The following is a 54562-nucleotide window of genomic DNA, read 5'->3' as shown; positions in this document are numbered from 1 at the left end:
AAGCACATGGAAGCATGAAAAAGCAAGAGCAATGAGAACTCAAGTACGATTGAATGTTCGGTTACATGCTACACAGCCTGATTTTTAAAACCAGCATGGAGAAAGTGCGACTCTCTACCGGTAGCAGGGATGTTATATCACATGGCGATATCGGCGGTGGAGATTTTGTTATCGGCGGCAGGTTACACAGTCCTGTAATGAGAGGAGCTGTCGGGTCTCCTAGAGTATGCTTAGAAGGAGCATTAAAATTCAAACCCTACGCTATCAAACAATCCATTGATTTGCTTCCAATACAACATTTTATAACCAACTTAGGATGAAACTTCATAAATGGTTGTATATATTAACTCTTTACCCTTATTTTATTTTATTTTTCAATTGAAAACTCTTTCAACTTGAAACAAATCTTCATATTTATCACTATTTTTTGTTTTATTTAATTAATTTTAATTAAAAAGAAAGAATGGAGTGGTAGTATTAAGATTCTCAATATATACTTAATCAAAGAGGCTTTGATAATATTTCAATATAAAAGTTTAATTAAGAAGACAACTGAGGTCCCAAGAATATTAATTGTTTTTCTATGAATTCTCTATAATATTTATCCACCATCACAAAAAAAAAAAAAAAAAGAATTGGACCTAAATAGGCTATGGTCAAGAACGCAGAAAAAGGGAGAATGGATCAAGGACGGACATTGATTGCTTCCACAAGCAAAGCACAAATATGTTTCCAAGCAAGAAATATAAGCATAAATCACGCTGTTGTCGACCTTCTTGATCTCTTTTACCTTTGTGCTTTTCACTGCACTATGTTCCCCTTTGAATTATGGATTTCAATTACGGGGCTCCACAATCCATCCATCCCATTGATCTTGAATTTCTCCTCTCTCTTTTTCCATTATTCTTACAAAATTGATACTCATGAAAGTTTTTTATTTTTGTTTTAAAAATTAAAATTCGAGATCTTTAAGAGAGAGACACTAATACTAAAAAAGAAAAAAAAATACTTTAATAATAAGTAGATTTGACCAAATGCATACATGTAAATTGGCTAATAAGAAAATAAAAGCAAATAAAAACTCCACCATGGGCTCTCCAATAGGAAAGGGAATGTATGTATGGTGGAACCATTATGCTCAAAGAAAACGTGTAGTCTATGTAATGTAGTGGGAAACAACGGACAAAAAAATAATAATTAGTTAAGGATAGCATTTAAAATGCCGGGTAATTTACATGCTAAGAAAAGGAGTTCATGAATTATAACATCTATAAATAATTATATTTATAGATAGGACTAGGGAGGATTAGTCAATTTTAACAACGATTAATGTAATTAATAGTGATAATGAAATAATTTTGAGAGGTAGTTTAACTGATCTGTATATTAATATTTACAAGTTCAAGTTTTTTTAAGGCCACTAAAAACTTACTTAGTTGTTAATTTCAGAACTCATAAAATTAATCGAAATATGTGTAAGCTGTTCAAATATTCACAATACTCAATAAAAAAACAATGACGGTAAAATATGATTTGTGTGGGGAAAGAATAATAAACACTTCTAAAAATCTGTCCTCGAATGAGTTAATTAAAAAAAATACTTATCACATGCTTATAAATATTTACAATTGATAATTAATAAAAGATTGGTAAGGATTTTCTTGAGAGAAAATAATACTTAAAGAAACATACTTATCATATGCGTATACGCATATAAGAGGCTTACACTTGATTATTCTCAAAAACAAAATCGTTGATGATTTTATTAAAAAAATAATAATTAAAGAAACATACTTATCACATGTGTTTATGTATTTTCAATTGATGATTATGATCAAATAAAAAATTGGTAATGATTTTCTTAAAAGAAAATAATAATTAAGGAAACATACTTATCACATGCTTATAAATATTTACAATTGATGATTCTGATCAAACAAAAAATCGGTAATGATTTTCTTAAAAGAAAATAATAATTAAAGAAACATACTTAATTATCACATGCGTATAAAATATTTACAATTAATGAATACGAAGTCGGTAATGATTTTTTTTATTAAAAAAGTGATGCTGTCTTGTCAATCACAATAATAATAACAGGGCAAACCTCAAAAGATCCCAGTTTATATATAGGGACAATTTAGAGTGGATTTCTGATAAAATCTTCATTTTTTCTGTATTATATACTTGGGACAATGGCGAGAAAAACAATATGGGTTGCAATTGTAATTTGTCGAGAAATACACCAAGGTGGAAGCTGTTATGCATCATAGGCAGTGTCTTTACGGACGCACATCTTCCGCCATGGATGTTGTGATGAGCACTCATACGATTCTTAGTTTATTCTGTGAAATCATATTTTCTTGTACATGAAATGGAAATCCCAACTTTAGAAAAGCAAGCCTAAAAGCTAAAGTAGCTAGCATTAGAAACTTTGTTGGTAGGAAACCTGAAGTCTCAACTTTAATTTATGTGGTAAGATCCAAGAAGATTTGCTTCTGTAGTTGTGGAAGTAACCAACGTCAAGCACTGAACAGTTTGTAGAAGTAACCTATGAATCCTCGAAGCTTTTAGTAATAGGTGATCCAGTAATGAGTAGGGGTCAAGTGATCATGGAATATTCGAAGCACCCAGGTGCATAATCATGCTAATTAACGCAGCGGGAGGACAAAGCTTTTCTTTGTGTTTCTGTCTGTCTGGTCACAATCTTTACAATTATATGATGCGGACAACCTGGGGTTCCAAAAAATGTTCGTGGCCTCTTAATTATATTTTTCCTGTCATCAGGATATTCCAACGGTAGCTACGTTTTTTTTTGCTAAAGACAACAAAATAGTGTTGTGTACAGGACTAAGACAGAATATCATTGCTGTTAATATTTGACATTCTCAGCGTTTTCCTCTGGGCCCCAAATCACAGAAATAGGAGAATGGAAGGAAATTAAGAAAGCGACTTACACAACATAGACACTTGAGAATGAAGATGCTTTCCTTCTATTCCATGTAATTCAAATGTGGTTCCTAGTTGTTTGGCTATATTCGACGAAAACAAGAAAATTTGGATGATTCCGAGACAGAAAAGAAAAGTTTGAGGCTCAGCTTCTCATCAAAAGTGGTGAAATATCATTCATGTAGTCTTGTTTAACCCCTTGCGCCATAGGATATCCGGCAACTTGGTGTTTAGGACATTTTTCAACAATTATTTTGCAACTTTGTGTGACAATGGCACTTCCCTAGTGTTTTAGTGGTGCAAACTATTTGATGGTTGTATTCGACTTGTATTGCTTTTGTATATGAAAACGATAATATTATAAATGCAGTTATTTTAAGCATTTGCTCGATTAAAAAAAAATATAAATCCAAAAAAATTCAAAAGACCACATAAAATATTAAATAACATAACCAATCAGGTGTAATGTTGATCGGTGATGGGCTAAGAATTATTATGGTTGATAAGAAGGGATAGGCCTAACCAAGGTCAAAGAAAAGAAGGGAGGAGAAGAGAAGAAGGAAGAAGAAGAGAAGGAAGGAGGAGAAGCAGCCCAACCAAGCCTAATCCCATCAGCCCAACCAAGCCCGAGAAAAAAAGGAAAGAAGGAGATAGAAGGAGGGGTAGAAAATGAAAAGCCCAACCAGACCCAACTGAAGCCAAAAATAAAAGAGAGAAAAGAAAAGAGAAGAATGAAAAAAGAAAAAAAGAAAAAGCCTACTTGACCCACCTCTGATTAGCCCAACCAAGGCCTATGGAAAAAAGAAAAGCTCAACAGGCCAACATCATTAAGGCCTAAAACTTACCAAAAGCCACCACCCTGATTCTTTAAACATCCATGTAAATTCCCATGTCAACAAGCATCACCCAACTTTCCATTATGAGTGTCACCCTACTCTTTGATAAATGTCATCTTATTTTTTTTATTATAGTCATCGTCTTATTCCTTGTTGCAGTTGCCATCATTTGTTATCAATAAAATAGGTGTTTATTTCCATCACCTATATCATAGTTTTATAACTAGTAAATAGTTTGACATGATTGCTTTATGGAAAACACATAACCATGTTTCTTGCAATAGGTTTATCACTCTCCTCTTAACCTTATGCAAGGGCGGAGTCAGAAATTTATTCTACCCTAGGATGCTAAACAAATATATAATTTTTTTTAAGATCAATCATTAATTCATGAACATGAATTTATAAAATTAACAATAAAATTTTAATTCAAATACATGACTCAAAATATTAAAAAAATAAATTTAAAAATACATAAAATTGATGTGAAAGTAAAAATAAATCCACTATTGAAATTGCACCCTTCAATGTTTTGTAGAATAAAATTCATTTATAATCGAATCTAAATAGATATCTTCAACAAACTCTCGTTCAGTGTAAATCATCATAAAATATGCTAAGAACTCCTCTTTCATTTTATTATGAAATATATTTTTAAAATGCTTCATAGCTAAAAATGCTCACTTTTTGGTGGCAACACTGAAAACATGCAAAGTCAAAATAAGACGAATCAACTTGTTAATCAAATGATTATGTTGCAACTTATTTTTTTTCATTAATCCTCTACATAATTCGAAAACAGTAGACATATTCTGAAAGATCTTATGATAAATCAAATTAATTTGATAATACTTTAGTTGAGATCTTAAATAATGCATCTTTTATTCATTGAAATCTTCAAGATAAAAATTATCAACAAGCTTCAAATAGCATCAATTTTAAATGATTTAAAGTTATCCGTAGATTCTAAAAAAGGGCCAAGTACAAGAAGTTTCATTGTCCCATCATTGAATCTAGAATTCAACTCTTCCAATTGAAAATCTATTGCTGAGTTAAATATATTATAATGACAATATTAGTAAATTGTCACCAATCCTTGTTGCTGATATGAATGACCTATAACCTTTTATATGAGGCACGTCAATCTCATATTGTGTGCAAACAGATTGCACATGTGCAAGGAGAATATCAAATCCGACATCTTGTAAAGTTTAAAGCAATGTTTTAGTAGTTGAGACAAGATTGAGTTGAATTTGTGTGATGGATAGTACCATACAATAAATGGAGAAAGAAAAGGTGTGTTGCTTTTGTTAAATTTTAGGAGTTAAATATGTAAAGAAACAATAAGTAATCTAGCACAAGGGGAATAATATTTTTTACTTTAACTCTCTTAACTCAAAAAGATAGAAATTTTAATTAAAAAGAAGGTGGCTAATTTTATGGACAAAACGTATTTTGCTTAAGCTAATTTAATTAAATGTAACTTGGACTGATATAATAATAGTACAAAAAAAAATATTGATAAAATTTTGACCTGGGCTATAGCCCATCAAAGTCTTGTATATAGACCCGCCCTTGCTCTCATGATAGGTTTTTCACCTTATTCTTACGATAGGTTTTCAACCCTGGCCTCTACTATCAATCCAGATTCTAAAAGTCTATAAATATCGAGAATTTTCAAGTATAAAGATAAAATTTTCTTTAATCTTATACCTAAACAACATACTCTACTTCAATTCCCTCCTTGTTATATTACGTTTCCACATTATCTTTTTATGTTTACTAACTTAAATATCGAAGGGTCCAATGTCTTAAAAGGAGACTTGTCTTACAGGAAAGTATGAATCAAGACCCCCTCTAAAAAAACAATTACCCTATTTTCAAGCCCTTAAACCCTAAGCCCAATAAAAGATTTTTCTTAACTTTACCGATTGATATCACACATCAAACTCTTCAACTTAAGAAAAATTGTCTTCATTTGTAACTAGAGGTTGAACGCTACCATTCCATTTTGAATAAGTATTTAGAATATATTAATTGTTTAAATATGCACACAATTTGTGCATATTGAATGCTTTTGAAACCATCCTTTATTAAACGGGTAATAGAAAACCATGCAGATCAAGATTTACCAAAATATGTTAAAGATAATATCTCTTCATTTAAAACTCAACAAGAAGATTTCAACTTAAAACAAAAGGATAAGATAAGATTATCCAATATCATTTAAGGATTATTTTCAGTTGTAATCATGATTTGTATATATCTATTGTAACATAATATTGTGTAATGTTGCTCTATAAATATATCTTAAGCTCTCACAGTTTAAATGAGCAAAAGTAGTTTTTCAAAACTCTTCATGGTATTAAAGCAAAATTAATCTTGTTTTAAAAGTCATGTCCAATAGTTTTATAACCTTCAATTCAGTCAATATGTCATGTCCCTTTTCTTTTATTATTTCCACCCAGCATAGCTTCATCATATTAACTAAAGATAATTGTTTCGCATGGAAAGTTAAGCTAGTATCATATATTTATGCAAAATATTATATGATTATGTCACTAGAAACATCGATCATCCTTCTCCATTTCTACTAGACCGATTAATTCTCGGTACTCTTATCTCATCTTTATCTAAATTCATTGTTAGCCTTAAAACTTCTCATGAAATCTAGACAACATTGGAATGTAAGTTTTATAATGTCTCTTGTGCTTGATTAATGCATATCCTCTTCCAGTTTAGCATTTTAAAAAAGGCCAACCTCTCAATTCCTGATTATTTTCAAAAAGCTAAAAACTTTTATGATATACTATTTGTCATTGGTTAACTAGTTGGTGAACCTGAACTCAGCTCCTACATACTAGTAGGTTTTCCCACAGAATATGATTTCCTATTCACTTTAATAAACACTAGACTTGAGCCCATAACAATAGATGAATTATTTGATTATCTTTTACACCCTGAAACAATACTAGAACATCTTGGTTCATCTATAGAATCATTTATGCCCTTTGCTAATTTTTCTCCTTATAGCAATAATCACAACTATCATTCATCCTCGTAGCAACACCAATTTCTCATTCACTAACTCCATTTACACTAGATCCTTTTATCAAATTTGTCTTAAACCAAACCACATAGCTTCCAAATGTTGGCATCATTTTGGCAACCATATTCCACTCCTTAAGCCTACCACATTAATACACATCAATCATGGTGTTTAGATACAAGTGCAACACATCATATCATCTTTGATATTCAAAACTTGAATATACACATTAGAGACTACTCAGGCCACGATTAGGTGTTAATAGTAATAGGTAATGAAAAAGGTTTGAAAATTCATTATCTTGGTAACTATATGATTTTCTCTTACTCAAAATCATTTTTCTTAACAATGTCGTACATGTTTCTCATATAAAAAAATTATTTTTTGTCGATTAATTCATAAAAGATAATAACACATATTTTGAATTCCATCCATTCTTTTCATGTGTTAAATATCAATCCTCGGGAGCTATCCATCTTCAAGATAAGAGTGATAATGGACTATATCCTCTTTAAAATCTATATTAGCCTTCTTCAAAACCAATTTCTCTTCTCATTGCTCGTACCAATCTTTATAAATGACACTTCTATATTGGTTATACTTCCATCAATTTAGTTCATCAAACTGTCTCTCATAATAAGCAGCCTGTTATTTCCAGTAAAGTTGTTGAGATATGCTTTCTTTGTTAACTTGGAAAAAGTCATCATCAACCTTTTCCTTTATTTATTTCTTGTTCTTCAAAACCTTTACATTTATTATTCATGGATATATGGGGTCCTTCCCCTCATATTTCTACCAAAGGCAATATATATTACTTAAGTATCATGCATGACTTTTCTAAATAAGTTTGGTTTTTTTCAAAGTCTATTGTTACTCAATTTTTTCTTTCTTTCAAAACTCACATAAAAAGATATTTTGAATGTTCCATCAAAGCAATTCAATCTAATTAATACGGGGAACTTCATAAACTTCACATTGTTTATAAATCTTTTGGTATTCCATATAGAAGTACATGCCCTCATACTCACCAACAAAATGGTTCCATTAAATACTAACATCGACAAATAGTCAACATTGGTCTTACACTACTTCCTGCCTCTCCTATTCCTTAATAATTTTAGGATGATTCCTTTAGCATAATAATTTATCTCATTATTAGATCATCTTCCCATATTACACACAACAAATCTCCTCTTGAGCTTACTTACCATAAAATTCATGACTATTCCTTTCTATGCACTTTTGGAAATGCTTGTTAGTTGTATTTAAAACCCTACAATAAAAACAAGACTAACTTTTGATCCAATAAATGTGTCTTCCTAGGTTACATAGACATTCATAAAGGCTATAAATGCTATGATTTTTAAATTAGCCACATTTATATTTCTAAGAATATGGTGTTTAATGAAAATGCATTTCCTTTTACTAATACTTTTGATGCATAACTCAATTCTTCTCCAAAAAAATCTTCTACAAGCATATATTTTCCTTTTAGCATTCAGGTTCCTTTGCTCTCATAACCAGTACATCCTTCCACTAGTTAGACAACTTCCCATATGGATCTTACCTTACATCCTTGATTCAAAATTTAATCCCATAGAACCTGCCCCAACCTCATGTATCATGAGACACTCCATACAAATAAGGTCAAAGCCCAATATATATTCGAATGACACTAGAACCTATCTTTCTCAAGTCCATTTTACATAAACCACTTCTAATCACACTATACCAGCATCAACTTCAGATGGACCAATGCTAAAAAGTCCAGCTATTGAACCTATATCCTATACTATAGCCTCTAGATTTCATAAATGGTGTCAAGCCATGAATGAAGAATTTTCCATTTTATTACAAAATGGAGCATAGTCACTTGTTCCTCCCTAGATCTACCATGAACCTTATTAGTTGTCAATGGGTATTTCGAATCAAAAAGTGGGTTGATGGTTCTTTTAAGAGATACAAAGCTAAGAGATACCACCAACAAGAAAGAGTTGACTTTAGTAAGACTTTTAGACATGTAATTAAACCAATCACAATCCATTTAATTCTCTTAATAACTATCTTTTCAAGTGGACCATTCGACAATTGAACGTTCCTTTATGGCTTTATTGATGAAGATATCTACATGGTCTAACCACCAAGTTTCAAATATCCTAACTTTCCAGATCATATATACCATATGCATAAGTCTCTCTATGGAATTAAGCAAACATCATGACCCTAGTTTTCTCGCCTCGGCTCTAAATAACTTGACATGGGCTTTACAAGTTTAAAGTCTAACACATCTTTATTATCTACCAAAGCCTTATCTCCGGTGTACATTTTGATTTATATGAATGATATAATCATCACGGGTCTAGATTTAACTCTTATTGCCAACTTAATCAGAATGTTACAAATTACATTTGTTGTTAAGGACCTTGGCTCATTACATTTTTTCTTGGGGGTCAAAGCTTACTTCACAGCAAATGAGTTATTCTTAACTCAACAACATTATATTTGTGATCTTCGTCTCAAGTCCAATATATTGACTGTCAAATGTGTCTCTCCTTCTATATCTGTTACCACAACTCTTACTCAACACAATGAAAATGTATTATCAGATCCCATGCTCTACAAGAGTGTTGTTTGCTCACTTCAATATCTTAGCTTTACTCGTCTTGACAATGCATATTTTGTAAGTAAAATATGTTAGTTCATGTATTATCCAATAACTGATCACTGGGCTACTATGAAAAGAGTACTTTGATATCTTAGGTGTACCATTTCCCATGGTTTACTTCTTCGTCAATCCAAGTCCTACTATCTTTAAGCCTTCTCAGACTTTGACTAGGCAGGGTGTTCTAATGATCATCGCTCAACCACTAGTTATTGTCTCTATTTAGGCCCTAACATCAAGTAGTATCTCAATCTATTGCAGAAGCTGAGAATTGTGCCATTACCAACACAACAGCTAAGATTATCTAGGTTCGTTCACTATTATTTGAACTTGGTATCAATCTTTAGCAATCTGCTACACTATGGTGTAATAACATTAGTGTACCTATCTTATTGTCAATCATGTTTTTCATTCAATGACCAAACACATATCCATTTACTATCAGTTTTTAGAAACCAGGTAGCAACTAATAATCCATCAGTCAAATTTTTGTTCTTCAAAGATCAAATTATTGATGCTCTCATAAAGCCTTTACTAGCTAGACGTTTCATGTTCTCACAAAACAAGCTTTCATTTCACTTGCAGCGACATATTGTCTGACAATGAAAAATCATGTAGATAAAGATTTACCAAAATATATTAAAGATAATATCTATACATTTAAAACTTAACAAAAATATTTCAACTCGAAACAAAAGAATATGGATAAGATTACCTTACATCATTTAAGGATTATTTTTAGTTATAATCATGATATGTATATGTCTATTATAACATGATATTATGTAAATGCTACTCTCTCTCTCTCTCTCTCTCTCTCTCTCTCTTTATATATATATATTGTTTATAAAACTAAACACGTCAGAATATATTTTTTAAAATTATGATAACCTTATATAAAAAAACTGAAATAAATAAAAAATATATAATTTTTAATGAATTTAATATTTAAATAAAAAAAATATTATTATCATATGAACAGTACACACACGGGAATGGATGAATGATTTCTCCTCCTTAATTGGTTGCCCGATACCCCCTGAATGTATGTGTCTGTGTGTGCGTCTATATATATATATATATATATGTGTGCGCGCGCGCGCGCGCGTGTGTGTTAAAGTTATTTCTTGGGATTACACCATTTGCAACCACATAAATTGATAGAAACTGAAAGAGAAATTGATGATTTTTTTGGACCATGCAAGCTCTGACCGCAAGAAAAAAAAGATATTTGGACTGTAGAAATTTTTTTATTTTTTTTAATATTGTGTTGAATTACTTTTGACTCATTTAATTAAAAAATCAAAAATCATAGGAGCTATATTATTTTTTTTTGACTTATTGTGTTAAGTTATTTTTTTATGTTTTTGAATCATTTTAATGTTTTGGTATCAAAAATTATTTTTTAAAAAATATATTATTTTAATATATTTCTGAGTAAAAATATTTTAAAAAATTATTATTATTGCATTCTCACTCCCAAACACTCGAAGAAATGACCAAGAAAAATAAATTAGGGAGAAGACATTATTTTAAATTAGGGACACGAGCTTTGATAAATAAATGGAAATAAAAAAAAAATCTTAGAAATTGGTCCAATTTGTAATATATGGTGAAATAAACGTTGATTTTTCTTAATAACAATCTTTGTTTTTTAATTTTCCAAAGAAGAGGAAAACCAAAAGGAAGGCCAGGAAACCAATGCCTGAATCACCCGTTTATAGTCCAAAAGAAAGAAATCTTTCCTTGGCCCACAATTAGGCCCAATACCCCAAATCCTCCACCTTCCTCTCTCTTCTTTCTGGCTTTCACAACGCTTTGTCTACGCTCTCTCATGCCGTGACATGGAGAGAGCTCTTCCTCTACTGTAGAAAGAGAAGGGTTTTTTTGATAAAAAGAAATTCGGGGGCTTCTCGAGAGAGAAAGAGAAGGGTTTCTAGTATGATTCGCAAGGCATTGAGAGAAATTTGTTTCAATGGCGGAAATCAGAAGATATGATCTCATACACATAGACAAACCTTGGGATTAGTAACATCATTTAGAAGGTGGAAAAGCAGGAGGATGGATGAATTCTAGCAATCTCTTTTCAGGTATAATCTCTAAACCCATGAGATTGATCTGGGTTCAAAGCTAGATTACATTTTAGTTACAGGCGTCATTTTGGATTAATGTCATCTGTTAATATGAGTGTTTGAAATCCTAGTATGCCTTGACTTGATTAGCCACTTGTGGTTGACACTTGCTCTGCTGCCTTGATTTCTTTTGATTTGCATTAGCTTCTGTATGCGTGCTTGTGTTAGTGTCTAAATTGATTCATCACTTTACCCCTTTACATGATTTGACTTGTTCAGTTTTTAGAGTATTTCAACTGGAATGTAGAAGTCAATCTTGCGTGAGTTGTTTGTAATTTAAGCGTTAAATTTTGGTTCAAACCAATTCAAATGAGCTAAAAACACTTTACCAGTGATATATGATGGACATTCTGATAACTCTAGAGTGGTATCAGTCTGCAGTGAATGAATTCGCTGTCCTGTTGTTTTTTGTGTGCTGATTTATAGAGCTGAGCTTGATAATGATAAAAAAGTTAGTGTAGTTGTCCCTTATTAGATTGATCGCACTATCATCTGAGTTAATTTTAGCTCTTGATTTATTTTCGTTGTCCTTTTGGGATGGGCATGGTGTACTGAGCATCAAATAGCAGCTTCATCTTGAGGTTTTTGCATATAAAGGGGTATAAAATACATATCCCTCTCTGCCATGGAATCTTGTTATGATTGGTTGCTGCCTCGTCTTTCCTCTAAATTCATGTTGCTCTGAAATGCAAGTTCAGCTTGTCTTTTGAATTCTAACAAGAGCTTTGTTTTTGCTTTATTAGGAGCTCTGTTAGTGTCAAGTTGAGGTGTATATTGGTGAGGTTTATACAAAAAAAAAAAAAATTAGTTTCTTTCAAATAAAGTTTTATTCTTTTTCCTTCATTTTTTTTTCAAGAATTAAAATTGCTTTTCCCAGAACGGGTAGAGTCATCATAATTTGTCAAAGGAAAAGGGGGAAAACATTTCTCTTGCAAAGTTTTCCAAGTCCTTTTAACTCAAAATCTAAAATAAAAGGTCCTTTTAACTCAAGTTTTTTTTTTTTTTTTTGGTAAAGTCCATGAGAACTAATTTCACTAAATTTCTTTTGACATCATGTTTCACCTTCTCTTTTTTCCCAAACAATTCAACTTCTAAAATCAATTTTCTTTTTTTTTTTTTGCATAATGAAGAATTCCCTGAATAGAAAAATTAATGAACAAAATAAAACGTGTTCCATTTGAATGATTTTTAAACCCATTTTTTCTTAAAAAAATTAATATCTTTCCCATACAATATTGGCTCAATCCACCCACATAAACCTTCAAGAGGATACTCATGTCTCTTGATTGGAGAAACAGGACATTCAAAAATCTTTCGAATATTTTTCTCTTTTTCTACTTCATTGATGTTCAGAAAATTATCCATTTAAATAATTAACCCCTGAATCAGAGTAACTAAGAATGACAACCTTTCTTGGAAATGATGTTGAAGATTGGCATTAGGTCTTCCCTTCACATAATCGTAGAGTTTTCTTGGGATTGCGCAGGAGTAATTTTGGGCTCGTTTAATGAGGTTTGAGATTTGGGTTCCAGAGAAACTGTGTTTTTTGAATAAGGAAATAACAGACTCAGGTTTGTCTGGGGTATCCAAAAATTGACAGGCTTGGAAGCAGATACAGCAGCTCATTGGGGACAACCCGCATGAATTTTTAAGATATGATAGAAAATGAGATTTATTTGTACTCTTATTATTTGATGAGACGTGTCTGAGAGATGACAATAATTATGGGTTTTGAAGAAAATAAAGTTCATACTGAATTCATGAATATCTAACAACAAAACTTTAGAATCTTACTGAGAAATCCATGCATTGGAAGCTGAAATTTGAAATGAACTTGCCTCCTTTATTGAGATGGATTGTTTTAGTCACTGATGTAGCAATTTTAGGACTTCAGTGAAAGCTGAACCCACAAAAGCAAACCTTTAGTTTGTCTTGCAAGGTTTTAACTTCTAAAGAACTAATGAGCCTGAAATTTAGAAAAGCACTTGCTGATTTAGGAAGTTAGGGTTTCTCCAATTGAGAAGGAGAGCTTTTAGAAAGGGAAGAAGAGGTAAACGAATTTTGTTTGTAAGGATCCTTCTCAAGCTATACGGTCACATTGAAAATCTGAATATCTATAGAATATTTATTTATTTCACATAAATAAATCAAGCACTAGATGGTATAGTCTCAAACAATCCATTATGGAGTAGTAGCAAACCAGACTACCTCATATTCTATTTTCAGACTTTAACAAATGCTTGTATACACTCTCACGTAAATTAATCCTGCTAATTGCTAAGGAAGAAGGATTCCCTTAAAAATTCAGGTTGCCTATATATAACTTTACCTAATAAGCTAATGGCGTGATAGGGGTTGGGAAATCATAACAACCACACAAGTCAATACACCAATAGTAAATTGGGCCGAGATCAACATATATCATGATCTGACTGAGGCCGGTTGCTTGATGGCTTGCCAATCTGTAGACAGCTAATTGGAGGCTTGGTAGGAGTGTTCAACTCTCCAAAAGTCTGCCAGCAGAATGGATCGTAGAGGTGATACTGTTCTTTTAGTGGTTGTAGCTCTATGGTAGTTAGACTTACATCCATGCATGGTAGGGCATCACTGCAGGCAAAGTGTACGGGTTTTACGGTGTATGTCCCTCTTATTTTTTCATAGGTGATTCCTGATAGAGCCACAGCTGATGTTTGGTTTTTGCATGTGCTCTTGTCACAATAGAATTGATCAATCACAATTGGAAGTTGAACCTCGGAAACTTGAATGTTTGAGAACAATACCCCCTGCACGGAGCCTGATCCACCCTGCAGATGTTACAGATGAAAGTGTATGTATGTCACACCATGAGAAACTTGGCTGAATTGAAAACACTACATTTTGGTTTATAAAAACCTTGCAAGCTACATAAGAAATGGCACGTGCTTGGGGATGTCATGCATATGAAAAGACAGAATTGTATGTTTTGCTGTTGGAAGAACTCTTTCTGAGTTCCATGTTTCAGTTAGAATGTTCATTCTATTCTCAAAAGAGAAAAAGCATGTGAAATGTTCTCATTCTGAAATATTTAATAGACAAAGGGTGTGTGCAAGAGCATTAAAATAGCGTGGACCTTTTGAAACTGGAAAGCTTCATTTCATCTCATATCTTTGTTAATTACGTAATATACTATTTCTTGCTCGCACTGTGTTTGGCTTAAAATGTGTTTTGCTTTAAAACCCCTACAAATCAACTAGATTGCTGGATGCGCTTAACAAATTTTGAATAATATGGTGTTGCGGATATGAAGAATACCTGCCATGTCTTAATTCTGACACCTGTCATTGTGCCATGCATAACAACATCTCGAACGGTGATGTTTGAGACACAGGCTTTGGTATTATCCTTTCCCAGACCTCCGATGCTGATTCCATGTCCTGGTCCGCAATTAACATTGTGTATGTATACATTTGAGCATCCAGTTTGTATAGAAACACAGTCATCTCCTGCATAAATCATGACATTTAAACATTTCATTTTGGAATAATTATGACATATGGACCTCTTAGGTCTGCAATCTAGTTCAAATTAATTGACTTTGAGTTTGAAACTCCATTGCCTACTTGGTTTCCAAGTCGTTTATCTATATTTGAGGTACTGTCATCTTATAATAATGCTGTCATTTCTGGATTTTAAAAGCTTGTTTCGTACTTGACATATTGACCTGTTTAATTTTTTTTTATGTATATGTTATGCTATATGTTGTGAGGCCTTTTCTTAGAAAGCATAGTAGTAGATAAGGGATGGAAGCAGATGTTCTAATCACTGATAAGGACAAAAGAAAAATTGATGGCATGCAACAAAAGTTGTATTCTTGTGTCTCTGGGGCCAAATCTAATCCTATATTGGACCCTGATAATGATTTAGGGCATGGCACGTGTCAAACGACTAATAGCCAAAATACTCAGAATGTGGGGGTGGTTGCTACATGTCAAATAAACAGTGGTTGTTGAATGTCTGAACGAGAAGTTCATGAAAAGGATAAGATTGTACCAATTTGTAATCAGAATCCTACACCAGATATCTAAATTATGTGGTGTTCTTTTGTCTGTAATTCCAACAGTATCATCCGGGTGCTGTGTCTTTTTGTGGTGGTTATGCCTCTATTAATTATTCTATTTGACTCATCAGATTTATGTTTGTTTTTCAAGTTCACCCTGCGGACCACATTGTATAATTAAATATGATATATATCTTCAACGAATGTAATTACCGCAAGCCAGATCAGTGCTATGAATTAGCACATCTTTGGAGTTCTGTAGGTGGATTCCATCTGTATTTGGACTGTCTCCGGGAGATGAGGTTCTCATATCATGCACCACAACTCCTATGCAATTGTCAAACTTGAGATGGCATTGTGGACTGTTTTGAATTGTTATGCCTGTGACCGTCACATTGAAACTTCCATAAAATCTTAGTGCCTGAAAAAAGAAAGAATGCCAATCATGTTATGAAGTGCATGCTCGTGAATTGCAATAGAAATCTTCATAGTTTTCATGTATTTCTTACGGTGGGCTTGATGCTCGGCATTTTCCCGCTAAGTTCACTTCTTATCTACAACACAATTCGGAAAAGAGGCATGATCAGATTGAGATCAATACGGCAGAAAATAATTGCAGTGGAAGTTACAAACAAATTGAAGGTAATTACTGGCATCGGTGGGTGGTGTTGTGCTGTGTTGTTCAGTGGAACAATGAATTCCGATTCATTGTCTATAGGATCTTCAAATGGGTAATCTTGCCACCATACTGAGCCGCTTCCATCTATGGTGCCTTCTCCCTGAATTGTGATTCCTACAAGCTTTGTGAATTCAAGCCACTGAAAGAGACCTCTACCCCAAACATTGGAGTTTGTTGGGGCAATAATTGTGCCATCCAGCTGAGGAAAAAATTCGTTATACCATCACTCATCAATATGAAGTGCATGAATTGCATATTCTATATCTGATACTTACTTGAAATACGATGTTTGCTTGACAGTACGGACCAGAGAAAGAAATAGGCCCCACAAGGAATACATATTTCGCCGGAACGATCATCGTTGATGCCGCCACTTTACAAGCTTCTGCCCATGCAGCTTGGAATGCCTGCATAGCACCGGAACACCATGTCAACTAGCTGTATAGTAAGTAACAATAACAGTAACTGTACTCGGAGGATCACGGTTAGTGTTGGTTTGTGCATAACTGCAAGTAATTATTATTATTCATTTTTCAGGGGAAAAAAAACATTAAGAATGTAGCTATGATGTGCTCTTGGAATTCATGTGAAAGATGGAGTCATTATCTGTTGATTATTAATTGAGCATACCTTAAATTGCATGTCCTTTTTTAAATGCAAATCATGTTTCCAGAAGAATTGAGACATAATGTTCTCTATGCATGTGAAATGAGGGCCTATGAAGGTGACATTTTGTGTACCAAAAAGATATTCCATTATGTAACCCCTTGGCTAATTATGATTAGTGACCTTGTTAGCCAATGAAATCTGTCGGGAAAAAAATAATGAAACCTGCATTTACCATCTTAATATTACATATAACAAGCAATTATGAAATGTTAAGCAACATTAAACATTTCGATATAAAAAGAGTGAAATGAATACCTTTGTATCGTCGCTCTTTCCATCACCTTTGGCCCCAAAATCAAGGACATTAAAGGTGGTGGAGCTTTTCTGTGGTGGACTTGGTCCTGGCGCATCATCTTTCGGAGCAGGAGGCAATGATGGAGCTTTTTGTGGAGGAGGTTTTGGTTTTGATACTCCATTATGGTGTTTCTGGTGGCTGTTGCCTTGGTTTTTTCCTTTCTTTTTGGCCAGAGAAGCCGAGTTTCCCCTGCTTTCCCTCCAATGCTTGCCTCTTCTAGCAATGCAGGTATGAAAACTTGAAGACCAAACTAGAAAAGCAATGAAGAGCATGAATGTGACGCATCTAAAACTAAACCCACTCATGTTTACCATTATGTGGCTCGGAGGGAGAGAGAGAGAGAGCTGTGTGTATTTCAGAACAGGGGGGCTCTCTTGAGACTGTCAGGTAACAATTGATGGTAGTAGGGTTTATATAGGGGGAGCAGGCCTAAGCTCATGAAACTGTATAAAGATTATTCCGAATCTTTTGCTAATTCTAATTATTAAATATTAATTAACAGTGTTCATTCTTTTTTCTCTTTTTTCCCTCTTTAATTAATTACTCTGTGAATTTCGGTTGGGACAAAACTCGGTTGGGCAACACGTGTCAAAGCTTTGTTGCATGTGACTCGTCCAATTGTATGTGCGTGAACACATTCTTCATTTGCTATCATTACAATTTATAATTTAGCATTTCGTTAATTTCAAAGCATAAAAGAGACGGAGATAACGGTGCAACAGATGATTTCTTTCCCTCTACTTTTTTATTTTGGAAAAACATAAAATTATTTAAAAAAATATGTTTATTTCTTGTGTCCGGAAACATTAACTAGACACAATCTTATACTGCAGTTTTAACCTCGTTGTCATGACTTGAATTTCTTGTTTCTTAATGATGTTTCGGAACCCATTTGGGTTTTTACCAAGTTAAGGAAATTTCCTGGAGTCATTTGTGCCAAAACTAAAGGATTAGCAAGAAAATGGACGTCTTTTCTGTCTGAAAAGACTCAAGAAAAAACACAATAGAAGCCGATGCATAGAATGACATATTATTTCATGTAAAGGCCAAAAGGACACACGTGAGTGCTTCTACAAGGTGTCAAGGGCACTGATTATAACAGTTCTTTATGGTCACATGCAACGATCACGGGCTTAGAGTTTTGTTCTGTCCTCAGCTTGAGTCTCTGGTCTAGACCACTCAACCATGGCCACAAACTTCAAGCTAGCCTCCAATTTAGCTTCTTCTTATTTCCCTTTCTTATTTCCCTTTAAACAATGGCTCCAATTTCCCTTTAATCCAAGGAGAGAGAGCTGGAGATTTCAATTTTTTTCTCTTGACAGAAGGAGATTGTCTCAAAAGAGAACAGATGGCCTCTCTTGACTTCAGTTTTGGCCACATCTTTTTTAATCCTCCCCGCTGGCCTTCCCCTTCTTGAAAAGAGAGGGAAAGCAGGGATTACAGAACCCATATAATTCCAATGCATCAAGTACTAGCAGGAACTGTAAGAAGGAAACATCCAGTACGCCCATGGTTTTGCTTTTTCTTGGAAGATTATGATGTGTACGATCTGGGCTCTGTTTATGGAATAATATTAGAGTGTCCAACCAACAATAATTTGGCACATCAGCAAACAAACTGCCAGATCAAGGAAATTTTTTCTTTGACGTCACATGTTTAATCTCACCTTAGAAATGAAGCAGAATCTAATGAAAGAAAAAGAATTTCATTAATATGCCATCCATTGTAGTATATTTCTAAACTACATACAGCTTCGGACGACAGCTCAACTGTTAAAGATTTTTTTTAATTTATTTTTATTAATATAGATGTTTGATATCTCAATTAATTTTATAAATTTTAAAGTTAACGAATCTCAATTATTAATATCTTAATTCTAGTATCTTATGTTAAAGAATTGGATGTGGTTTAGATACAAGGGAGGGTTATCCTCTTGAGGGGGAAAAAATTGATGAGATGTCTCCTCCCCGTGCAAATCATTATTTGAAAAAAAAAACAGATTGTTTGAGAAAACAATTTAATTTTGATGATTGATGTCTGAATTAATCTAAAAATACACTCTAACTTTCGAACTAAAGAGAACAGAATTCCTAGCTAGGTAACATCATGGGTTCTTTTTTCTTTTCTTGCCTACAAGAAATATCTAATTCCAAAATGCTGATAAAAAAAAAAGCTAAATCTTGAGAAACTACCCTTCATGGTAGAAATTGACCAAGTCACTAGGTGATTTATCAAGGTATTTGGGTTTTAAAAAAAACTCAATTCGGTTACTATTTTTAGTAGGCTAGTTAATGACTTGATCTACTCAGACAACGGATTAATATATTTCAATTTATTAAGAGAGATAATGTTGATGATATTCAATATATAGAGAGAATTTGAATATCTCTTATGCAAAATCTCAGATATAATTGAATAAATTAAATGGATATTGTGTGTTCTCTAGACATAAAAGCTAGAGATAATTTGACTAATTAGGTTTTGAGTTTGCTTCTTAATGGTCACGAGTTCGAATCCCCTTAGAATTACTAGAAGCTTACATGATCATTAACTTCAGAACCTCAGGGAATCATAAACTAACCCGAATATTCACATTCACCAAAAAAAAAAAGATGAACAGGAGCAAAGCCACATTGGGGTATGAAGGGGCAACTGCCTCAACTTTTTTTCTCTTTTTAAAAAATAATTTTTACATTAAAATATTAATATAATAGCTTAAGACATATTTTTCAAAAGATAAAGAGTCAAGAGACAACGTATTAATGTGCTCTACTGCGACTGTCTGCATTCTCTCCTCGCAAAGACCAAAGTAAAAACTTTTATCTTTGAATCCATTGAAAAATGCTTCTGGTGTTTGAATTATAAACTAGTTGTCTCAAATCTTTCTTTTATTTTTGTTTAACAGATAGAGAAGTAAAGGGATATGTGATGATTTTATTCTATGAAAAAATCAACGCATATAAAGAAGGAAACTAGAAATATTCAGAGAGTCAGAGAGAACTTTTTGTTGTTGCCTATGTGGTTTGTGATTATACCATCAAAACTCTCTATGTTTGATACTTTGATTCATTAGCTCCTCTGTAATATCAAAGCTTTGTGGGCATTCAAGGCAAAAATCTTAAGGGATTACAAACCTTTACAATTTTCGTTATGAATTATTTAACAATATCATTGACATGCAGTTTAATGAGTTGGATGATCGTTTTATTGAGATGAGTACAAAGTTATTTTTTTGTGTGGAATGTTTAAACTCAAGTGACTCTTTCTCTGTTTTCAACAAAGAAAAGCTTATTCGCCTTACTCTTTTTTATCCCAATGAATTATCTATAGTGGACCTTATGGTACTTGGTGACCAAGTTGATACGTATATTATTGATCTACACAGTGATGATGAGTTCTCTAGTATTGAAGGTATTGCTAGTCGAATTTGATATTTCCATTGAGATATATACATTTCAAATTGTCATCACTTCTACTAGTTGCAACCGCTACAGTGGAAAGAGTTTTTTCTGTCATGCATGTTGTCAAGAATAGATTGTGAAATAGGATGGGAGATAAGTGGATGAATGACAGTTTGATTGTATACATTGAGAAAAATATCTTTGATGATATTCATAATAAAGTCATTATAAAACGGTTTCAAAATATAAAAACTCGAAAAGAACAATTATAATGTATTTTTTTTCAATTTTAAAAGTATTCTTAAATTAATTTTATTTGATATGAGTTAGTACATATATTTCAAATTGATTTCTCTATATAATACATGCATGTCTACATAATACATAATATAAAACATTTATTAGTAATTTATCTTTTTATTTAAAAATTTTTGGCTTCACCACTAAAGATGAAGCTAGAGATGCTATATATATATATATATATATATATATATATATATATATATATATATAAAGTTATGGTACAAGATACGGAGGTAAAATTACGTGTGTATAAGCTTTAATTGGCACATGTGTACAAGTACAATACACACATGTAATGCAAGGTCTTAGTATACACTTTTTTGGTGGTTTGCAAGCTGCGAGACAGCCACTTAATTAAACGAAATAGACTTGTGAAAAGAAAGAGGATATTGTTGGCTGGCCGTCTTTTTGTGCATATAATATTGTCTCGTGAACTTCTTGTTCTCCTCTCGTGAACTCCATTATAGACTTCCTTCTTCATCTACTCCATTATTAATTCTTGGGACATTGCTCCAGCCACGATCCGAGGCATGAAACTCCATGCTCTCTGTCATTTAGCTCTGTGGATGACTGGACTCTTTGTATCGTTCCTTAGAATTCCTATTTTAAGGAATACGTACGCTCAGAAAATAATCTTTTTAGAATGTCAATGTGGATGGTTTTTTTAAAACTCAATCCTTTCTATTAGATTGCTTCTTTTATTTATGAAATTATATAACTAAATAAAAAATAGGCAACTTGAAGATAAGTTTATTTTAATTAATTAGGTTTGTTTAGTATTTTTTTTATTAATTATATTAACTCGAGTTGAATTGGTTTATTTTTTTAATTTTTTTTTAATTTTATTTTATTTTTAACTTCACTTTCCAACAACTCAATATTCTTCTTTTTTATTGAGTTTTTTTTTTTCAATTTGATCATCTAATATTATATTACTTTGGGAATTGAATTGTTTAATATGTTTTCAATTTATTTTATATGAAGTTATCTTGATCTCATGAACTAAGTTTTTTTTTTTTTATCAACTTTAACTTTCAACACTAGATCTATTGAAAATGGAGCTTTGTAAGTTTTTTTATTTGTTTTTTATGAAGTTATATCGGTCTCATGATCTAGAACGCGAGTTTAACAGGTTACCTCAAGTTGACTTGGATTTTTTTAGTTTTTTAAATTTATTTTATTCGATTTTATCCTTTAACATTGAATTGGTTGGTAATTCGACTTTTTTATTTTTTTTTATTTGCTTTCTATACAGTTATCTTAATCTCATGATCAAGGATGTTGGTTTGGCAGGTTGACTCAAGTAGTTTTTTTTTCTTTTTTAATTTAATATTTTTTTTAGTTTCATACTTAAACATTAGTTTTGTAAACCCCGGTTTAGTTATTTTTTTTTAGAATGATGGATTATTGAATTAAATTAATTAAATTAATTATGTGTGGAAAATATGACGGGCTAAATTTAAATTGGAGGGGATCCAATTTATTTAGAAAGTGAGAAATTGAAGGAAATTGAAACATTATTGGATCAAATTAAAAGAAAGAAGTGAAGCTTTTGGACCTAATAGCGATTATTGATTTCATTGATTTAATGTTATGCTTCATTTGTGGTTAGTTAGTGTTAAATAACTTTGATTTCATGTTGTTTTGATGTAATTGTGTTTATTGTTATGAATAATCATTGAAGCTTGATATATTTAACAGGGTACGTAAGTGGCATGTATACAAGTATGATAAAAAAGAATAATAATAAAAATTGGATTTTTATCCAACTTGGAACTTTGGCTTTATGGATGAAGTAAGAGATGATGGTTTCAAAAAGAATTTAAAAACTTAGTAAAACGCATTAAAGGTAGAATTATGAGGGAATAATAATTTTGGATGATAAATTATTAAAAAGAAAAAAATTAATTGTGTTTGAATGGGTGAATTAGGTTTAAATAGTGGTTTAAAACTTTGATTACAATAAAATATCTTCCCCTCTTTGAGATGAAAGAATTCGGCCAGGATAAAAATAAATAAATAAATATAATTGGAGGATATGTGTTGAATTGTTGGGATGAGAAAATTACCATGCTCCAATAAATGAACTAGATAAAGATTTGAAATTTGAAATTAATGAAGAATTACCCTTCTCTTTTTCGGTTGAAATTCGGAATGTTTAAATAAATCATTTAATACTATTTATTATAATATTATTTTGTATTTATTTTTTCAATTTAACTCTTCAGCAATTTAATTTTTATTTTATTTTTAATTTTATCATTTAATATTATATTATTTAAAGAATTTTTCTTTATAATTTTTCTAGATTTTTTTTTGTTAGGTTATATATTGGTCTCATGGATTTAGCTTTTTTTATCATTTTTTTCTAATTAATTTTTTTTTTCAATTTCATCCTTCAGTTAGTTGAAAATTGAGCTTGTTAAATTTTTTTAGTTGATTTCTATAGGATTATATTGATTTCATTACCTGAGTCACAGATTCGACAGGTTAACTTGAGTTGACTCTGATTATTTTTTTGAATCTTTTTTTAATTGATTATTTTTTTGGATCTTTTTTTAATTGGGCTATGTAATTTTTTTCGATTTACTTTCTATGGAGTTGTTTTGATCTCATGACTCGGGTCACAAGTTTGAAAGGTTGACCAAAGTTGACTCTATTCATTTATTTGGGTTATTTTTTAATTTAGTATATTTTTCTAATTTCGCTCTCCAACAATTCAATATATATATATATATATATATATTCAATTAACAAAACACTAAAGAATGTTGCTAAATCACTATAGCCACACCCACAAAAAGTTATTCATTAGAATAATATTTTGTGTTTTTTTTTAAATCCAGCCTTCACCAAACCAATCTTCTTCTTCTTCTTCTTCTTCTTCTTCTTCTTTTAGTTTTTTTATTTAATTTTATCTTTCAATATTATATTTCATAATTTTTTTAAAAAAATTTATGTTGGGTTATATGGTGTCTCATGGATTTAGGTTTTTTTTTCTCGATTTTAACCTTCAACGTTAGATATATTGGAAGTGGGGTTATGTATTTTTTTTTATTTCTTATATGAATTTATCTAGATCTCATGACCCAAATTGCGAATTTAAGGAGTTAACCTGGGTTGACTCAGGTCATTTTTTTAGCCTTTTTTTTCTTATTGATTTTTTTTTAATTTCATCTTCAACATTGGGTTAATTGGAGATTGGGCTTCATATTTTTTTTTGTATTCTCTTTCTATAGGGTTATCTTAATATCATGACTCGAGTCGTGAGTTTGGCAAGTTCAATCTGTTCTTTTTTTTGTTTGTTTTTAATTGAATATCTTTTTAATTAAGCTTTATAATTTTTTTTATTTGTTTTCTATGGGGTTCTTTTGGTCCAATGGCCCAAGTCATAGTTTTTACAGATTAACCAGAATTGACTTGGTTTTTTTTTGTCCTTTTTTTAACTAGAATTGTGTTGGAGCCAAAGTGAAGAGAATGATTGTTCTAAAAGAGTTTGATATTTTATTCTTCATTAATTGATGGTAAGAAACCTAGTAGTGATGATTGATTTCATTGATTTAATGTTATGCTTTGTTTGTGATTAGTTAGAGTTAAATGGATTGTTGAGTTGATGATTGAGTGACTTTGATTTCATGTTCTTTTGATGTAATTGTATTTGGCATAGACAATTATTGGCTTGGTCATTAATTGAAAGAATTAATAAAGAATAACCACCTTCCACCTAGATGAAAAATTTGACAATTTAGAGAAAATTAGCCAAATAGAAATTTTTGAATGAATGTTGATTTAATTATGTTTATTTGGGTTAGTTGAATAATTGAATGCATGGTTGACAAAGGAATCAAAGGGAAAAAAAAAGGTGGTGTATTTGATTAAATTGGAACTTAATATGGAAGGAAATATATTTAATGGGGTAAATGGCATGTGTACAAGTTTGATGAAAAAAAAATAATTCAGAACTTTGGCCAAATGGATTAAGTAAGAGATGATGGTTTCAAATAGAAGAGAAAAACTTAGTAAAATGCATTAAAGGTAGAATTAATGAGGGAATAATAATTTCAAATGAGAAATTATTAAAGAGAAAAAAAAATTTAATTGTGTTTGAATGGATGAATTAGGTTTAAATAGTGGTTTAAAACTTGGATTAAAGAAAAATATATTCCCTTCTTTGAAATGAAAGAATTCGGCTAGATAAAAAAAAAATTGAAATATATGTGTTGAATTGGTGAGATGAGAAAATCATCATGCTCCAATAAATGAACTAAATCTAGATAAAAATTCGAGACTTGAAATGAATGAAGAATCACCCCTTCCTTTTTTGGGTTGAAATTCAACAATGCTTAAATAAAAAAAAAAACAAGAGAAATAAATTGCTCATTTCTTTAAAAATGATATAGTCAACTAAATATGTTGGAATTTAATGTTAATTGAATAGATAGGAAATTATTTTCGAGACAAGAAAAAAATTATATGGTTATAATAAATGAAAAGAAGAATTAGTGTATGGAATATTACATAGTTGTGTTAAAGTACTTGAAAAGATATGTTGATTTGACTAGTAGAATTGTGTAGATGTAATTATTCTTGATTGAATATAGATATTGAAAAATAATTCCTGGAATTTCATGTGTGATTAATGGAAAAATTGAGAATGTTATGAAATGTTTAAGCAAAACAATGAGTTGATGTAATATTGAACTCTTGTGGATTTCTATTGAAATAGGAGAGGCAAGAGGCTCCGGAAAATAGCAGATAATTACTAGTCATGCACCGAGTAGGTGTCCGGCACGCAAGTAGGTGTCCGGCACATAGTCTCTTCTGACTGAAAATTTATTTAATTTATCTATATAATTAAAAGTACATTACTAGAAATCCCAGAAGTTAATGTTTGTTAACTGGAACAAAAAACTAGTGCCCAATAAAGGAACGGTTGGAGTAGTGTCTCTAGTGAGGGACTAGTGTCCAGTAAAAGAGCGGTTAGACTAATGTTCTTGGTGAGGAACTAGTATATGGTAATGAAACAATTATAAATATATTTGAGTCATCATAAAAGTATATGGGAAAGATATCTTTATATGAAATTGAATTGAATTAGTGTGTTGCATTGTATGATATTTTTTTATAAAATGTTGATTTTTATTTCAGGACCATCACAACAATAATATAGTTCTTGCCCTTTTTGCAGACACTTTTTAGGTATTTATAGTATGATTTTTGGAAAAATATATATTTAAAAATAGATAATATGTATGCTTTGAGGATTGTAATATTCTGTATGAATATGTAGAATATAAAAATCCTTCACTTATTAAGTTGTTTATGTGTTGGATGTTTTTATTGCATATTATGAAAATCATGTGCATGTGTTAGATAATGTTTGATGTTGATTAATTTCATTTGAGCATCCTATTAATATGTTAAGTGAAAAAAAATCCTAGATTTTTATGTTAAATTGAGAATTTGGTCGAGAAAGAAAAGTGAGGATGTTACAAGTTTGATTAGGAATTGGCCTTCATGATTTATTTTGATTTTTTTTCTATTGAGTTATCAAAATCTTATAATCGAGGTCAAATATTCAACAGGTTAAATTAAGTCGATCTAATATGTTATCGTATAAATATTAAAAAAAAATGTCATCTTGAAACTTTTTTAAAGTCAAACCATACTTTTATCAATCATTTGAATTGCTTTTTGAACCCACCAAATCAATTGGATCATATTGAGTCAACTCTCAAGCAAGTTGATTTTAAATCCGAGTTAGCCAAGGAGTTAGATCAGGAAGTTTCAAGGTTGACTCGTTAGTCTAGTTTTATAACAATACAAATAGTTCCTTTTTTTTCTTTTGATTGAATTTTTTTCCTTCAATTTTATCATTTAAAATTTGATTGATTTTGAATTGGTGTTCATAATTTGTTTTGGTTTACTTTATGTAAGGTTATCGCAGTCTCAAAAAAATATCTCGATATTTGGATGGTGCCTAGTTTTGCAAGCATCTATTTTTGTTATCATAACATTAAGTAAAAAGGAACAAAGTTGTTAAACTCAGCAGAGTCCATGATTAAAGTAGCAATTTTAGTGAGTTAAGTTGCGAAACGCAAGTTAATGTAATATTTCATCGTCTCAATACTAAAGAAAATATATCATCTTGAATTTTTTTTAATTAAACCATATTTTTTATCGGTCGTCTAGGTTATTTTAAACCCATCAAGTCAACCGAGTCACGTTATGATAATTTTCATGAAGTTAATTTTAAACTAGAGTTAGATAAAGAATTGAGTCTAGAGAATTGAATGTTGACATGCTAGATTGAACCTAATAACAATAACAAATACTTTATTAGGGGTTAAATAATTTTTTTAGGTTCAAAAAGATTTTAATTTAACTTGTAGCTTAGCAAGTGCAAAAGAACTATTTAATAACTATAATAACCAGGTATTAGTTGGTTAATCATTTATTGTCGTTTAACAATGCAATTACAATTAATATATTGCAAATTGGAATCACTTCTCCAAGCACTCTCAGAGAGTTCTTGATGTATATATATTCTCGTGTTCGTAAAAACACCAAAAACAAATAGAAGAATTGGTAAATACGTAAGTTACGACACCTCCGGGAAGAAATAAATTAACACACCAGCCACTGTGCAGTAGTGACACGTGTCATAAGGAAGTGGGAGGAATTAAGATTTTCAAGGTGGACAAAAAGTGTACGCTGGAATCTGGATTTGGACCACCATAATTAATAGCCTCATCACTGCCACCCTTCCGTCCCCCAGATTATGTTTTTTGGGGTTTTTTCTGTTTATCAGCTGTTAGTCACGTCAGCACATCAGCTCGGCTGGTTGAAAAGGATTTTCCTTTTTTTTTTTCTAATAATAATAAAGGAAATGGAGATCACGGAATTAGCTGAGCTATCACGGTGTTAGTCTCTTAAAATATAATATAAATAATATACTTAGTTAAAGAGTAAAAATAAGAATAAATATTTTTTTAAAATAGTTATAAAATAAGTTCTTGTCTTTTAAAAATAAACATGAAAAAAAATTTAGCTAACAGTTTAAGTTTTTAGATTAGGTTGATTCTTTGACATGATATCAAAATCTTGATGATCATACGGTCACGAATTCAAATTTCATCAATTTTATTTATTTGATAAAAATTAAGCACAAGTTAGTATGGATCTGTGCGAGTTTCAAGCTCAAAAAACTTGCACTCAAAAAAATATATTAAAAAATAATATAAATTATATCTTGAAATCTCACCTAACGGTTTAAAATTGATTTAGAGATGTCACCTAACTACTCAAGATTTCACCTAACAACTTAGTAATAATGGAAATGGAGATCACGGAATTAGTTGAGCTATCATGGTGTTATTGTCTTAAAATATAATATAAATAATATACTTGGTCAAAGAGAAAATAAAAATAAACAGTTTTTTTTAAAAAAATAGTCATGCGGTCATGCTTAAGTTTTTAAATTGAACTGATTTTTTGATATGATATTGGAACCTTGATGATCATGCGGTCACGAGTTTGAATCTTATTATTTTTACTTATTTGATAAAAATTAAACAGAAAATAATATATATCCACACAAATTCTCCAAAGAATTTTCACTTTAAAAATATATTTAAAAATAATATAAATTTTATCGTTTTACATGAAATGATTCCATCTTTTCTATCAGAGTATTAGTTCCTTTACTGTTTAGAATTATTTAATTTTTCCTTTAATTTAATATTAAATATTTTTTTCTTAAGAAAAAAAAAAGGGGGGTGGGGCTAGGTCACGGATCATTCTGGAATACGAAGATGTGACGCAAAAAAGGTTTAAGCTGCGGCTTTGCTGTAGATGGTGCATGTGAATTTGCTTGTGTGCACACAACACCAAATCTCTCTCTAAGATTCTTAAAATTATAAAGACAAAACACAGCCTTGTCCCAGCCCCCTTTGTTCCTATTACAGAGAGCCTCAATTCATGCAAATCTAACCCAAGGCATGTCACGGATTACCTTGAGCCCCTCAACTTTTGCCCTTTTTTTTAATTATTATTATTATTATTATTATTTTCTGGATAATATTCGGAGACTTCTCTTTTGTGCCGTTCCTCGAGTGAAATGGCCAGTAACATAAGCTATTTTGTGTGGCCCACAATGTGTCCAATCGAAGGGACGCATGTCACACGATAATAGTACCTGCGTATCAAGGCATGCATGCAATGCCCTGTGCATACACATGCAAATTGTAAGATTGCCCTTGCAAGATGGATGCTGCTGCTGTCGAATATTACGAATTATTGTGTATATTTGCATAAACTATTTTAACATTATATTTAACAAACTATAAAGGGCGTGGCTGTTCCGCTGTCACAATATACATCTTACAGTGAAATTACTATTTTATTTTAAAATGAAAAAAATAATACTCTTGATCGTGGGAGTGCTTTGAATTTTTTTTTCCTAACCCATTAGCCATTAAAATATTGTTTGGGATCATCTAAATCTTTTTTTTTCACACGGTTTTGTTTTTGTAATTACTTGGGTTACAAATGGTGTTTTGATATTTTTCACAACCACGAGAAGTAGATAGCATCCTTGCCATTTAAACAGCATATTCCGTGTTATTTGGTGCTAAAAATTGATTTTTTATTGTTTATTTGGATACGTCATCGTATTCTTTTTTATATGGTGTGATGCGTAACAATATATAGTGATTAAATTATTATCAGTGATTCTTTTTTTTTACATTCGGTCTTTTCTCTTTCTTGTCAAATAAAATGTATGGTTGTTCTTTTTTTTATTTTTCAGTTTTAGATCTCACTCTTTTAATTTCTTATTTTTTTTTAATTTTTTTATAGAAGTTTTGTTTTTTTTTTCAACTTAATCCTTCAATTACAGTTTCTTGTATATTTATTTTTCATTTTGATTCTTGTTCTTTTTATTTTTAATTTTTTTCTTGGTTCTTTTGCTAAATTTTTTATTTTGCTTTCAATTTCATCCTTCAATAAAAAAATTTTGTTTTTTAATTTTTTTCAATTTGACCCTCATTCTTTTTTCTTTTTTTGCTAAAGCTATTTTTCAATTCAATTTGACCATCCAATTAAAATTTTTTGTTTGCCCTATAATTATTATTTTTTATTTTCATCCTCATGTTTTTAGATTATTTTATGTGATTGATTTTTTTTCCTGATTCCATCTTTTGATGTTTGATTTGTTAGGGATTCGGCTTTGTATAATCCTATTGTTCTGGATAATTTTTTTTTTAATATTGATTTTGTGATTATCTTCAATTTCTTTCCTATTAGTTTATCTCGATCTCATGACTTAAAGTCACAGGTTTTGCATGCTTTTTTTTTTAATATATATATATTAGCATTGTTTTGTTCATGTTTGATTTTTCAAGATATTATTTTAATTCATTTATATATTTTTTTAATATATGCAAATGAACTTTATTTTTTAAAATAAAAAATATTTATTTTTAAATAATATTTTTAATATGTTCAGCTTTATGTAATAATTTTTTTAAAATGTAAATTTGTTCAGTCAGTTTCATTTGTTTATATCTTTTAGGTCATAAGTTTTTTTGGTATGAATTTATCTTTTATTTTTAAATAAACAAGTTTAGTAAAGATAATCAGATAAATGTCTTATTTTGGATGATTTAATATATTCATCTATATTCATCTCTCAATATTTTTAATTTTTTTAATTGTTGTTAACAATTTCTTTTATTTATTTACATAGATAATTATTAATTTATTTAATTAGATGCTTACATAGTTATACTTTAATTTAATTATTAATTTATTTAATTAGATGCTTACATAGTTATACTTTAAATTTTATTATGTAAAACAATATATCAAAGTTGTCCATATACCTAATATATTTTTGGGATAAAATTATACAACTCACAGCAGCGTAACGTAGAGTAGATAGCTAGTTTATTATCAAAACATAATCATCCATCTCTCGTTGCTCTCTCTCTCTCTCTCTCTCTCTCTCTCACCTCACTAAGCTAATCCATTAATGGCAACGTTCAATCTCGCTTTAATCCTCGGAACTCCTTAAACGACGCCGAATTTCTCCTTGCAAAACAAACCCCACCTCCAAAATCTGGAATTGAAGAGCATGATTCGTTCGTTGGCTCTGATCGCTGGGACATACCCTCGAAGAAGCTGGACCTTGTTAAATACAAGTTGGATCAATTTAATTATTTATATATATATGAACAGTAACTAGGTTGAAATTCTCTTTTGATTGTTTGGGTAATAATTTAATGTTAAGGTTGAAGCCTGAGCAAGGGGATGCAATATTAGCTTTTACAAGATAGATAATTGCAAGTTGGATTATCTTATAATAAGGGTGCTTAAAAAAACTTGTTTATGTTTAATATTTGTATTATTTGACCTGACCCGACTTGTATTATCAAAGTAGAATAATTTGGGTGCTATGATATTTATAATCTATGATGTAAGTATGTTTCTAATTAAGGACACATGAAAATTAGCAATATAAATCTAACTTGTGAATATTTATAATATTCATAAAAAATTTAATCAAACCCGATTAGGTCCAAACAATAATTGAATGGATTAATTTTATAATTTATAAAACATCAAAAATTTGGCTAGATATAATTAGGAGTCCAAACTTTACTTATAATTACTTAACTCATCCCTCGTTCAAAACAAAAATTAGAATAGAAATGACAACAAATATTTACATATCAATTATTTTTATTATATTTATATCTTATTTATTATTTATTAGATAAAAAAATTTAAATATTTAATAGGTGAATATTATTTATTATTTAACACAAAATAAAAGATATGATTTTTATAATATTTATATTGTATCTTATGAGATAACTATAGTATATATCTATATCCGCCAAGTTCATGTTAAATTATATATCATCTAGGCACAGCATAACCACAAGACGTGACAAATGAGAACCTGTGAAGGGCCTCTTGGCTTCCTTGTTTGGGATTTTCATTAACATCTCTTCAATCCCTCCAATTATTAATAGAATCAAAATTAGATACTAACTAATTTATTTGGATTTAAACGTACGGTTGGCATCTAGACGACGAGATCCTTGCTATCTCAATAATTCATGAAACAATTTGTCGTCTTTGAACATGCCAGTTGAAGGGACTGAATTTCTCATATATAAAAATTAAAATTTTAAAAGGCAAGTATGGGGGGATTCTGGATACAATTTGCACTAGTTTATTTACCCAATTCCGACAGATTTAGAAGCAGCACAAACGCTTCTGACATGAAGGAATCCTGTGCTAGGCCAGCCAAGCCTAGGAGAGGGAAGGAGTTTCAATAAAAACAACGTAACTATGGTTCTGAAATTAAGTGATGGATTAATACAATTGAACCCTTGTTTGATCTCCTTACATTTGCAGCCCATACTAATTTATTAAATCTGTGTTTGAGAGTGCGTCACGGTGATTTTTCAAAGTATTTTTTTTTTAAAATAGATTACAATAATATATATTTTTATTTTAAAAAAATTATTTTTAACATCCAAACATTAAAAAAAACACATAAAAAATTAATTTTAACCTATACCATGTTGCCTTCCTATTAAAGGAAAGAGATTTAACTTCAAGGTGATAAAGAAGATTTATTTTTTCCTTTGATTTTTTTGGTTCGGTCAACTCTTAAAAATTTGTTAAATCTCACATAATACACTAGGTCATTGCACAGGAGAGGTGCATCTTTAGAAACATAGTCTTGAATAACATGTAAGCTAGCTCAAAAATACCATATGTATGTGATTTTTTAAAAAAAAAAATAACACGAAACGATTTTCTGCTAAAATTCAGCATTCTTTTCTGTGTATTTAATATTATCTATCCCATATTTTTCAGCTTAGTGTATTTAATCAGTGGGCTTATGATATCACACACTAGCACATCTGCAGTGAGATGGGCTTCCTTTAGCTTGAGATTTATTGCACTGTGAACCTGCTTGATTCTTGCTGTGACTGAGGCGAGTCTAAAACATGAACCATCAATACAATACCTATATCCATCGAGACCACTTAATTTATAGGGCTCCGAAGTTGTGAGGCAGGCGATAAATTCTATAAATGAGAAGAATAACGAGGGACGAGAGAGAGAGAGAGCCATACGGGCAGCACCAAAAAGATAATGAGCCAACGGAAGCTTTCATCTTTCAAAGATAAGTTACTAGACATACATCTTATGCGTCAGGGAAAGAACAGTTTGACATGTAATCTCGTATGATGGGTGTAGATTACTTTGAGTGATTTACTCCATCTTTTAGGACAAGAACACTTGAAAACTATTAGTTTTGATCAACCGGCATACAGGACAAACATTGATTAACGCATCACATTCTTTACACAAGCAGAGATGCCTACAGGGCATTAACAACATGGACACTTCCCTTGTTTTGCATGCTCGACATGTCACATGTTCCTTCAAGCCTTGATAGTTCCAGGGGAGAGGCTTTGCAGGGTCACCTGAAAAGTTCAGGTAGTTGTTAGGTTCAATGTAAGAGGCAGCATCATCAATCTCATTGTCTCCGAATCCTTCCTTCCCTTGATCAGCGCCCTGTGAAATTGCCTGCTGGAGGTTGCTCTTCAGGACATTGACAACTGATTCATTGTACTTTGCTCTATAGTGCCAGTTCTGGGCTTCAGCAGCCACCTGCCTTATTCTCTCAATCAAGTCCTTGTTTTTACGGTTTATGTTCTCTATTTCTCTGTCTTTTTCCTGTAGCTTCTTGCTCACACCCTTCTCCATGGCAGCAAGCAAAGAAGAAATATGTCTCTGCTTCAAGTCCCTCACCCCCTTAGCTAAGTACTCCTCCTGTTTGAAGGAGATTCATTTAAAGCCAAAAATTAACAACGCATACACTAATATGTAAGTAGATGGTTTGATCCCGCACAGTGGGGGGGGGGGGGTGTTCTGGTCTCCAATCAAGTAATCATGAATCCAAGAGATCTTCATAATAATTGATCTAGTCCCAGTAAGCACTCAGAAACATGAGAAATCATTTCAATTTGGAAATCATGCACAAAATTGCAAGCAGTGGGAATGAGATAAGAAAGCAGAGATAGTTTAATAGCATGTAGCATAACAGCATGCCAGAAGTGTTAGTGTGACCTGATACCTGAATCTTGATATACTGATCAAACTCATCGTTCTGCCGATCAAGCTCAGTCCTAATATTGTCACCAAGGGACAGGATGATTGAAGGTGCAGCACTCATACTTCCACTTGCAGAAGTTATGGATGAGTTGTGTTCATCATCATCATAAGATAGACGCAACCCTGTTGAAACAGGGTTTGGGTTTGGAATGCTTGCTGAGCGGTCAGCTTCATCCTGACAAATGTTATAATTTAACGAAATCTGTAGCTTTTGCTGTCTGCCAAAATCTTCTGCTTCCCTTCCACGTTTATTGGCACGGAGGATAGGAGTTCCATGTTCATTACCAAAATAATTCACTGGATCAATGCTGCATCCAGCTGCCACTAAAACAACCAATGGCATATTACAGATCAATCAAACCACTCTCTCTCGAAAAAACAAAAAGAAAAGGAAGGAGCAGGAAGAGAGTGAGTCTGTCAAACTATAACCAAAGAAGTAATTATAGATTTGATATCTATTTTCAGTAATTGAGACAATTAAGAATCTTTTATTCTTGATTTCTGTTTACTCATTTAATTATTTAATCTCATTCCTGTAATGAAAGGACTATAAAAGGTATGAACTTGAATTATGAGTTCACGACAATCTAGCATAGATCCCTCACATTCTGAGGAATGAAAGCTGTATGTTCGATTCCAAAAAAGTTTCATTGTCAATGCCCTAACTATCATAAAGAATAGGTTCTCTTCTTACAGGCACCACAATTCTTGTAGTTCTAAATAGAAAGCAAGGATAATAGATAGGAAATAGAAATGCAAATAAGAAATAACAGGAGAATTGATAAATATTATAGAAAACTCCTAAACAGTGTCAACATCCTAAAAGAAATTAAGACTCTGAATCTAGATAGTATTATACACTATTATGTGAATTCGAACTCCACAATAAACTAGAAGCAGATTAAAACCTAAAATATTCAGGAAAAAAAAGAAGCCCAGATACCCATTCCTTTTTCAACACATGCATAATGCCTTGTTATCCGTTCATAACACATCCCACAAAACTGGTTCCAGGAACTAATAACATTTAATTACGGGCCCCTGGTGCCTGAAGCTCATTATCACATGACCATACCTAGGAGGTTTGTTACATCACACTTAACAAACCAATTAATTCATTTGCTAGAGAGGACCACGAGCAACCAGAGTAGACACATAAACCATAGACAATTTACAGAATCAAGCACTAAGAATAAAAAAAGAATATAACTTAATGAGATGAGAACTCACAATTACCAAACAACTGCAACTGGTTTGATGCGTTAGTCTGATAAGGAATATGATTCTCATCCATGAAAACAGGAAGCAAAGAATTTCCATTGTTGCCCCCCAGCATTTTCTTGCCAGCAAAACCAAATTTATCATAAAGTTATAACAGCTTAGGAATGGCACAACTACAGGTGATATTTCACCTGAAGAAGAAGAAGAAGAAGAAGATCGTTCACAAGATCACATCACCAAATTCCATATCTAAAATCACTACTCAAACTGATTGGAAGAGACAAATTTTCTTTTCAACAAATTGATGTTTCAAATAACATGCATGTTAGGCTAACTGTGAAGACTTGCCTCAAATAATTCAACTTGGGCTCAAACTTAAAAATTCAATATTATGTTGATCACTCAAAGCTGGAAATGTGGATGCCTGATGATACCTGTAAGAAAACATAGAAACATCATCACATAACTGTTCAAAGTCAATGCCGCAGCGAGTTAAGCTAGCTAGGTGGCATATACTTCATACTACAGATACAATACATACTAAGATATGAGGTATATAAAGCATGGTCATCAATTCGTAAGAATGCACAGAAGACAAGGTGTATAGTATTTGAGGCAACACAATTGTTTCAAGAGTCTGAGACACATGGATACGGTATTTTAAAGCCATATAAAGCTTGTGGCCATGTTACAAAGGGCAAATGAAGTACATGCACCGCTATAAGACATAATTATTTTTAAACAGGTTAGACACTTGCACAGGTTCTAGAAGCAACACAAGCAAATACATAGGATGCAGTGCTCAAAGGAAAAGAGTTTGAAAAAGACAACAATATGCAAGTATCATCCAGCACAAATGCAATAGGAATTTGTGCACAAAGCTTGGCTGTTATAAGAGTAATTTTAGGGGTGCTAACACTTCTACTAAACTTTTTACTAACATCACCCATTGCAATCATTGCAGGACTTAATCTATCACATCACTCGTTAAATAAATAACACAACACTCTATGTTAGATTTTAGCAGTGTTAGTATCCCTCGTACTATTCTTAGGTTACTGTTGCCCACTTTTTTTTTTGGTTCTAATGGTCAGATATCTTCAAGGAAGCTTTCACACATCAAGGCTGAGTTCTTGCAGGAGTGGGCTTTCCCATTGTCAAACAGTGCATTCACACGAAATTTCTTTTTCACAACCCCTTGGATATGAATCCAAGATGATAACGAGGGAATCAAGCCTTCCTGCCACTGAACCAATAGCTCGAGGGTTATTTTTCTCTTAGTACAATGCTGCATCCATTATGTTAGTGAGAATAAACACAGACCCACTTTGATGGGGTTGCATTGCTTGCTGGGAAGAAATGCATACATACACCAGCCCCGCTTAACCATCACTACATGGAATAAAAAATAACAGGATTCAACAATTTCAAAATCAAGTGCAAAGGGCCTAAACATGATCACCATGCATCATCATAAAAAGCAAATAGATGAAAGAATAAACAAAAGGGAATTAACCCAGAATAATATCTCTAATTATACTACTAAAAGTATTTGATATATAGAATAATAATAGAAATTAACCGTTGAAAAAGTGTTTTCCCTTTACCTTTGAAGCAAATAAGATGAGGAATGAGAATGTTAAGCGAAAAAATTAACTGATAGAGAAGAATTAACATCAGAAAGAAAGATGCTTTGTGGCAAGATGGACAACTGGTATGTGATTTGTGAACAAAAGATGAAAACTTGAAAGTAAGTCTCTTGAAAATCATAAGACAATTTTTTTTAAAAAAGGAAGATTTTGTTTTTGTTTTGGGGTAACTACACATGGAAATGTAAATTGACTTCATAAATATGGAAAAAAAGGGAAAAATATATAAAAAGCATATCTGAGAAGCAACAAGATTCAGATCACCATCAAGTTTCACAAAAGAAACAGAAACCATCCAACCCAGAAAAAGAGATAAAAAACAAAAAACAAAAAACAAAAACAGGGCCAAAAATACCTCAATATGCTAGATGATTTCGCTCAGAGAGCACAAAGATCCTGCAAAACCAACATCACATGTCAATCCATCTACAGACAGACCAGGCAACAACATCAAAAAAGAAAAAAGAAGAACTTGAGAATACCTCGAAAAAAAAATTATTTTGAGAGAAAAAAATCAATCATTTATAGGATCTGAAAGAAACCCACATGCATCATCAACTCGATAACCCACAAGAATAATAATAATAATAAGAACAATAGAAATAGTAACGGAAGAAGGTTAAAAAATGGTTATGGTAGTGGGATGGTTATAAGGGCAGGGAGAAGAGGATGTTGCGGTTGGAGAGTGGGAGTTGGAGAAAAAAATAATTTGAGAAATAAATTATTCATAAAATTCTTTTTTTATTATTTCCTTTTAAATTTAATGCATTGGTGGTCTGGTTTGATGTATTGTACTGACAAAAAAAAAAGTGAGGTGGCAGTGACTGCCTGTCACTGACTGCTTTTGCGTTAACTGGTTTACGCAAACACTGAATTTCCTTCCCTTCTTTCTTGTTAGTAAAATCAATAAAATACAAAAAATCACAAATAAAAATGGAGAGAAAAACTATATATATATTCCAAGCAATATTGACTTTATAAAAATAGACTGAATTTGATAGATATAGATATAATTCAATTTAAATGAATAAATATTTTTTAAATAGTTATATTATTTAATGAATAATTGGTGAGCAAGAATATTGTCAAACTCAAATCAAAACTCATCCTAACCTCTTTAAATATATATTTATACTATATAGATATATTTATCAAATATTTATATTTTTTTAACACAATAAGATTTCTCAATATTGATAAAAAATACACACACACACACACATATATATATATATATATGTGTGTGTGTGTGTATTATTTTGTATTAATTTAAATATTTAAATAAGGTATATATACCTTATTTTGTATTAAGGAATACCCGTAATTCAATGAAGAATTTATAAATATTTAAATTTATTAGCCCATGAATAATAATAGAATATAAATATTAAAAAAATCAACTCATAAATACCTATTACCATCCCAAAAACATAGTGAAAAAAACTTTAACCGTTGAAAATGTAAATAAAGAATACTAAGTTTTGTTTTATTATTTACCATTGATTTGAAATGTTTCCTTGTTTTATTGCGTTAAAAAATCTCGAGTATGTTACTTACATTTAGTTTTTTAATATTATTTATTCATGTTAATAATTAGCTTTTGTATATTGGTATTTAGTCTATTGGTTTGGAAACTTATTATGTGTTTGTTTGGTATTATAATAGTTTTAATTATTATAGTTTGAGAAATTAAACTTTAAAAAAACTATAAATTATAGATTTTTCTTAACTAAAGTTTTAAAAGATAGTTTTTAATAATATCCATATAAAATTATAATGTGTATTGATTAATTATATACTTTCAAATATGTGATCGGGTAAAAGGTATACCGCAGCACATAAAATAAATGGACTCTTAATGAAATTAAAATAAAAAGCTACCTAGTTTTAAATGACCGGCCAACCATATTATAAGAACTAAGGAGGTCCTACTCGGGAAAATAGGGTAGTAATTGTTCATTTATTTTCTATGTTCTTTTTTTTATTATTATTTTTTAAGAGATCAGGGATGATACATAATTAGCAGACTTTATTAAAGAATTGATCAGAGTCATTAAGTTATTAGGTCAATTTGTGAATCATCGAGCCAACCTAGATCAATTATAGAGTTTCCTTATTCTTTTTTTTTTCTCAGCATTGACTTGATTAAGTTTTGATCAGGTTTGTTCATATAGTGGAAATAACCCTAAAATCTTAAATTAATTGGCAAGTAAATAAATATAAAAGAATAAACACAATCAATCACACAAGAGCACACACGGGATTTACTTGGTTCAACAACTTAAGCCTACTTCATGGGTGAAATGATCAAAGAAATTCAATATAAAAAAGTAAAAGATAATAAGATGTTGTATAAAATTGATATCTCATCTAAAATTTCAAAGTAAGCCAAAAACTCACATTTTCTCTCCTCTCTCTAGCCATTAAAGTGTAGAGAATGAAAGCATCCACAAACAAACCTTGCTCTAAAAAATATTAATCTTAGGCTTTTATATATAGACTAAACACATGGATATTTCTTTCTCACTTAGGCCTATAATTTAAAATAAACTCAATAAATATTCATCTTAACTTAAATTGAGTCAACTTACAAAACCTGAACTTCTCTTTAATTGCCTCCATTAAGCACCTCTTAATGATTACATAAATCAACCAAGTCCAAGTAATGCTTGAACTTAACTGTAAAGATAGGTTTTATCAACATATCAGTAGGGTTCTCAACTGCAGCAATCTTTTTCGCTATTACAACATCTTATAACATAATATATAGGATGAAGTGGTACCTAACACCAATATGTTTAGTCCTTTAATAATACATTTAATTTTTTTTATCAAATGAATAAAACTCTGGTTATCACAATACAAAATAATCAGCTCATGTGACAAACTAAGATTATCAACTAAACCTCTCAGTCATAAAGCTTTTTTCATTACCTTTATCAATGTCATGTACCTAGTCTTTGTTGTAAACAAGGTAATAATAAATTGTAAAATTACTTTCTAGCTAATGGTACACATCCTGATAGAGTGAAAACATAACATGTTAGTGACATTTTTATATCCAAATCATCATTATAATCTGAATCTACAAAGCCTTCAACCTACTTCTTAAGATACTGCATCTATCATATATAAAACCAATATTTGCAATACCTCTAAGATAACGAAGCATTTATTTCATGGTTTGTTGGTGAACTTTACTAGGATTTTCCATAAACTTGTTGACCACATTAACAACGTGTGAAATGTTTGGACAAGTGCAAATCATGATATGTAATGCTTCCAACTACACTAGTATATGGAACACCTAACATATGCTCTTTCTCCTCTTTACTTTTTGGTGACAAAGCTAAAGATAACCTTAAAAGGGCTACAAGTGAAATACTTAATGGCTTTGTAGTCTTGCATACCAAAACGTTTAAGTACCTTCTCAAGATACTTCTTTTGTGATAAGTATAAATTATCAACGTTTTGATCTCTATGTATATCCAAACATAAAATCTTATTTGATGCATCTAAATCCTTTATCTCAAACTTATCACTCAATTGATCTTTTAAATTGTTAATCTCATATATGTTAGTGAAGAGTAATCATTATATCATCAATATATAACAAGTACACAAATAAACCATTTAAAAGTATTATGAAATACACATAATTATTATACTCACTTTAAAGGAGTCATGTCCAAGCTACAAAGTATCAAACCTTTTGTGTCATTTTTTAGTGGCTTTTTCAAACCATTTAATGACTTCTTCAATAAACACATATGGCCTTTCTTAGCTTGAACAATCAAATCCTTTGGTTAATGCATATGGATCCTCTCCTCTAACTCACCATATAGAAAAATTATTTTAACATCAAGTTGATCACGTTATAAGTAAAACAAAATAACTATTGCAAACAATACTCAGGTGAAATTATACTTCATAACTGAAGCGAATACTTTATTGAAGTCAACATCTTCTCCTTGTGTAAAACCTTTAATAACTATATTTTATGTTTTAAATGTTGAATCCTCAACTTTTAGGATTTAATCTTTCCCTTTTATAAATCCATTTGTACCCAGCAATCTTTTGGCTATATAGTGGTTTAACAAACTCTCATGTCTGGTTGTTATAAAGAAACTCAAACTCCTCATTTATAGTAAGCATCCATTAAGAAGATTATTTGTATGAAGTTTTCTTTTTGTAAGAATAAAACTTATGATCATCAAGATTCTCCGAAATATTAAAGGAAAAATTAATTAAATTAGCATAACCATACTTAATTGGTGTTTTTATCTGTTTTTTTTACCTTTTTATATATTGCAAGGTTGTTCTTCATGTGCATTTTTATCACCAACATCATGTGTAATTTCCTTAATATGTTTAAATAAAACATCTTTCTGTACTATCTTTAACTAGTTAACCTTAATATTCACATTTTTGCTAGCATACTAGTTCATTTTAACATCAACACCAATCAACTTATTTTTTTTGTAAAATATTGTAGACTCATCAAAAGTTACATAATTACTAGTAATAGACTTCGGTGATTTGGGATTAACACACCACAACCGATATCCCTCTACCCTAGATGCATAGCCTATGAATATATTTTAGCCTGGATGCACACTAATCATCAAATATTTTGATGATAACAAAATATGTGATTAATGTTGTATGACTCTTACGATAACATAATATACAACTGATATTGTTTAATGTATATTTATGTATATGTTTTACATTGATGTCTTAAACCAACATAAAATAATGTTATTTTGATTGATTTTGTTTGTTGCATTGATATGCTAGAAGAATGCTAGTTAAGTAATGTTTTGATTTGAATAATATTTTCATATGAATAAGTGAATCATGCATTTATAAACATATTTCTTGGTATTACTAATATTATAATATGTAGGGTTTTCAAGAGATGTACAAAGTTCTTGGAATAAACATGATAGGTTATCTTAAGTATAATGATGCAATCAAATCAAGTTTAATTGAAGATGATCTTTATCAAAAGAGAAACAATGAAAGAGCAACTAAAAACTTATTTATTGTCAAAAGTTATGGCTTCAAGATAATGGAAGCAAGGCATAAATATATGAAGTGATGCAATAATAGTTTTTATCTTCAAACAATAATCTTTAGATGATAATGGCTTTCAACTTCAAATATCAAGATCTTGTAAAAAAAAAGGTCTTTCCAACTAACTTTTAATTTATTTAGGAACCAATTCTCATACTTACAAAACCTAAAAAAATCTAAAAAAAAAAACAAGAAAGGACCAAAGTACATAAAGTGACTAAAAGACTGAAGTACACAAAATGAGAACCTAAAATGGTCTAGTTGATTTAGAAAATGGATTAACATTTTGAGAAATGTTCTGACCGGTTTGTAAAATAATCTAACTAGTATTTGAAAATTCTATTTTTTTCCAACATCTTTGGAACATTCTAACAAATTCTAGCAATGAGCTAACTAATTCTTAAATGGGCATAAATATTTTGAAAAGTGTTCCCAACAGTTAATTTGATATTTTAGCCTTATAAATACCTTGACTTTAGCAAAATGATTAAGAACATCCAAGGCAAAATTTTGATCATATTCTCACTATTAATAAACTTTTAGAACCTTAGTTTCATGATTGATTTATCCAAAAACAAAGTTGGATTGTCATTGGCAAAATTCCTTCTAAAGTTTTATTTGTATTCCATTCAACTTTATCGAAAGAGTAATATTGTGAAAAGTGCAGGCGACACTTAAACTTAGGAAAGCCTCCTAAAGGTTATTTAAGTGGTTTGATACTTGTTCATTTACTAGTATTGATGAGAAAAGGTTTAGTAATCTTGTACCTGTTAAAATAATGAGAGTTAGGTTTAATCTTTAACTTGTGCAAAAGTATTGGGTTTGGTCTCGAACTTGTAAAAAGACTGGATTTCTTGAGCCTAAAAAAAGATCGATAAATATTTCAATATTTGACCTATAATAAAGATTGTATAAAGGTTTGGTCTCACCCATAAAGTAGACTAAGTGAGTGTTAGTAAAACTCGAAAATGATGGTTTAAGAAGAGGAATAGACGATTATCTAAACCTTTATAAAAACCTTGATGCACTTTTTCTTAACTCTTTCTTTTATGTATTTGTGACCGTCTTGAACCATTAATTGTATTGGTTCTTATTTAAGTTTGTTTATATTTATACTTTAGTTAGTTGTTTGAATTGATTATTAGGTTATGCTATATTTTACTTTAAGTTAAGAATGAGTTTCTTATTGGTAACCTAATTCACCCTTATCAGGTTCACCTAGACTCTTAATATACATTTATTTGCTCTCACCCTAAAATTTATCTTTTTTAACATGAGCATAAATATGATATCCAAATATTCTTATCTTAGAGTAATTAGTAAAAAAATCAAACCTAGGGTTCTTTCTTTTTTTTATCTAACACATACAGTTAGAGAAGATAGCTAAACTAGTTGTTGTTGTTTTTTTTATTGAATAGAAGCAATAAAAGTTGTCTAAACCTTCACATTCAAGCTTCCCATGCAAATCATAAGTTCATCAAAATTAGGTGGAAAGGGACCAAGCTCATAGTAGAGTAAAAGGTGAGTTGATAAACAAAAACAATCTTTTATTATGGTGTATTCCTAGCAATGCGATATCTAACGATTATTTCATTCTTGCAAAACTCATCAAACTCACATGGGTAGAATTCAAAATCACTATCAGTTTTTAAGCACTTGATCTTCTTACCAATTTGCTTCTTAATTAAAGTTTTTCACTGCTTAAAGGTGATGAACATGTCACCTTTTCTCTTCATAAATACACCCAGGCCTTCTTAGAATAACCATAAATAAATTCAACATATATTGTGCTTCATCTTTTGACATAATAAAAGGACCCCAAAGATTAGAATAAACTTAATCCACAATACCTTTGATATGATGGATAGTCGTACTGAATTTTATTATGCATTATTTATCATAAACATAATGCTCATATAAATCTTTATTTACCTATTTTATGACTATACAACAAATCTTATTCTCCTTATATGTCTCAGTCGTATGTGTCATAACTAGGTGGAAGCACTATACAAACCAACAAAAAATAATATAATGACTTAATCAATAATTGTTAAACCTTGAAGATGGTAAGGGTCGTTAACCAACTTTTCTTTCATTATGACAAGAGCACCCTTACAAACCCTCAAAACTCCACATTTAGCACCAAAACCATAACCTTAGGAATCAATAACACTCAAGGAAATCAAATTCTTCTTTATCTCTAGAACATGTTGAATCTTTAATGTTCTAACAATCCTATTATACATCTTAATTTGAATTGTATCCACACTAACAACAGAAAGTCATTTGTTGTCTTTTAATAAAACAACACTATTAACAACTTTATAAGTGTTAAACCAGCTTCTATTAGAATAAATATGAAATGTACAACGGAAATCAAATATCCACCCATTATATGAGCTACCAATAAATACAGCCAGAACATTTTCAGCATCATAAAAAATTTCCACTTCACTAGCAATATTTGTAGCATTAGAGATTTTCTTTTTCTTTCCCTTATCTTTTTACTTGGATAGTTCTTCTTAAAGTGACATACTTCATAACATTTAAACTATTTAATTTTCATAAACTTTGGTTTTGATCTAGACTTGTCTCCATTACATAAACCATCTATATCTTTTAGTGTCTTAAATAAACCTTGTTGAACTAATAAGTCACGCTTCTTAATGTACCACAAATTAAAATTGCTCATATCATTAAATTTCTATGCATCAAATCTCATCACTAACGTTACCACTACCACCACACCACAACTATTATCACAATCACCATCATGACAATTACCACCACCACCACCACCACCACTACCTACTACTACTTTTTTCATAACTAACATTGTTGTTGTTGTTATTAAACTATTGTAATTACTAATACTATTACAATCATCATAATTATTGTTATTATTACCATAATAATCACCATCATCAATATTATTATCAAAATTACTAATGTCATCACAATTATTATTATCATTACTACCACTATTATTATAATTATTATCATTGTTACTACTACAACCACAACTATTATTATTATTATCAATAATTTAATTATTACTGTAGTTGTTGTTACCATAATAATAATTATTATCATCATCATTAATATTACTAAAACTATTATTATTATTATTATTATCACTACTAATTTAACTATTATCATCATCATCACCATCATCAATAATATTATTGTTTTCATTACTATTTTTGTTCTCATTACCATTATCATCATCATCATTACTATTTTCATAACTAACATCACTATTATTATTATTATTGAAAAAATTAAAACCATGACTTGATTTGAAGGACATAATTGAAAACTATAAAAACTTTGACAAAAAGACCAAGGAAAACAATAAGAAATTAAAAGAGGAGAGACCAAATTGAAATCATTATTATTATCATTGAAATAACCAAAATTATAAACTTAATTTGAAGGATATAAAAATGAGAGCTATAAAAACTATTTTAAAAGGAAAAATGGGCAAAAATACAAAATCAAAAGAAGAATGATCGGATTGAAAATCATTATCTATCTAAATTAAAAACCAAGGGTTAGATTGAAAACACATAAGACTTTAACCAAAAGAGAAAATGAAAAAAAAATAGCAATCAAAACTAAAATGACTGAATCTGAAATATCAATAACACTAAGAATCACGCAGTATTTATCAAGGTAAGAGAAAGACAAGAAGAGAAAAAACAAGAAAGGGTTTTCAGCGATAACCCTAAAATATTTTGACTACACGCACTGCCTAGGATGTAAGAGGAACTAGCGGGGTATCGGATAACATGGCAGAATTTCATTTTTGACCACCAGAAGACGTCGCAAGTGCCGCCACAAAGACATGACGTCTCCCACTTGTTGGCGTGTTAACATCATGCGCCAACAACTTTTTCTAATATAAATATTATTTTAATGTCAAATTACTATACTACCCTTATGCCAACTAACAATTAACAAAACAATCGGAGCCAAAAGACCCTAACACCCCTAGTTCCCTGTAAATTAAATTCCTTTGATCCAAGTGTATATTAGTAATTCAACTGTATAAATCCTACTCGATACAATGAATTTTTTTTACTTCTAGAGATATTTTTGTTATTTCACTTTTCATAAAAATAATACATAAAAAAAAATACTCTCACGCAAGTCAATAATAACGAATGACTCACGGGGAAATATCAAAAAACCTTTCAATGAAAGTCAAATATTTTTTTTGGGTCAAAGTCTCCACTATTACAGCGAATAGCAAAATAAGTATACGGACACGTTGATTATCCCATCAATTTTAGTGTACAAACAATTTTAGGATATTACAGGACACAAATGCCGTTTACCATATTTTGTAATCCACGTCAAAGCTTAGAGGTGACTTTGGTTGTATGATCCTCTTTAGACGACTGGTCATTAACTTAAAGAAAGAAAGAAAATCTTGATGGTTTCAATTATCAATAAATAATGAATTTATTTTTCTTTTAACGGAGCCCAAAAACCCACACACTGAAAGTTTTTATTACACTCTAGAATTAAAAAAAATATTTAATATATTTTTAGATTTGAAAAAACAGTAGCTTTTAATTAACAGCTAAATTTTTTGAGACCTATTATTTATTCCAAGTTTGCAGCGAGTAATTTATCTACGTACAAAGAGTTTTAAAAATAAATAATAGATATAATTTAATTGATTAAACTCTAAATTTGTTTTATAAAAATCACTAATTTAAATATTATAAATTTTAAAATTACTGAAAATTTATTTGATCATTAATTTTAAAATCTTGATAAATTAATTAAGATATATAAACGGCTCAAAAACTTAAATTATTTAAAAGTAAATAAATCTGTCAACCGAATTATTTGGGCATTACATTTTGTATCCAAAAACATTTAAAAAATAGAAAGGTCCAAATCACATTATTTCAACTAGGAAGTTTTGATCACCTAACAAGATAATGGTAAGTGGGAGAATGAATAGGGGCATTTACGTAAAGAGAAGGGCATTAACTGCTTTTTATTCTTTTTAGGTTAGCTAATTATTGTTATTATTATTTAAATGTGAAATAAATAAAAAATGAATGCGTGAGGAGGAATCATGAGAACGTGTCGTCGTGGTGGGTGCATCGGATAGGAGGGGAGGCCCATCAAAACAAGAATTTAATAAAAAGCGGGAAAAGCAGGGCGTGGGTTGGGTTGGCTCGCTTGCTCTTTCTTCATGGGTCCCACTCTACCCTCTATTGGCGGGTAAATTTGGCGGGTGCAGCAAAACGACGAACTGTCATGGTGCTTCATGATCTTTATTCACGGATTTAGAATTTTAAATAGATAAACAAGCCACGCCACCACACATCCATTTATTATATATATATATATATATATATATATATATATATATATATATATATATATATTATTTTCTCTTCTTTTCTTCTTAAAGGTAAAGTAATGAGGGTCTCAATTACAGGATCTATGAGCAAAATGAAAAGAAATAGAGCAAGGAAAACAAATCCTCTTAACAACATCTCTAAGCATATAATGAATTATTACGTAAGTAATTATTATAAAAGTAATTTTTAAAGGTGTATGTAAAGTTCATTTTAAAAAACAGTTAATGTTTTAATAAATTGAAGGGTTAAATATTGATGGAAAAACTAAAAGGAAATAATTAAATTATTAGTAATTATTGGTGATCGAAAAGTAAAGAATTATATGTGTCTATTTGAGAAAAGAAAAGGTAGAAGGAACATAACCATAATACTAAGAATAAAAATATACTAACCATTTAAGTGGTAGTTCAGTGGTAAGAGTTTAGGACTAAGAAGTTTGCTCTCTCTGTGGTCTCAGGTTCGAGCCCTATGGTTGCTTATATGATGACCACTAGAGGCTTATATGGTCGTTAACTTCAGGGCTCGTGACATTAATCGAGGTGCATGCAAGTTGACCCGGACACCTACATTAAACTAAAAAAGAAAAGAATAAGAATATACTTTGATAATATAATAATGATTGGCCTAGTTATTTAGTTGGAAATTAAGTAGGTAATATTATTCATTTTTTGTTTGAACTCAATTTTAAAATGTTATTTTTTTATTGTATATTTTTGTAGTATATGTAGTTTGTTTATGTGTTGACTTGTTTTATAGTTTTTTTCCATAGAAATTTGTTATATAAATGTATGATTTGTACATGTTAGAGTTTGTTTGAGATTTTAAAAAATTATATTTGTTTGTAATTTGATGAAATTTATTTAATTGGTCCGTTTTATATTTTTTTAATTTTATTGTTGAGTTGAAATTTTTAATAAATGTATATGAATTTGAATTTTTATAGATAATTGATAATGATTTAAGAGTACTATTAAAATAAATTGAATAAGTTTGAGTTAAACCAATATTAGTTAATTTATTTAGTTTACATAATTAATCAATACATGTCATCAATATTCTTTATAGGTTTAATATAAGCAATGAATCATTCATGAATGTATCGAGATTCACCTGAAGAGTTGCATAAGACTGGCTATTATAATGTGGTTAAGAGTTTTATTAATTACGCATTATCTAATTCGAGAAATATTAGTGGAGGCGATATTAGATGTCCATGTAAGAGGTGTAAAAATAAAAAGTTTCTTGATCTAGACGTTGTAATGATGCATCTTCTACAAAAAAAGGTTAATGAAAAAAATACTTATGTTGGTTTTCACACGGAAAACCATATGTTCTTTACGAGATCATGGTAGAAAGTATGGTCGGGTCAACTTCTAGTTATAGCAACGTGCATAGAATTGTAAATGACAATAGTAATTTTTATAGGAATATAGTTATGAATGTGATGGGAATGAATTGGGGTTATGCAAGTGAATGTTTAATCGTGGATGAAGAACTAAATACAGACACACCTAGGTTTTCTCATCTTTTGAAAAACTCCAACGAACCATTATAAGATGAGTGCACAAATCACAGTGAATTATCAGTAGTTGCACATGTGTTCACCATTAAGTCAGATTATGGGTTGAGTGAGGCTAGTTACAACAAAATTATCGAATATACAAGAAACATTTTACCTAAAGGGAATAGGCTGAAAGAGAACTTTTATACTGTTAAATCCATGATGAAACCCCTCGACCTAGGATACTAGAAAATTGACTTGTGTCCAAACTTCTGCATGTTGTATTACATTGAAAATGCATAGTTGATCAAGTGCAGAACATGTGGGCATGTTCGTTATAAACCCAGAACTCTTAGGGAAAAGATTTTTATCGCATATAAAAAACTTAGATACTTTCTAATCACTCTTAAACTGCAAAGGTTATTCATGTCTCCAAATATGGCTAATCACATAACATGGCATCATTCATATGATGTGGTGGATGGAGTCATGGTGCACTCATCTGATGGTGAAACCTCTAACCATTTTAATAGGGTGTAGTGCATTCTCAGTTTTTAATGGAATCAAGAAACGTAAGTCTTGGGTTATGTACAAATGGATTCAATCCATTTAGGTCATTTTCTACTTCTTATTCTTGTCAGCCAGTTATACTCACGATTTACAACTTGCTACCAGGGATGTATATGAGGTCAAAGTTCATATTTTTATCTACAATTATACCTGATCCTAATAATCCATGTCGAAATATAAATGTTTATCTTCAACCATGAATTGATGAGTTCAAGCAGTTGCAGTCATATATATGAGACTTTGACTTATGATGTTTCGAGGAAATAGAATTTTCAGATGAAGGCAACTTTAATGTGGACTATTAATGATTTTCTTGTGTATAAAATAGTTTTTTTTATTGGAGCACGCATGAAAAATTAGCATGTTTATACTGTATGGAAAATAACAAGGCTTTCACATTAGAAAGTAGTGGTAAAATGTATTTTTTTATTGTTACTAACGGTTCTTGTCAATGGATCACAAGTATAGAAAAAATAGAAATGACTTCTTTGTTGGTAGGGCTAAAAGGAATGTTGCATCACTGTTACCGTTGAGTGAAGAATTGTATGTTGCGGTGTCATAGTATAATGACATTGTGTTTGATTTTCATTCCGGTAAATGTAATTTTCCTGGTTTTGGTGTGGCCTATAATTGGGTAAAGTGAAGTATTTTCTGGGAGCTTCTTTATTGAAATACCAATCTCCCTCGCCATAACATTAATATTATGCACATTGAAAAGAACATATTTGAAAATATTTAAAAATATTTTTAACATGTTTATGCATGGACGTGAAAGGGAAGACAAAGAACAACATGAAGGTTAGAATAATTACACCTTTATTTTTTCACTGTAAAAATATGGAGTTGGTTTATGATGGGGCACGAGTCGCAAAGCCTAAAGCTAGTTTTGTCTTAAAAAAGATTAAATAATTACTTGTGTACCAATGACTTAAGAGTATGTGTTTTCTTGATGGACTTGCTTAGAATATATCTAGATTGATGAATTTAGAGGATTGTAAATTGTATGGAATAAAGAGTCATGATTGTTACGTGTTTATACAAACACTCATTCCACTAGCTTATTAGGATTTGTTGTCAAAAGAGATATGGGATGCACTCTTAAAGATCAATCACTTCTTTAGAGATATATATTCTAATAAGTTGCATATATATCACATGGATATGCTTAAAATGAATATCGTCTAGAAAATCTGCAAACTTGAGATAATATTCCCTACATCATTCTTTTAACTCAATAGAACATTTACCCATATATTTTTTGTTTAAGGTAAAAGTTGGAGGTCTAGTTTAGTATAGATGAAAGCATCCATTTGAGAAATAATGGATTACACATGCATCATAATTAGATTTCTATTGTCTTTTTCAAAAAAAATTCAAAATATTTATTTAATCTCATGCAGATACTTGTTTAATCTTAAGAGAAAAGTAAAAAATAAGACGCATGCTGAGGCTATGATATGTGAGGCTTATATTGTTGAAGAGATCTCAATATTTGTCTCATGTTATTTTGAACATCACTTGAGAACAAGAATCAACCACGTGGCATGATGACGGTAAGGAAGTGCCTTTTAAATGGAAATATTTTCTCATCCTGGATGACCTATACCGACAAATACTATAAGTGAAAGATACTTGTAGAAGTTTAATTCAGATATGCACATAACTATATGTTATTTAACTACAATGAACCGAGAACTTTTATTTAGTAAATATAATAAATAACATATCGCTTCTTTTAAAAAAATCATCTCTTATACTATCATAAACTGATATATTGAATAATTCCTCACAAGTAACATCATCAATTTTTACTCTTCTGAAAATCATAGCTAACTGAATCTTAAATCTTTTGATTATAAGATGAATAATTTTCCACGTGATTCATAACACATGTAAGAACTGTTTAATTATTCTTAATTTTCAAAATACTTAATTTCATTACACATTTTTTGTTAACTGTTAACAGTTATAATTCATGTACCAAATTTATCAATTGGGAGGGAATACTTGTGTTACTTTGAATTTACTATGTTCGAGTCATTAAAGAAAGGTGAAGTGTTATAACGAGTATTTTGTCAATGAACATTTTTTTTTCATACTAAAAAATATATTCAGGGTAGAAAGATATATAATAATGGGGTTTATGTTAAATAATCAACTTTTAATGAGTTCAAAGCTGAGTACTATAAGAAATTAGAATAGGTCATTGAATTGCAATATCATAACGAGTAGAATAAAGTCTTTTTATTCAAATGATATTAGTATGATACCACCGACATAGGGATTAGAATAGATCCCCATCATGGTTTGGTTAAAATTAATACAAAGGCTAAACTTAGCAACATCGATGATGTTTCGTTAAGCAATGTCATCAAGTTTATTACATATACACTCCTTTCTTTAAAAGGGATCATTCGAGAGTTTATTGGTTATTCATAGTGAAAACCAAACCCATAAGTTGTGTCCAGTTGTTCAGGATGATAACGATGAAGTAATTGTAGAGGATGATGTCTTTCAACTTGATGAGTTTGTTGATCTACATTGAGTTGTTCTATCTATCGACTTAGAAGAAAATTCAATTTTTTGCAATTCTTAAAATACTTTTGTTGATTTTGATGTTTAGGAGTTAAATGATGTTCTGATAATTAACAGATATACATAATTCGATGAAGATGATGATAGCGATAAAATCAATGTAGAAGATTACGATAAAGATGACGAAGAAGAAGAAGAAGACAATTTTGATTAATTTTCACAACATGAATGTGTAATGAAATTATCTATAATGTAATATTTCTAGACAAAATTAACTTTAATATAATAACAATGATATGAATTTATTATTACATGAGGAAGAAACATTTATTTTTTGTGATTTTATTGTTATACACATAACTGAGGTTGTTGTGTTGTGATTTAAAGTATTTACATGGTGGATAGTTAAGGAATATAGATACCATATAAATTTTTTATACTGATAGAATTACTGACAAATAATGTTTGTCGCTATATTCCTAAGAGGTTTGGAACTGTTCACAATTCTCATTACAGACGAAATCACCGACGGATCGAAAAAGTCATTGGTGATATTTAGGGGGGTTTCTAAACATTTTTTTTTATAAAAATGAAAATTTCAATTAAAGGTTGCGGATGAAATCACTGATGAATGTGTTTAAAATATTAATATTTAATTATCCGTCGGTAAAAAACCTTAAATTAAAAAGACTAGAATTCTTAATTTTATAACAGACAGGCAAATACTTATCTCTTATTCTCTATGCAAATTGTTTTTCTCTTTGCATCCATCGTTTTTACCTCTTATTCGTTCTCATTCTCTTCCTCTCTCACTCCATCCTCACGCCAAACATCCTCCACACAAAGTAAATCTTTTTTTTTCTGTTTTTTTGCCAAGTTTTGTTAAGTTAATTAGTTGTTTTCTTCTTCATTCTCAAACTATTCCAGAGACATTCCAGCAAGGTTCTCCATACCAACAAGAAGAAGATTTCAAGGTCAATATCCTTCTTCATCTTTTTATTTTTGTTTTTTGATGGATGCATGTGTTGGTTGATTGATTTAGATTGATTTTTTGACTTGTTTTTCTGTGTGATTTTTTTTATATATATTGAAATGGGTTTTTTTTTGGTATGTTATCTGTTGTTTTAATTTGTTTAGTGGAAGAAAATGAGGAAGATAGGGGAAGGAAGGTTTGATCTTTTAGGTTTTAATCTGGATTTTTTTCTAGGTGTTTTTGTTTATTCGCTAGAAAAATGAAAAAAAAAACAATAAAATTGAAGAATAGTTTCTCGTGATGGTGTTGTTGGTTTTTGTCCTGGAAAATTAGTTTATGGATCAGTGGGGATTTTAGTTTTGAAGTTTTTATTTAGCTTACAAAAAAATTAAAATTGTTGTTATTGTAGTTTAAAATTAAAATTTATGAATCAATTTATTTATTGAGGAAGTGGATAAGATTGAAGGAAATAAAAAGTTGAGTTTCTGGTGTTTGTTACTTGATAGTTTGGTTTGAATTATGGAACATGAGGAACTCGGTTTTAAGTGGTTGTGTTAAGCTTGCAAGAAAAGTGTGTTATAACTGTTACATTTGAAGTTTTTTCTAGGGACCCCTTTTATACACTTCTGTTTTGGTTCTTGATACGAAAAAATGTTATTTATTTAACTTTATGTTCATTTGTGTTTTTTGAATCTTATTTATGGTTATTTTTTTAGATTCATTGAATTGAAATTAATTTTTTAATGTTTTTTTGTTTATTTTATTAAATATAGTTTTATAATCTTACAAATTATTGTCTTTAAATTTGTTATTTTTAAGGATTGGAAATTAGGTGATACCAATATTAATGTCACTATATTAGTCATAAATAAAATCAACTGGTTTGTGATTTTATTTGTTTTTATTGTATATACAAATAATAAAATTTTGGTTAGTCTTTCGTATAGTAGAGATGTTTCCAATCTTTTTTAGAATAGAAATCTTATTACCTTTTTAAATCTTTTAATTTGTGTAGATATCAAGGAGAAAGTCAGTAGCATGTTGTACGGTCAGGATTGCTGCTAGTTTTTTTAACAACGCTTTTAACGACCATACATCATTAGGTGTTGACCATGAACAAACACCTAAGTCATAAGGAGCCAATCTCGATGTGCGTTCATTAGGTATGATGCCATCATCTATAAAGGGGTCCTTTTAAAGCATAATCAATATACTAGGAAGTATCTTGCCTAGTGGAAGCCCGATCACTTAATGTAAATTTGTTTTCTTTTCATGCACCACTAAAAAAATAAAACACAATTAATAATTGTTGAAAAATTAATTTCAATTAATGAATGCAATTTCAGGTTTACAAATGTCGAGGTTTCCCAAACGATAACATTAATGATGAAATCATCAATGGAAGTGTCATTGTTTTAATGGAGTTAGGT

General features: G+C 30.5%; 2 protein-coding genes and 1 long non-coding RNA gene across 8 annotated transcripts; 1 reads left to right on the top strand and 2 right to left on the bottom strand.

Moving 5' to 3' along the window:
- The first annotated feature begins 11197 nt into the window (after nt 1-11197).
- Nucleotides 11198-16963, top strand: LOC133696232 (uncharacterized). The gene is made up of 2 exons (XR_009842641.1): nt 11198-11586; nt 15532-16963. It is a non-coding gene; the product is annotated as an uncharacterized LOC133696232 (long non-coding RNA).
- On the bottom strand, nt 13727-17697 carry LOC133696231 (polygalacturonase At1g48100-like). The gene is made up of 7 exons (XM_062118354.1): nt 17268-17697; nt 16619-16750; nt 16315-16542; nt 16174-16218; nt 15878-16085; nt 14920-15110; nt 13727-14432 (listed from the first exon to the last, which is right to left on the bottom strand). Exons 1-7 carry the CDS (start codon nt 17619-17621, stop codon nt 14040-14042), a joined length of 1551 nt encoding a protein of 516 aa, XP_061974338.1. The 5' UTR covers nt 17622-17697; the 3' UTR covers nt 13727-14039.
- Nucleotides 17698-33186: 15489 nt separating this feature from the next.
- LOC133696733 (E3 ubiquitin-protein ligase BOI) lies at nt 33187-37803 on the bottom strand. 6 transcript variants are annotated; one of them, XM_062119005.1, is made up of 7 exons: nt 37567-37801; nt 37440-37480; nt 36481-36827; nt 35784-35869; nt 35445-35626; nt 34177-34538; nt 33187-33872 (listed from the first exon to the last, which is right to left on the bottom strand). In XM_062119005.1, exons 5-7 carry the CDS (start codon nt 35548-35550, stop codon nt 33321-33323), a joined length of 1020 nt encoding a protein of 339 aa, XP_061974989.1. In that variant the 5' UTR covers nt 35551-35626; nt 35784-35869; nt 36481-36827; nt 37440-37480; nt 37567-37801; the 3' UTR covers nt 33187-33320. The 6 variants fall into 6 exon arrangements, with proteins under 6 accessions (XP_061974989.1, XP_061974990.1, XP_061974993.1 ...); XM_062119006.1 differs by having other exon boundaries at nt 36759-36827; XM_062119009.1 differs by having other exon boundaries at nt 34177-34532; nt 35784-36827; nt 37567-37803.
- Between the last annotated feature and the right edge of the window lie 16759 nt (nt 37804-54562).

This window comes from Populus nigra, chromosome 6 (assembly GCF_951802175.1).
Source record: "Populus nigra chromosome 6, ddPopNigr1.1, whole genome shotgun sequence".
Taxonomy (NCBI): Eukaryota; Viridiplantae; Streptophyta; class Magnoliopsida; order Malpighiales; family Salicaceae; genus Populus; species Populus nigra.
This window is presented reverse-complemented; position numbering and strand designations above follow the sequence as displayed.

Bases quoted from the DNA above. Each gene is read 5' to 3' on its own strand.
- LOC133696231 (XM_062118354.1), bottom strand. From the start codon at position 17,621: ATGGTAAACATGAGTGGGTTTAGTTTTAGATGCGTCACATTCATGCTC. The intron at 16,543-16,618 runs GTAAGTATCAGA...TTTTTTCCTCAG, and splicing joins AAGCAAACATCGTATTTCAA to CTGGATGGCACAATTATTGC. The intron at 16,086-16,173 runs GTAAGAAATACA...TTCTTTTTTCAG, and splicing joins TGCCGAGCATCAAGCCCACC to GCACTAAGATTTTATGGAAG.
- LOC133696733 (XM_062119007.1), bottom strand. From the start codon at position 35,550: ATGCTGGGGGGCAACAATGGAAATTCTTTGCTTCCTGTTTTCATGGAT. The intron at 34,539-35,444 runs GTGAGTTCTCAT...TGGTTGTTTTAG, and splicing joins GTTGCAGTTGTTTGGTAATT to TGGCAGCTGGATGCAGCATT. The intron at 33,873-34,176 runs GTATCAGGTCAC...TCCTTCAAACAG, and splicing joins ATCAGTATATCAAGATTCAG to GAGGAGTACTTAGCTAAGGG.